This window comes from Lissotriton vulgaris, chromosome 7, assembly GCF_964263255.1.
Source record: "Lissotriton vulgaris chromosome 7, aLisVul1.2, whole genome shotgun sequence".
Lineage (NCBI taxonomy): Eukaryota > Metazoa > Chordata > Amphibia > Caudata > Salamandridae > Lissotriton > Lissotriton vulgaris.
The window spans coordinates 1,162,873,621-1,162,945,709 of NC_141695.1; positions in this window are offsets into that span (position 1 = coordinate 1,162,873,621).

Sequence of the window (72,089 nt, forward strand, 5' to 3'; positions counted from 1 at the left end):
TCTTTCTCCCGAGTCCGTAGGAGGTCAGGGAGGGGTTCGGAGTCTCCTTCGGCTCCATTGTCTGTGGCCATCAGGAGGCTGAGTTCTGAACGTACAAAGTGGGGTTTCAGTCTGTTAGCGTGGAGGACTCGGAGGGGGTTCCGTGAAGAGTCCATGTCGATGAGATAGGTGACAGGACCCTTGCGCTCGACTACTTTGAAGGGCCCCGTCCACCTGTCTTGCAAGGCGCAGGGTTCGGTGGGGGACATCACCCATACCTGTTGTCCGGGTTCAAATTCAATGGAGGAGGCGTTTTGGTCATACCACTTTTTCATGTCCTCTTGACTGGCCTCCAAGTTTGCTTTTGCCAGCTCTCTGAACCGGCGGGTCTGGTTGCGGAGGGTTAGGAGGTATTTGAAGACATCTGGGGGGTTCTTTAGCGGGGGCATTTCCCAGCCTTCCTTGACTAGGCTGAGCGGTCCCCGTACGGGGTGTCCATACAATAGTTCAAACGGGCTGAAGCCGAGGGACTTCTGGGGGACCTCTCGATATGCGAAGAGGAGGCACGGCAGCAGCACATCCCACTGGCGACGGAGGGGCTCTTCCAACCCCCCAATCATCCCTTTGAGCGTGCGGTTGAACCGCTCAACGAGTCCGTTCCCTTGAGGGTGATAGGGGGTCGTGAATCGGTAGGCGACCCCACACTGTTGCCAGAGGGACTTCATATACTTAGAGATAAAATTTGTGCCTCTGTCGCTGACGACTTCTCGGGGGAAGCCCACACGGGAGAAGATCCCCATCAGGGCCCGGCCGACCACCGGGGCTGTCACGGTTCGCAGGGGAACAGCCTCGGGGTAGCGGGTGGCGTGGTCCACCAGTACCAGGATGAACCGATGTCCTTGTCTTGTACGGGGGTCCAGGGGCCCCACAATGTCTATCCCGACCCTCTCGAACGGGGTGGTGACCACGGGAAATGGTTGCAGGGGGGCTTTTAGTTTGCGGCCGCTCTTTCCACTGGCTTGGCACGTGGGGCAAGATCGGCAATGCTGGAGTACATCATTCCTCATTTTGGGCCAGAAGAAGTGAGTCACTAGGCGGCTGTAGGTTTTATCCTGACCCAGGTGTCCAGCCAGGGGGACATCGTGGGCCAGGTTTAGCAAGAAGTCTCTAAAACGGAGGGGCACCACTAGCACCCGGCTGGCCCCCAGCTCCGCGATCCTTTGCTCACTGTATAGCAGATCATTGTCCCAGTAAATCCAATGTGTTCCGGAGGTATCCCCTGCGCTCTGGGCGAGGGCTTGTTGGCGGAGTCCCTCGAGGGAGGGACAGGTCTTCTGCTCTTGTCGAAACTGCTCCTGAGTGGGCCCCCCCTCTTGATGCCACTGGTCGAGGCCAGCGAGGTCCGGAGGTTGAGCTGGTTCTGGGGGGACGGCACGGTCGGTGTCTTCGACTGGGGCGACTGGGGGAGGAGGCGCCGGCCATTCGGGTTCCTCCGGTCGGGGATTGGCACGGGCGGCCATGGACCGGGTGGTGACGCACGCCCAGTCCGGGATGCCCAACATCCCCAGGTGTTCTCTTCGCTCTACGGCTGCCCACGGAGAACTTTCAAGGTCATTTCCCAGGAGGCAGTCTACGGGGGCATCATCCCGGACCGTCACTTTCAACATGCCGGAGACCCCTCCCCATTCGAAAGGGACGCAGGCCATCCAACACAGACTCTCCGAGTTATCGGCTGAACGGACAGGGCAGAGAATGTTTGGTAGGAACTGTTCTGGGGTCACCAGGTGACAGCGGACGGCTGTTACACTGGCCCCGGTGTCACGGAGAGCTTCGGCCTGGCGTCCATTGATGCTCACCCATTGGCTGTACTTCCGGGTGTTAGCGGGTAGGGGGACCCGCGGGACCATGTCTTTCCCCCCTAAGCATGCTAGAGCCATGGCGGCTGGCTCCCATTCTTGATGCTCTTGCTCATATTCTTCCTGTTCCTCGGAGATCTGTTCTTCCCCCAGGGCAGCAGCGGCCACCTGGCGGGGTCTTGGGCTCTGGTACTGTGGGCAATTTGGGTCGTTTGCATAGTGGCCGACTCGTTGGCATCGGTGACACGTGACATTGGCTCTGTATCCCGGTCGCGCCGGGGTGCTGCCCCGGTTGGCCGGGGGGGTGGTGCTGGTAGCGGGGGCGACCGGAGCGTTGTCTCTTCCTCGTCCTTGGCCCCCTCCTCCTCCTCGGGGACGGTGCTGACCGTTGTTGTTCCGGTTCTGTTCATAGGATCCATTTCGGCCCACTCTGGTGATTTCCCACCGGTCAGCTTCGGCTGCGAGCTGCCGTGGATCAGTCAATTTGGTGTCGAGGAGGTGCTGCCGGAGCTCAATGAAGCAATTGTTTGATAGATGCTCCCACACCATGAGATTGAATAGTTGTTCGTAAGTTGTGACATTGCTTCCTTTGATCCAGCCCTCGAAGGCTCGGCTAAAATAGTTCACGTAGTCCACCCAAGTTGTACCCGGGATGCGGGTGCAGTCTCGGAACCTCTGGCGGTACATCTCGGGTGTGAGCCCATAGCGGGTGAGGAGGGCAGCTTTCATGTGGTCATAGGAGGTCATCTGGTGGTCCGGGAGCTGTAGCAGGGCATCGCGACCTTCATTGAGGAATCTCCCCCATGGACCGGCTCCCCAGTCGCTTCGATCGATCCGGTGGGCGGTCATAGCGATTTCGTAGGCCTTGAACCATTGCTGGATGTCGTCCTCTCGGAAGTATTCTCGAACGACATCCTTGGGGATGTGTACCTTCTTAACTGTTGGCCCTGGGGTGAGGGGTTGCTCGGCCACTCCTAATTCTTTGTTCTGCTTGCGTAAGTCTATCTCAGCTAACTTGCGCTCGTGTTCATATGCCAGTCTCTTTTCCTCGAGCTCCCTTTGTCTCTGTTTTTCCTCTCTTTCTTCTCGGAGACGCAGGTGCTCTAAGCTCAGCTTTTGTTCGGCCAACTTAAGTTCAACGTCCATTTTGAGCCGGGCCATTTCTAGCTCATGTAGCCGTGTTTTTTCTCGTTCCTGGATCTCGTCTTGCGAGAGACCCTTTCTTTGCTCCTCGGGGGCCGTGGTGTTTTTTTCTACTGCTGCGATGCTTTGGTCGGTGGTTCCGATGGCCCCGGTTTCTGCCCAGGACTCTAGGGCATGCTTGAAATCATCTTTGGTACTGAGACCGGTGGTAGCGATACCTAGTTCGATGCAGAATTGTTTTAATTCACGATGGCTGTACTCGTCCAATTTCTCCATCTGAAATTTCTCGGTGGATCCGCTTTCTTTGGTTGTCATCGTGATTTCGTCGTGGGGTGAGCTACTTTCTGTACGATTATGCGGTGATTCGGATCGCGCCGCTGGCCACCAATGTTAGACGGACCGGGAGGGTCGGCCGAGGATAAGGGGAGAGGTCTCCGGGGAGAGCCGTCTCCAGCGATCGTACAGACAAGTAACTTCCCCCCCCACAGATGGACACCACACCAGGTTAAGGTTTAACGATACTTTATAAGCAATTCTCTAAGCACGGTGAAATGATACAAGGAGGTCTGGACTCAGGGGTCCCCTCGATTCTGATCTCTGGATGGGGAAAAGGGTAGCGGGACAGTCTTGTTACCAAATGGATGGAATAGCTCTCAATCCTCGAGCTCGGCGTTCTAGATGGACGGGCCGCGGCGGAGCCAGCAGGTCCCGAGGTGATTGAAGGAAGCGACGGTCCGCAGCGGAGCCAGCTGGTCCCGATGAAGATGGTGGTTACAAACGGTCTGCGGCCACGCCAGCAGGTCCCGACGACGATGAAGGTTTACGAAGGTTGCGGCAGCGCCAGCAGGCAGGACGATAGTTCGCAAGGCAGAGCTACGGCAGCGCCAATAGCCCGTCAAGGATGAGTTCTTCTCTGCGTCTCTCGACTCCAGGATACAACTGCCTTCCTGCTCTGGAGCTGCCCCAGTTATAGGACTGATGCCCTTTGATGTCCGGACCCTCGCACTTGGAGGTCGGGGGGTCCGGGATGTAGGAGTCCAGACACCCAGCAGGGGGTTGGAGCCAGCGCCCGGGGAGGTTGTGGGCGAGCGGTACCTGGCGGGGGAGAGCCATCGACACCTCTTTCTCCCATTGACCTGCCAAGTAGTCCGCTCACCTCCTGGGTGGATGGTGGTGCCGGGATGTCTGAGGCCTGGCCAGGCCCAGGGTTGGGGTCGATCGGGAGCCACGCGGCCTCGTGGTGGAGGGTCCAAGATGGCGCCCAGGCTGGGTGCGCGGGCCGGTAGTGGATCGGGCCCACGAGGTCGATATGTTCAGAGGCAAGGGTCCCGGAGGGGACGGAAAACGTGAAGTGGTGGTGTGTGACACTTGAGGGGCCGGGCTCGGGCCTGGTCGGGCAGAGGGGGAGCGGCCCTTCACGTGGCCTGTCCAACACTGCACAATTCCTACAGGCACACACATCCACCACCCATCAATGCACACACCAATTGATAACGCATCCACCAATTAATATTGTACCTATCGCACTATGCTGCACTTTACCTTTTAAAGATATTGCGTTAAAGTGCATCATGCCACTATTGATAACGTTCCAATCCAACACACATATCTCCAACACACACCACATGTTTCCACTCCAAAACACATGCCTAAAACACATTGCCATTTACAATGCCATTTTCTCTAACTCAAACAAACCCGAGCCCTAATGCATTCCTAATGCTTGTTATATTTGCTGTCTCTTCTTGTTCGCTTAGCACATGCCCACTGAGCTCTATTGCTGGTTTCAGGTAAACACAGTCAGACTGGTCAAGTGTCAGGCCATTCTCTTTCCATTTTTGGATGATTGCCCAAAGCCTGTCATGATATTATTCTTCGTTGAGGAACCCTGGTAAACAAATCAAAACTAGCCTGGTAAACAGTTCCTTCTTTACTACATTCTGAAAAACCTCAGTGGCTGGCAAAATGACAAACATGAATCGATTGTATCTTTTGAGAGGCCCATATGAGCGGAAAATGTCACAACGTATTTCAAGTGTAGGTGTATCTAAAGTTGAAGATAAACTGCTTACGATTTTAGGCATACTTTTTAGAAACAAGTGACACCCATCAGGTCCACTACAAAGTATTCAACAGTCAAGGTCTGTAGGCACTCTCTTTTGAATTCTGTCTTGGACAGGCTACTTTACACACATCTTTTGGGGTTGTTTGGCTTTCTTCACAAAAAAGCTAATGTGGAAACCCATCCATTAACAGTTTTCTCAGTCCTGCGTCAACTTTCACTAATCTAAGGGACAGAATGTGGTTTGTGACGAAGAGGAGTAGATTGCACAATGCTGTTGATATTCGTGTACATCTGTGTCGGGCAAATTGTATCTTTGAGCAAATATTTGTTCAGTCGGAGTAAGTCATGTAAGGTGGTCCTGCTTTGATAAAAGGCAAAATTAATTAACTGGAGAGCCTCTATGGCCCCACAAAAGTTACAGCAGGTTCACCTTGCCGCTTTAAGAGATAGTCCAATGGCAATCAACCAGATCCCAGAAAGAGGGAAAACTAGGCAGAACAAACCAATTAGTATTACAGAGAAAGAGAGATTGTGTCAAATGTAGATATAAAAAGAGCCAAAAGTAGGAGGCTCATTAGAAAGAACCAGTAAGGGAAGCTTGCATAGGTCAGCTTTATTTCTATTCACAGGCAAGTAACACAACATCAGGCACTGCCATTAGGTCATATTAGACCAAGAGACGGAGGATGGACGAGGAGTTTCTGGGACAGATGGGAAGCTTAAAAGAATGCATTTTTTCCATTCACAGGTCCAGAGGAGGGTCTGGAATGGCTATGCCACCCTTCTGGCATATGTTACAGCAAACAAATGATGGGCGGAATACTGACAATGCAAACATTCTCCCCGAGTCAAAAGATCTGGGTTAAATCCATCATTATTTTGCCCACTATGCCACCCCAGTTTGGACCCAGCCATATGCAAATCAGTCTTGACTCTGTGCCCCATGGGAACAGTCCAGACCGAACTGCCAGGCCAGGTCCTTCCTGGACCGGAAACAAGCATCCTGGGACCGGTTTCAGGGTATGTCACCCTTTTTCAGCCAGGCTAGCTTGAATCCAGTGGCACAGTGAGCAAGGGACCCACGCCTGGGCGTACCCATCCCACTTAGGGCGAAAAGTGTTACAGCAAACAAATGATGGACGGAATGCTGACAATGCAGTCATTCTCCCCCAGTCAAAAGATCTGGGTTAAATCCATGTTCTTTTTCCCACCACGCCGCCCCAGTTTGGACCCAGCCATATGCAAATCAGTCTTGACCCTGTGCCCCATGGGAACAGTCCAGACCGAACTGCCAGGCCAGGCGGACTGGCAAACTGGAATGGCATGGTGAACAAAAAAACTATGGATTTAGGCCCAGATCTCTGTACTGGCACTGGGGTGAATGTACAACATTGTTCTGCATTCGGTCCATCAATGGTTCATTTTGCATTTGTCACCCCAAGTGGGACGGGTATGCCTAGACGTGGGTCCCGAGCTTTCATGCCACTATAGTCAAGCTATCCTGCCTGATCAGGGCTGAAAGCCCGAAACCGGTCCTAGGATGCTTGTTTCCAGTCCAGGAAGGACCTAGCTTGGCAGTTTGGGTTGGACTGTTCCCATTGGGCGCAGGGTCAAGACTGATTAGCATATGGCTGGGTCAAAACTGGAATGGCATGGTGAGCAAAAAAATTATGGATTCAGGCCCAGATCGCTGCACTGGGGTGAATGTATGACATTGTTCTGCATTCTGTGATTTAGGCCCAGATCTCTGTACTGGCACTGAGGTGAATATACAACATTGTTCTGCATTCGGTCCATCAATTGTTCTTTTTGCATTTGTCACCCAGAGTGGGACGGGTATGCCCAGATATGGGTCCCGTGCTCTCCATGCCACTGGAGTCAAGCTATCCTGGCTGATGAGGGCTGAAAGCCCGAAACCAGTCCCAGGATGCTTGTTTCCAGTTCAGGGAGGACCTGGCTTGGCAGTTCCGGCTAGACTGTTCCCATTGGGCGCAGGGTTAAGACTGATTTGCATATGGCTGGGTCCAAACTGGAATGGTATGGTGAGCAAAAAAACGATGGATTAAGGCCCGGATCTCTGTACCTGTGTGAATGTATGACATTGTTCTGCATTCTGTCCATCAATTGTTCTTTTTGCACCCTTCTGACATATGTAGTAACAAGGTCACTCTTACCCCTCTGTAACCTTTCATTTCATGGATGTGGAAAAAACACCTAGAGGAGGAGAAAGATGACTAAGTCGCCCAGTGCGCGGAAACATTGCAGGGACTGCCCAGGATCAGGGGGATATACAAAGAGACTGAGTAATACACAACCTCCTGTGAACTGGAGTTGGTACTGATAAAAAATGAAGAACAATCTCCAGCTTCAGATTTGGCCTTTATTATACTTCACACAGCCGACACACGTCATAAATGTTTAGAATTAACTTTCATGTGTTTACTTGTTTTTAGGTGATGAGGAAGGACACGCCAGCCCCACCCATTCCTTGCCAGCAGGCAAACTCATGAAAGGACTTGCACCGCAAAACAAGCCAATTAGTTACTGTGTCTATCTGTGATAGGCTGAGGGCAGCACACAATCCCTCCGTTCCATGACTGTGGCAAAGGTGGTTTATGACGCTAGTTACTGCACGCAGCCCACAAATGTAATCATGATTTGCGAATGTTACTTGTACAACAAAATGCTGCGGAATCTTAAAATACTAGGCTTTTAAAGTTTTGAAAATTTATAGGAGTGGGAACTAATTAGCATATTTGATGACATCACAGAAAATTATGCCACACACACTTTTGCATTCGTAATAAGCTAGGATTTGACATGGATTTAATAATAAAACAATCAAAATGAATATAGTAGATTAACACCAAAATCTCAGTAAAGTAGATGGAGGGTTGACAACAATTGTGGAGCAACACTCCAATGTGTCCGAAATGATGGAGTCTGTCTCATGCGTCCCATGTGTACCATCCTGAAGTTTTTTAACCCTTTCGATGCTCATGACGAGCTCGTCATGATGCACAGTTGAGCTGTGCTGATGACGAGCTGAGCTCGTCATGAATAAAGCCAAATTGCAGTTTCCAGCACAGGAGGGGAAAACACCTAGCAGCCAAGGTGTTAAACTCCTAGAAGCTCTTCTGTACAAAGCATAGTTCTGAATAGAGGTACATTTCGGACACATAGTTCTAGCCCCTACCACCATGTGTGTCACTCAGCCTGCTGTCAGTGAGAGCTCAACCCGACCTCCCACTGTGTGAGTCCACCTTCCAATGAGAGAGATTTGACGTCTGTGAAATATTGTTTCAAAACCACAAAATACTGGGCAATATCAGACTACTTCGTTGAAAACAAGGTTCCCCTCTCTTTACGTGCAATCTGCATTGGACATAAAGAGTGCCAGGCAACATAAGCTCACCAAGACATAAGCAAAGCGGCCCTAGCAAACAGTTTAAAGCAAGAGATAAACTAAGGAAGAATGTTAACAAAGTGTTTTCTCCTAATCTTCCGCCATCATACGTTTCAGTCAGGAATGCGTAGAAAGAACGTTTGCTGTTGCTCATGTACCCCTTTCTCCTTTATATGGTGCTCCTACTCCCTGCCATAGCTCTTCCTTGCAGGGGACATCCTGCTTTCTCTCTTTGTGGTCCAATCCTTAGTTTCTCCCCATGTGTGTCCCACCGCTCCCATAGAGGATTTCCAGTGCTCGGGATTTCAGGCCAGCAGCAAGGCCAAGCATCTCTCTAGCCGATCTGATCTCTGGACTGATACCACAGGTAGAAGTCTGCAGCCCAATAGCCTTTATAGCCATGCTGCTTTTTGCCTTAGTTCATCTCCCAGATTTTTCCTCAGTGACACCTTAGTCTCTGTTACCCAGAGGCTACCTTCACTCCACTAACGAAGCCCACTCACTTCATCACAGCTACCCATCTGGTAATCCAAATCCAAACAGTACAGTACGGCCACGGGATGATAACTGTGGCGATGGCTATCAACCTGGGGCAATGTGAGCCGTCAGCTACCTAGAACAAGTCTTATCTGCCTGGTGCGAAGGGAATGGTTGCTTTCACTACTCGTTATTAAATGAAAACTATCCCATGTAAGTAATAGCATGCATGCATCTTTTCCGCACAGGACAGATTAACATTGAACATAACACGTCTGGCAACTTGTACGTATTTATTTCTTATTGTTTTTGTCTGCATTTCGTGTATTGTCAATTCCTGTACCTTTGCAATTATCATGAACAGTGTTTTGGTTGGCAAGAATGTGTGGTGAGGTTACCAGTCGGTATACGATTGTTTCTCCTGGTGGTATTTCACACCTTCTGTACAACACTCTCAAAAGTGAATGCATGGAGTTTGGCATTTAAAAGACAGCAAACAGATAAAATAAATATATAGTAGAAAGAACTTCTGATTCATTTTTTTTACCCAACACTGATATGGCTCATAGCTAGGAATCCTATTGCTCCGAATAGAGCTTTCTATCGACTTAAACCATAAAAAAATAACAAGCATTGGTAATGCATCAGGTTAGCCTATGTAATGAATAAAGAGCTGTGGGAGAAGTAAAGAGCTCCCTGACAGGTAACACAGGAGTGGAGAGGACGTGGAGCAGCGGCCAGAGTTGCTAACTCAAGAGCTGGGGATCCCAGTTTGAGTCTCGGCTGCGCCACTCAGCATCATGTGATTCTAAGCAAATCACGTAATCTCTCCAGGTGATAAATTGTTAAATAAATTTACGGCAAGAGTAAAAGGAAAATCTTTATGAAAATATAGTTCCACCAAGGTGGATGTTAACAGTATTTTGGCGAAGGTAAAATGATACGAGAAAGAGATGAGGAATAGGCATTGGTAAGGGGGGGAAAATATGCTACAGCCAATAGAAATGGAGGAAAGGTAAGTGGCACACAAGGGAACAAATTGGAAGCCACAAAAGGGAGGAGGGATGTAAGTCCCTTTTAAGTTTATATCAAAAACAATAGATTTTTGAAGCATAGTGCTAGCGTTGTACAGGCGAGACCTAAAACCAGAATGCCAGTGATAACTTCTGACAGCTTACAGTAAAGCACACGTTTTGTAGTAGATTATGACCACTCCCAAGGGCTTCAACTAGCAACACAACAGAAAGTCTGTTCCATTGTGGGGAAGATGAATCCAAGCAGGAAGAGGATGACATAAGCTTTATGGATGAATAAATAGAAGAACAGTACACTTCGTCCCTTTGACGACTACTCTAAGCTTCAACGAACAACTAAAATGGAGCTTTGAACACTCATCAAGAGATGCGCACAAACATTCCAACTCTTAAACGGACTCTAGGGAATATATCAAGGCATAGCTCACAACACAACACACCTCCCCTCCTTACACTTACAAAAATGAAACCCCTTAATGTGGTTGTAGTGTCTTGTAAATATGTATAGCAGGACCCTTCTGGTCCTTGATGGACTCCTCAGAAGAATGACATAATTGTTTGGGTGTGTCTGGGTGTGGTTAATAAAGTTCATGACGTGATGCGTACAGTTAGTGACCGGTTGCACTCTGAAGAATAAAGAAGTACAATACAGAGCTCTGTGTAGGGCGTGATAATTTGCATGCTATTGAGCTGGGGAGAATGCTACAACTGGCAACAAGTTAGGGGATCTGCAACCCAAAGTAACAAGAGTGCTGTTGTAACCTACTGTTTGGTATACTGCATTGTAGGATTATGCTTGGGGCCACCGGGGTGAATGGGACCACAAGACACGACTTAGGAGTGTGACCTCTTTTATTGGGTTGAAGTATTGGGTTGTAGAAGCAAAGTACATGGGCCACCTTGGTTTTCCTATGGGTTGGGTCATAAATATAAAAGGCGGAATAACTGTCTCTCCTCTGGGTTCCTGGTTTCGGCTTATGTGGGTAGGCTGTGGTTCCTCTGGTCTTATTCTCAGCCTCGTCTTATCCTTGGGTGCGCTGGACAGGCGGGGAAAGAGGAGGATATGGGAAAAACAAAAGAATAAACTGGGGTCAGTAACCGGTCTGGTTAGTTAGGTTTTTCTCATGCTACCTTCACCTTTTGTGTGTGGGAGGGGTCGTGAGGGTTCTTAACACAATTTCCCACCGTTCAAGTGCCCTTCTCTCTCTCACCTTCCCACCACCCCCACCAAAAAGCTCCCTCAAGGGGTACTCGCCTTGGGCCACGGCCCATTCCCGGGACTGTGGCACTGGGACCCGGGGCGTCTTCTCCTCCCTTCTGCCCGCCGGGTTTTGTTGCGGTTAAATATGCGTTCTCCTGTTGCAGCCTCGTCTGCTTCTCTTCACTCTCGTCGTCCTTCGTTCTGCGCTGGCTTGTCCCTACTCCACTGCTGTCCTCCACGTCCACTGCTTTCCACCGTCCGACTTCGCCGCCTGCTTCCGCCTCTTCCGAGTCTTTTGGGCCGATCCCTTCTGCCTCCGTTATCAGCTCCTCCCCGCTGGCCTGAGTAACATCTAGACCGCTGCCTGCTTCCGCCATAGGTTGAGTTAGCTCGTCTGCCACCCACTTCCGGTTCGCCCCGAGGTCGTCCTCCTCACATGCATCCTCGCATTCCAGGTGGCTGTGGGATGATGGTGTCAACTGGTGAACGACATGAGCATTTGGGTTTGGTTTCATGTAGAGAAGAGTCCAAGTCCAAGAGCTATCGCCATGTGAAACCACGTTTCACAGTGCCCCAAGATCACACTTAAAGTGAATGGTTGTTCCATACCTTTTATCACCCATAGTGGTTCATCGATTAAGTTCGTGCCAGCAGAGAAGTACAATGAATTATCACCAGTGCCCCGTCTCACAACATTGAAGACAAAGGTTCACATGTGGGCTCCCTCCATGCCATTGCAAAGTCAAGGCTCATTTGTAGCAACCATGCCACACAAGAAGACAAAGGTAGACGCACTGATACATATTCTTAAAGTGCATGTTTACTTAGTTTCAATACTGCTGCAGGTATGGGTATGATTTCCAACTGTAAAACAAATGCGCATGCAGACATAGTAGCCCAGTCTATCTAATTGTTTCATGGCCTAGGAAAGCTTAATACCATAAAGATGCAACCTCATATCAATGAGGATATTCTCCCTGTTGCTCAAAGACATAATTAGTTTTTTACTTGCAGAAAGCTGTTGAGAAGAGATGGAAATACTGTTAAAACATGATATAATTGAACAATCTACTGGTCCAACACCATGGGTTTCACCCATAGTGGTAGTGGTAGTGCCCAAAAAGGACAGTGGGGGTGCTGTGCACAAGTGTTGACATCCGCCAAATTAACAAGACTATTGAAAGAGAACGACATCCTGGTCCGCACATTGCATATATGATTACACAGCTGAATAGTGCAAAATTATTTTCTCGTCTCGATCTGAACCAGGGATATCATCAACTTGAAGTAGAGCAAAACTGCAGGTACATTACAACCTTTTTTCGACCCATATTGGTCTGATCAGAAATAAAAGACTATCTTTTGGGGTGTCAGCTGCAGAACTTTTCAGGAAGTCATTCGCTGCATAATACAGCCTGTCACACATGCTTTTAATCATAGTGATGATATACTGGTATTTGGGCCCACTCAAAAAGAACATGACAAAGCACTTCCACAAGTATGCTGCTTGCTGGCTGATGCCAGTTTCACTTTGAATGCAGAAAAATGTGAGTTTCACATAACAATACTCAAATTCATTGGGCATATTTTCTATGAAAAAAGGATGACATCAGCTTCAGATAAAGTACAAGCGTTATCATCCACTATTTCACCACGAGATGTGACCATGCTGCGATCCTTCCTTGGTATGGCCAGTTACTGTTCCAGGGACATTTGTGATTTTGCCACAGTTAGTACCCTGTTGAGAGACTTGACAAAAAAGAATCCTATGTTCCATTGGTCACCTGAATGCGACTGAGGCTTTAAGAAAATCAAACATGCAATTGTGAACGCTACTCAAATGGCCTATTTTGATCCAAAACTTGAGATTGTTGCAGACACCAGCCCAGTGGGGTTGGGTGCAATTCTTGCCCAGCACAGTGGACACGACAATGCACAAAGGCACATTGCAGCTCATAGGAGTCGCAGTCTGTCGCAGACCGAATGTGCTTATTCTCAACCTGTGAAAGAAAGAAAGTCTAGCTGTAGTGTGGGTTTGTAAACACTTCCATGTGTTTCTATACGGAAAACACTTCACCCTTGTCACTGACCACTAAGCTTTACTTACTACTTTGGAGAATCCTAATGCCAAGATGCCCCCTCACATCGAAAGGTGGGGGTTGCGTGTGCAAGGTTATGATTACACTATTGGGAATAGGCCAGGGAAAAACAACAATCCTGCCGACTACTTCTCATGTGTGCCAGTCCAGTGCCACAGTATAACGTCTAAAGCGGCTAAGGCTTATGTTAACTTTATGGTCAAGTCAAGCACACCTGCAACTCTTTTAATGGAGCACATTCTTGCTGCTACAAGAGATGATCAGGATCTGTGTGTTCTTAAAGACATTATTGCCTAGCAATCCAGGAAAAAACACACCCAACCTCTTAATATTACTTTTAGTACTGAAAGTTAAAAATTGTGACAGAGGAACTCTCTGTCATAGCATTTGATTTGTCATTCAAAAGAGTCTGTGTCAAGTAATTGAACTAGCCCATGAGGGTATTTGTGGCATTGTCGCCAACAAGAGAGCACTTCAAGATCAAGTGTGGGTTCCTCGCCTTGACGAAAGTGTCAGGATTGGATAACCGCGCTTGCCTCGCAAGTACTGAACTACAACTCCCATGAGGCATAGCAAGGAGGAAGTACTTGAGGCGAGGTCGCGCATCGCCCAATGCGCGTAATTCCGGTTTTCTGTTTCCTGTCCAACTCGCTGCCGGGGAGAGAGCAGTCCAATGGCAGGGAGGATTTCCTGCCTCTTTCGTTTCCTGCGTGCCGGAACGAGAGTTGATGTTCTTTATTTCAGGGTTCCAGAAGGCGGGGAGCACTCCGGTCTCTAGTGGATGTTTGGAGACGGTCCAGTGAGTTTGTTCACCCTTAGCTCCCAAAGTGGAATGCAGTAGTTGGTTGCTACGCATTTCCGTGTTTGGTGGAAGGTTTCAGAGTCGTACTTCGTTCATTGGATGTCTTGACTTTGCGGGGTGCATCCTGACATTCACCTGAGCGGGGCGCAGTGGTGATTGAACCACACGTTGCCGTCATTGATAAGACTATCGTGCTAATATATTTGCCTAAAGAGCGGAGCGCAGTGGTGATAGAAACCACGCATTACTGTGTTATTTACCACTTTCTTCTTCTGAATTATTTAGAAGAGCGGAATGTGGTAGTAGACGATCACACATTAGCTTATCTATGGATTACTCTTTGCTGCTTTTCCTTTGATTTATGAATTGATGTGCCAGGGAAGGAAGGGATTCTAACTGTCCTCAGTGATTTTCCAGAGGTCTTCTAGAATTCACCTTTATACATTGTTGATAACCCAGAACTACCATTCAACTAGTCTTCTGTTTACATGATGGTATGTGTGCGAAGGGGACAAGCCCTTGAAGTGCGAAGGTGTTATGTGTAATAGGTCATGCTAATTGTGAGACATCTCTGATTTCAGGCAGAAGACACAGTAGGAGAAAGGTCCCGGTGGTTCAACTGAACTGAGAGTGTGATCAGTTCCCTGACAAGGTGTAAAGGTTTTAGTGAGATATATACGAGAGTAGTTTGTACTGTGCGTTGTTTATATCTTTTGTTGTTTGTTGTTTCAGGTTCCTTTCCCTGCTGTCCCTTCCCTTTTCGTTCCCTCGCCTGATCTCTTGAACACCTTGTGTACAGTGTTTAGGGGTGTTGGTGATATCAGGAGGTGGACCCTTATTTGCGGCAACAGGATCCCGCGGAGCACATCTTGACAGAAAGAGTGGAAAGAGAATTAAAGACCTGTCATTTGTGCAACTGCTTGTCTCTCAAGACAATGCAACATCCATTAGTCATGTCTGATCTTCTGAAGCAGGTTTGGGAGAGGACTGCAGTTGTTTCTTTGGAGCCCTTAACAATGGACATCATCTAATGGTAGATGAGTACTCACCATTTCCCTTGGTGGAAGACCTGTCATCAACCACACATTAAATGTCATTATTGAAACATGGGGTGTCCCCTCTATTCTTAAGTCCGACAGTGGCCCACCATTCAACGTCCGAGAATTTAAAGAGTTTCTCACTGTCATGATTAATGAACATCGGTTTTCATGGAGGAAGTCTGAGTCCTGGTGAAGCAAAAAGAAAAACGCATATCTGATGCTCCATTTGATGATGAACCCCTGACGGCTGTGATGATCTAAGGGCATATGGTGACTGCTCAAAGTCCCAGAAAGTCCATCACAAGAGATTTGTCACACTCCAAACAATACCTCAATGTTTGTTTACTCCAGATGTCAGAAGTGAAACCTGCCCATCTGAAAGTCCAGAGAGCCCACCTCCTCTGCATCCCTGGTGCCTGAGGCAAGACCTGCTTCGCCACTTATCAGACTCACACAACTTGATCTGGAAGCCTGGTCCAAGCACCTTGACGACTCATTGAGGAACTATGATGTATATATGTAATATTCTTACTTTTCTAATTAATAGAGGGGGAGATGTAGTGTCTTGTAAATATGTATAGCGGGCCCTTTCTGGTCTCTGATGAACTCCGTAATCGTCTGGGTGTGGTAAAGTTCATGGCGCAATCCGGGCAGTTAGTTAAAGGTTGCACTCTGAAGAATAAAGACGTGCTGTGCTCTTCCGCGATCCTTGTGTCGCGTGGTCATTTGCATGCTACCAGGCTGAGGAAGAAGCTGCAGTGGTCACCTAAAATAGAAATATGTCAATAAAATAACAAATAACATGAACAGAGAATCTAACGGGTCTAAATATAATCACTTCAAAACAGCCAGAGTTGAAAGCACACAGTAACCCCCTCCACACACGAATCTTCCACCCTAAGGTCACACAGTTCAGTTTCCACTACAATCAAAGCTACTTTTTTTTCTTTATATTACTCAATGACTGTAACAGTTTTGGTAATGGGCCAGACCTGAAGACCGGAAACTCGTCATCACATCATGACGCAGAATTGACATGCATTCTAATAATGCCTCACCACTATGAAGCCATACTCATGAGCATATTAATGGCAGGATATCAGATGGAGAAAAAGTGATGTGGCTTGACACAACATATGTACCACAGATTTTGGTTCTGGTTTTATAGGTATTTTACTTGCTTATTTGAAAATGACCACCAGAGGGAGTCTTGGCAAAGATATAGTTTGCCTTTTCAAATCCAGTGCTGCTAGAATCACAGATTGCGGTCCATCATTAAGGGGTTACTGATGCGCGCAAAGTTCAAATTCTCTAGATCACTGTGACCCCTGAGGTACAATCCATCTCTCTTGTTGAAAGCTATTCATGTAAAATTTAATGTATTAAAATGTAATTCATTGACACCATGAACAACAATTTTAAAAATCAAAATTTTCACTGCTCTTGGTTCAGGGGACTGAAAAAGAACAGCATAAGTATTGTTGCAGCATAACGCTACACGTTTCTATAGGAATGCACTAAATGAAATTCGTATTTTGTAGGGAAGTACCCCAAAAAAGAGTTTGCAAATGTAGCCGTTGTCCTAAGCTGTTATTGGGGGATGGTTGTAAAAGGTGGTTTACTTTGGTTAATAATGCATCATTTTAATCGCTTCAGCAGATGATTAGCCACAGCTATACACACCTAACCTCACGAGAAGAAATAACTCATGTGGACGTCCCTTGCAGTGAAAAGATTCAGGTATTTCTGAAAACACCAGCAAAAGGATCTATTGTCGCAGAGCCTGGTTTGTTAGAGATACAAAACAGTAAATCTGAGTGATCAAAATGAAGTTGCCTATCCAAAAAAATCTAAGTCAAGTTAGAAACGTGAGGTTCATTGCACAAGTAATTCATACAACCCCCTAGAATTTTAATGTACATGTGCTTCGACAAATACATTTCATAATACATAAAATTAATTTTCAGTGCAAAAGACAGTACTTATTATTGAGCGACCAAGGGTATCAAATTCCAAAATATTGGAATAACTAAACTCACTCAATACTTCAATTTACACTGCCTAAGATTTCCTATTAAAACAAGACAGTTTTTCTCCTCGGTTTAATTTAGGTGTGCAAACTGCTTAAATTAAATGTGTAAATCCTTGTTTGGGACTCGCAAAACATGGAGTAGCGGCCCGTGGTAGGAGTGTTCCGGGCGCTGACGTGGGGCAGGGTGGGGGTAGTGAACTGCGGAATACGGCTGCACAGAGGTAAGTACACTAACAAATAAATAAAACAAATTTCGTTGCGCGCGCTGCATCGCAAAATGCGCGCGCAACACAATTTGTTTTATTTGTTTGTGTACTTACCTCTGTGCGGCCATATTCCGCAGTTTACTACCCCCTCCCCTGCCCCACGTCAGCACCCGGCAGCACTCCCACCACGGGCCGCTACTGTTGTACACTGCCATAAACATTTATTAACACCAACAACAGAAACATTTTCTGGCTACGAATATTTCAATGGTCCATTTTCATCCTGGACAGTCAGGTATTTACTTTTGATAATGCCAGGAGTATATTCTATGTCAGGACCAGAGTCTTGGATTATGCTTTTCTCTCTTCAGTGTAAAATTCACATCAGCCAATCAAACTGTGAAACACAAAAACGCATTACCCATATTCCCCTCAGATGGTTCACACTCCACTGTAGCAAACACCATGATCCCCCCATGTAACTGTCCCCGACACCATCTTAGTGCCTTCTTCTTTGCTGCTGCAGCCAAAGATAAGTGTTGTCCCTCACTTCTTTCCTTTGGTGTATGATGTATTGTGCTAAATGATGGTTTTACATGACTGTATGTTACAGATTTCTTATATTCTTTTCCTATTTACTGGCTCCAGTCATAAGGGCGCACACATACACACACTTTATGTTTGATTAAGGCGCTATTCTTTTTTTGTTTTTGACCCAAAGCCGGTCTCCTGCTGAAGTCAAGAAGTAACACATGTAGTGGGACCATATTTAGGATCAGCACGTGCAGTTCTCTTTCTTTTTCCATACTAGACCGTGTTGCTGCGATCGGTCTCCTGACCAAGAGCCTGATTCATATTTCGGCAAAAGAGATATCTATCACCGTTGTGATAGAGTAACCCATCTACTGAGATCTAAATCAGGTCCCAAGTCTGTTACGGGCTGGGAACTAGGCCTCATGGTTGTGGCCAGCATAATACGAGCAGTTTCAGCTTCAGCCTTCGGCACAAAACATTTGCTGGCAATTAAAGCTCCCCCTATACCCTGGATGGACTCCCAGGGTATCTAAATAATTATTGACTGCAAGAAAATCCTGAGAAGCATAATTTTATTGAAGACCTCAGCATATTAATAGTAATTTTCTTTGTGACCGTTTTTGGGGGGGCTCCCCCCTCTAAACATTCCTGTGCCCCCCTCCATATTTGTTACCCCTAGGAAATATGGGGTGTTATTTACTGTCAGATAATTCTAGTTATGGCTGAACTATGACAGAATCTAATAGAATCTAATTGTTATGGTGTGAATAACTATGTCGATTTTTGCGACAAGTACTACAAGGAGGAGAGTCTGGTGAAGGTGCTGGATAATTTTGTGCAACAATTAATAAATAGAGCATTGCCAGTTGCCCTCCAACCATTCACCAGACAGTTGAAAAGGTATGCTCAGCACATAACCAAGGAGGACCATGCAACAAAACCCACTGACTTTGAGCCTCAGAAGTTTAAGGCCAAGACAAAAACAAACATGGCAGCAATGAGAAACGCTGGAAAGAAAGTCCAAAACATACCTCACAGACCATGAAAATAGCACTATGCACCCGTAGACTAGTGCAGCTAACTTATCAGTACACAAGATGATGGTCATTCAGAGACTGGTCCTAATCAACTCAATCAGATGAGTGGCAATGGTATTCCATAACCACCGCCAGAAAAAGGGAGAGAGGGTCATCCGGTCCAGGAACAACAACATCTTTAGGGACATCTATGGACTCCTTGAATTGGCTTGCTTTTGATCCAGATGATATTGCAAATCCCAGACCTTCTCTTCACTGACAAAGTGGCTGAAACGCTAGAGTTAGATCCTAACATGACAACTTTCCTAAATAAAATACTCGAGAGATCGCAAAAGAGATATTGACAGTATATGCAGATTTGATCCAAATACAGGTGACACATGTGTTAACTGTTTTCAACCTTAAAAGCAGTGTGAGAAATCATCCAGTTGATGTAATTGAACTCATATATACATTGATTACTAATGGTATGTATCATTGAAGAGAAGAGGTAGAAAAAGAGGCAGAACAGAGTCATGGGAGGAAAAGGTATGTGAGGTTGGAGAGATATATGGAGAAAAAGAGCATCAAGTCAGTTATGCTAGCGATTTCAATACCATTATAAATTCCCAGAAATGTTTGCTCAGTTATATTGAGGCAGAAATATACTTTATTATCAGCCTAAATATTCACCAATAATTAAATAACAATGAGGTAATTTATTAATTAAATGGATAAAAGCAGATATCTCTTATTGAACGTTATATCCTTTCATACGGATTGCAAACAGTATTTTTTCAACACATACCTTTAAATAAAGCAGCAGCGCATTGTAGAAAGTAATGGAGGACTACAATAAGGGCGGAGAAAGAGCAGTTACAGCGGGTGTGGTATCTCTTCCTGTGACCTCAGAATTCTATGGCAGGACAGGAGGCTCAGATTATGCTTTCTCGATTTCTTTACTACAAACAGCAGCCAATAGGAACACAGTAAAGAAAAAGAAAACTACAAATCCCAGGAGCACTTAGGCAACCATAGAGACTACATCCCTATATAAACAACCATAGAGGGTAAGACTTCCTCTTTCGTTGCTGCTTCGAAGCCAGTTAAGTAATTTTGCTTTATTTCATGCCAAATGTTGTATTGCATGTGTTCATTGACTTGTGCTCTTTACTTACGATAGAGTAGTTGCAGCGCTTCTCGTTTCGCCGTTTCCGGCGTCTTGCCTGCAGTTTCTGTGCTCATTGTGTTTTCGGTGTTCTTTCGGCTTCTCGGTTTGCCGTTCTTGTTGCTTGAGAGCGCGGGTCGCCTCTCTTTGTACTCGGGCGCTTTGTGCCCGCATATTTCTGTGGAGTGGGACCGGGGACTCGAGCGGTCGTGCGCTGCTGTCGCGCGTCGCTCCATTTCCGGGCGTTTACAGGCGGGCTTCTGCGCATGCGCGACAGCCCTTGTTGACGTTCCGTGTCTCTCACGGATTCCTGACACGCGTGAGGCGGCGTTTCTAAATAGCCTGTGCCCACTGCCTGCCGGAGAGTTCCCAATTGACGCCCTTTCCTCTGCCAGGGTTGGGTTATAAAATTCGTAGAGGCATTGCCTAGAGTGGCTTTTCTTGCAAGTCTGTCCCTCCACATTTCATCTGTTTCTCTGGGGAGCGTGTGACTCTACCTGTCTGGCTTGCTTGGGGTTGTCACTCCCCCTGACTGGGTCACTTCAGTGTTGTCTAGCCCTGGTAGTTCTTCCTGTGTGGGCATTTTCTGTCTCTGTTCTGCCATATAGTAGCAAGCATGGCTGGCTACGAGGAGGATGACGACTACTACTATAGTGTAGAGCCTGAGGAGTCCTTTGAGTATGATTTAGTTGACGCTCTTCACCAGGGGGTGCAACACTCTGTCAATACCGCGCTGGTCCACGCCATTGGGCCATTGAAACGTCATTTGACGGATTATGCCCACCAACAAGGTTGGGTTCCTTCTTCTACCGGCAAACACTCCTCTAAATCCCCCAAAAATCCTCATAAATCTGAATTTGTGAAGTTAGCTAAATCCCTGTCTTCCTCCGGTGGTTCTAAGAAGGCTAAACCAACTTCCCCGGACACTGATGATACATCCTCTTCGTCCTCCTCTTCCGATTCCTCTGGTCCCCCTGCTAAAAAATCTAGGAAGGAGCATTTTGTTGACGCATCTTCTCATTCCCCGGTGCTTACCTTTGAGCCTTCGGATATAGTCCACCCAAATTCTAAGTCCTGGCTCCCTGCTCCTGAGTTCGCGGAGTACGTACAGGCCCACATTCGTGAACCTTTTGATCAAGAAGTACGTTCTCGTCTTCGTTCCGAGTGTCCTTGCCCGGATTTGGCAGACAAACTCTCTGATACTCCAGAGGTAGATCCCACCATTCTTACCTACCTTAAGAAATTCACGAAGGACCCCAAGAAGGGCATTGATAGGTCTTGGCGCCTGTGCCAGGATAAATTGTTAGATCTCCTTGGCCCGCTTACAAATATTCTGGATTTGGGTTACCAGGCTCAGGGGTCCACTTCTGGCATCGACCCGGACGAGCTGATTGGTTGGGCCCAGCGGGCTATTTGCCAGTTGGGAAAGACAAATTGTGCTCTTTCCACTGAGCGGCGCCATTCCATTCTGTTGAAAATGGACCCACGGTTGACGGAATTGGCTTCGTCAGAGTCGGGGCCTCTTGCTCAGGGCCTGCTTTTTGGTCAACCCTTCCTTAAGGAGTTGACGAAATTTGTCGCGACTTTCAGTGGCCTGGATAAGGCGCAGGCTTCTCTCCGCAGGGCGTTCCGCCCGGTTTTTGGAATGGCCGGACTATCCAAGGGACATTCGTTCGGCCGCGGATCTGGCCAGCAACTTGGCAATCAGTCCCAGCAGGGAGGAGGTCAACATTCTTCCTATTCCGGTTCCAAGTCCAATTTCTACCCCTCCCGCAAAGGTCGTGGGCAGGCCGCAAAAGGAGGTTATGGCGGACACCAGGGAGGACGTCAGGATTTCGCCAACACAGGTGAGCTTGATTCCTTACGAAACAGTTGTACTGGGGGGCAGATGCAATATTTCCTTCACAATTGGCGTACAATCTCCAGCGATGCATGGGTGTTACAGACTGTTCAATGTTACCAGATAGAGTTTTACCATCCTCCCCATCAAAATCTCGTCCCTTCACCCCTTGTTTTTTCCCAACTAGATCAGGACGTCATCACCAAAGAAATTGAGTCCCTTCTGGTCAAAGGGGCCATTGTGCGGACTTCCCTGCATCCTCAGGGGTTCGTCAGCAATGTCTTCCTGGTGGAGAAGAAAGGGGGAGGCTCTCGCCTGGTGCTCAACCTCAAGGAATTCAACAACGGAGTGGTTTATCGCCACTTCAAGATGGAAGGCATCCATCTTCTCAGGGATCTCCTTTGCAAAGGCGACTGGATGGTTCGCCTGGATTTGAACGACGCTTATTTGTCGATCCCGATCTTCCCGCCTCATCGCCGTTTCCTCCAATTCCAATGGTTGGGGACATGGTTCGAGTACACGGTTCTCCCGTTCGGTCTCTCGTCTGCTCCTTGGTGCTTTACGAAGCTTCTGCGACCGGTCATGGAGTCGCTGAGGGCACGCGGGGTTCGTCTGATAGTGTATCTCGACGACATACTATTGATGGCTCAGTGTCCTGTCCAATTACAAACCCATTTGGCCTGGACGATAGAGCTCTTGCAATCTCTAGGATTTCTAGTGAATCCTCAAAAATCTCTTTTACATCCCTCTCAGTCAATAGAGTTCTTGGGTTTCCTGGTCGACTCGATCTCTTGCCAACTGCTCTTGCCTTCCCAGAAGATCAGGTCTATCAAGAGGGAGTTGACATTACTGTTATCCAAACAGAGTGTGTCCTTGAGATCGATCGCTCGGATTGTCGGCCCATTGGCTTCGTCCATTCAAGCGATCTTTCCGGGTCCCTTACACTATCGGGCCCTTCAACGACTCAAAATCAGACATTTACAGAAAGGTCTTTGCTATTCCGATCTTGTTCGAAGGAAACGCCGATATCCCGGCAAAATGTGGAGCGCTCGATCCTTTTAAAAGTTACCTGGGCGGTGTGTAAACTCGAGCTCGTGTGGGTTGAACCAGATGAACTTACCAAACAGTGGTTCTTAGGAGACGAATGTCCCTGACAAATGCTGTTTCATGTGTTTGAAAACGATACTACAATACATTTTAATACAAAGACAGAAACAAAGATCCAAGACGCATTAGGGTGATCGATATTGACCCCTACAATGATGGTCTGATTGCCAATGTACTTGATTCAGACATCTGGCCGATCTACACGGAGAGATTGTTTCCTCCCTCTTCTCACCAATAAAAGGGGTTGTGGCTGCACCTGCTGCCTCACTGGTTCCACATCCTTTGATACTTCCCACAACCACCGCCGGCACCAGCACCAGCACCCATTCCTTCCAGCTTTGCAAGCCTGGGAGACCTTCGAGGGACGTCGCCACTCACCTTCCTGTTTCCCTCAACGACTGCGCGGTCAGAGACACCGCCTGGACGAACTGCCCTGGGTCCTGGAGTGTGAGCGGAACATTGACCAGCACAGGAGAGTAGCGCTGCAGGGACTCGCTTCCCCAGGAGTCCCTGCCTGACCTCTGACACCAGGTCAGCGCCCCCTGTTAGCCCCGCCCCCCGGACGGCACATACCTTCATAAACAGACTTTGATCCCTGGTGCAGGTGGGAGCCCCTTCTCACAGCCTGGGAGACCTTCGAGGGACGCCGCCACTCACCTTCCTGTTTTCCCTCAACGACTGGCCGCACCCGCTTCGCGGGTGCCGCTGCGCGGTCAGAGACACCGCCTGGACGAACTGCCCTGGGTCCTGGAGTGTGAGCGGAACATTGACCAGCACAGGAGAGTAGCGCTGCAGGGACTCGCTTCCCCAGGAGTCCCTGCCTGACCTCTGACACCAGGTCAGCGCCCCCTGTTAGCCCCGCCCCCTGGTCGCCGTGATCTCCTATTTAATCAAGACAGGAACTCGCTGCGCGAGAGCGCGCGGGAGCGCCGGGCTAAGCCCGGGCAAAGGGCCGGCCCTCTGTGGCCCTCAGAGGCCAGAGGAGGCCGGGACGGGCTACCCCCCTTGGTCTTTTAAGAAGAGGTAAAGCCACTGATTGCCCACTCCACAGACTATCACATTTTGCCTGGCTCTGTTCCCTTCTTATAAGGGAGTGGTCACTCAATATATCCCCTGGTTGAACTTATGCCCTAAGATATTAGTCGGGCTTGCCATCGCCACTGTGGTACGAATGATCAAAAAGTACAGTTAGTTGTTTTTATCATACTGCTTACTTTAAACATACTCCTACTAGTATGGATCCCCCTTTAAAAACGTCTAGTACTGCCTCTAATCCCCCATGGCTAGACGACTTAAACAGTATGTGCAATAACAGGTATTCTCTTGTCACATCACCCTACCTGGTATCTAACGCCAGTCCGCTAGCTCTCAGTGTTAGTACACAGGGGCTTCTACCGACTCCCATAAAACTAAGTGCAAAAAATATAACTCCCATCAAGGCCACTTCTGGTAAAAGGAAACATGACGGGGTGGGAGAAAGTGGGTCCCAATCCAAATCATTAAAATTGCAGAGTGTGTCATCTGATTCAAACCCGCTTGCTAACCTGGCTCTGTTAACACCTGAGATGGGCAAAAAACTAGATGACCCAGCACCCTCTCCCCAATTGGTTTTACTGACCATGATGGAACAGTTGATCAAAACTATCATCCATCCCTTGATCGACAAAATTAACATCTTGGGGGACAGACTGACGGGGATTGAGGAAACTGTTAAACTCAATCAGGCATACACAGTAACATCTAAGTGTCCAACCAAGGCTGGTCTTCCTAATTTGCCCAAACAAACTTTGCAAAATACAGCTCCCCCAATTCAAGCAACAGTCTCCACTACTGTGTGCCCACTTGTCCCTAAACCACTACCCATACCCGCCCCAGATCGCAATACTGAGCCTAGATTAAAAAGTACTAAGACCCCTCGTATTAATCTTCCCCCAGAGGCCGCTCCATTTGTGTCCATCTTGTCGGGGGTACCCCCCCTGAAACATGGAAAAATTGAGAGATCCAGCGAGTTGCTAAATAAAACTAAGTTCTGGCTATCGAAAAATAGACCCTTACCCCATAACCTCGATGGCAGGATAGTCAGCGTGAGGAGAGTGGGATGGTTGGGTCCCCTACGAAAAGATATCTGCGGGGATCTGATTCTAATCAGATTTAGGAGCAGTCAAGTTGTCCCCTATCTTCAGTCGTGGCAGCCCCAAGAAGGTGATGGTCCAATATCAACTTGGGACCTACATGACTTTTATCCTAGTGAATCATATAACCCCCTTCGGAAACAGTCTGCTATTTACAACACTAAGCTGGCTTATAGATCCTGGCCTCCATATGAGCGCAGTTTTCCCTCCTTCAACTCCTTTCCACATAGTCTTTTTAAATATAGCAACCTACCTCAATTGAACCCTCTCACCCCATATAACAACTGTTAAACACTAGGCGGGTGCATATTATGTAAATTGTACTGTTATCATTAACAACAGGGTCAGCTAATTTTACTTAACCTAATGTGATTATGTTCCTTTTAAAAAAATGTATGTTGTTTGTTTAAATCATGATTGTATATTTTTAATTGTATGCTTTTATGGTTTGAAACAAAATCGAATAAAGCTTAATGAATTGATTCCGATCTTGTTCTTCTGTCGACGGACGCCAAGTCGGAGATGGTGTGGTGGCTCGACCACATGGAGGCTTGAAACGGGAAAGCCCTGTTCGTATCTACCCAGGATGTAGTACTGGAATCGGATGCAAGTCTTTGGGGTTGGGGAGCCCGGTGCGGGTCTGTGACGACGGGCGGCCGTTGGTCACAGGAAGAACTGAGTCTTCACATCAATTGTCTGGAGCTCCTGGCGGGCTCGTTTGCTATCCGCAATCTTGCTCCTCAGGCTACCAAGTGTTGCATACTCCTCCGCATGGACAACATCTCTGCGGTTCGGTATGTGAACAAACTGGGAGGGATGAGGTCGAAGATCTTGGCCGAAATTGCGAAGGACTTCTGGCACTTCTGCCTTCAGAAGAAGATCACTCTTATTGCAGAGTATCTCCCGGGTCGCCAGAATCAGGTGGCTGATTGGAACTCTCGCCATCTGCTGTACTTCAGCGATTGGCTGCTTCACCCCAGGGTACTTCAGAGCCTCTCTCGCATTTGGGGTCGGCCTTGGATGGATCTGTTCGCCTCTCGCCTCAATGCCCAATTGCCCAAGTTTTACAGTTGGCGTCCGGATCCGGAGGCTCTGGCCACAGATGCCTTTCTTCAGATTTGGCCTCCTCATCTCTGCTATGCGTTTCCCCCGTTCGCGATGATTCCACGGGTTTTGGCTCGGACAAAGCACTTCCAATCGGAGATCATTCTGATAGCTCCTCTTTGGAGGGCTCAGGCTTGGTTTCCAGATCTTCTGGAGATGAGTTGCTCGACGCCGTTCCTTCTTCCCCAGAAGTGGAACTTGTTGTTGGACCCTCTGCTCAACCCGCATCCTCTGATTCTGTTGGGTCAGCTCCGGTTGGTTGCATGGCGGATTTCGGGGAACGATGGAAAGTCCCTGGCTTATCTGGAGACGCTACACGATTTATCGGTGAAGCTTGGGCCCCCAACACGCACAAGCGTTATGCACCAGCTTGGCGACGATGGTGTGGTTGGTGTTCTGAACGGGACTTGGATCCCGCTTCAGCGGATGTTCCTTTAGTGGTTCATTTTCTAGCTTCCATAGCCTCTTCTGGTTCTACTTATAGAACAGTCAATTCCTTTCGCTCCGCGGTTTCTGCGGGCCACAATTTTGTTGACGGGAAGCCTGTTGGGGAACATCCCTTGATTTCTAAATTACTTCGTGGAATTCGGCTGGTAAAACCGTCTTGTCCAAAGTATGTTGCTCTTTGGGATGTCTCCATTGTCTTACGTTTTCTGGAGGCTTGGCCTCCCAACTCCTCTTTGTCTCGAAAGCTGCTTTCAGCGAAGTTGACGATGTTACTTTGTTTGGTGTCTTGCAAACGCATTTCGGATGTGCAGGCGTTGGATCTCGCAGGGCGTTCGTTCTCTCCGGACGGGGTCACTTTTACCATTTCTTGGCGCACCAAATGTAACATGTCTTCTGTGACATATCCAGCTTTTCCACAGAATCCACAGTTATGTGTGATCCAATGCATAAAGGATTATGAGGTAAGTACTGCTCCTTTTCGACAAGATTTGTCTGGTCAGTTGCTGATTGCTTTGCAAAAGCCTTTTAAGCCTGTGGCGCCGGCTACCCTGGCACGCTGGGTGCGTTGGCTTACGTCTGAGGCTGGAATTGATGTCTCCATTTTTGGAGCCCATTCCGCTCGGGGAGCCATGGCCTCTAAGGCTTTTACTGTTGGGGTGAGTCTGACGGACATCATGAAGGCTGCTGATTGGTCTTCCGATTCTGTGGTTAAAACGTTTTATTTCAAGCCTATTGTGGATATTGCTTCTGTTGTGGTGGCTCAGCTTTGAACAAGCATAATCTGAGCATCCTGTCCTGCCATAGAATTAAAAATTTGCAAACATTCGTGACAAGAATTTTCAATTCTATTAAGGACACGGAGGCGAGGATTATCCCACCCAAATGTATTTTACTGCATTTTCTCATGTATATTATCATTGCTATGGCATTGCTCTGAAATGTTTCTTGCACTGTTTCCCTACCCTTTGTACTTTTACCTTCCTTGGTACTGGGATGGTGTATTACGGCTCTGATTTTCTTTCAGGTTCTGAACAGAAGTGAGGTTTCTTCAGTACTCTCCTGCATTGGTTCCAGCATTTCGGATTCTGGATATGTTGAGTTTTCCTGCTCCAGTCTCCTGGTCCTTGGTTCCTTGGGATGTCTCCTGCTGGTCGTTCTCCTGTTGCCTTCGGATGTTTCCTCCAGGCTGTTCTTCGGTACAACTTGAATTGACTTTTTGACTGATTAACTTTACTGGACAAAGAAAGAGGAAGTCTTACCCTCTACGGTTGTTTATGTAGGGATGTAGTCTCTATGGTTGCCTAAGTGCTCATGGGATTTGTATTTTTCTTTTTCTTTACTGTGTTCCTATTGGCTGCTGTTTGTAGTAAAGAAATCGAGAAAGCATAATCCTCGCCTCCGTGTCCTTAATAGAATTGAAAATTCTTGTCACGAATGTTTGCAAAGTTTTAATTCAACTCTAAGACTAAGCTTGCGGACTTGCATCCCCTGAACATTTCCATCCGATAGTCACTGTGACTTGCCCCAGCTTGTTAGCTGTTCACAAGTTGAAACCTTGTATTCATTTGAATACCGTTTCAAGATGGCTTCCGAAAGAGCCATTTGATTGCTATGTTGTAGCCTTAAAGAGGTGGGAATCATCCTGCAACCCTCCACTTCAAAGATCAATGATCATTTATCATATTCACACCTCTCATATAATGGGATTGAGGAGACCTTTTTACGCGTTCTCTTGTGTAAAAATAATATAAATACAGCAGTCAAGATTTGGAGAATCACACTTACATTTGTGTTTTTAGACCTGATATCATAACTCATTCATTTTAAGGTGCCTCCGAGCGAGACACTAACATTATATATTTTTAACTTTTACAGTTTGACGAGAGACTGCTTTTTATCATAAAAAGGTGCTTCCAGTCACCTTCACTGTGAGCATACCATAATGTGCGCTCTGTTCTCATGTGCATGCTTAAAGCCTAGCAGGAAGGGCACTATGTAAGATGCATAGCGTTCACTGCAAGTAATGTATGGTATGCTGCAGCTGCAACAAACATTACCTCCTGACCCCAGTACAACCAGTGGAGTTTACAAGTAGACTGTAGAGAACGTTTGCTGTCTGCTTCCTTTGTCCTTACCTTGTGATACCCCTGTATCCGAAACTGTGTTGAGTCCTGTGACTACTCGGCTTGTTTGGTTGCGGCGAGGTGTGAGTAGAGGACAATCACTAGCATGGTGGTTAGGCTTTTGCATATGTTTTTATGAGACAAGGGCTCCCTAAGAAACTATTAACTGATAATGGAATTTGGTTTGTTTTCATGAAACGAAAACATTTTCGGAGGAATGCAATAATCATCATCAGATTTCTGTTTTTTACGGTAGTGGTATGATGTGGAGGAAACTGTTATTTGGAGGCTTTTCAGTTCATGTGGGCATATAAAACCCAGCTCAACACACAACACTGCGAAGACACAAGCACTTTATTTACTCTGATCTTGGATCCTTCAAGAACGCTGTGAGTCCCACCACACTCCAGTATGCTTGAAATTGCCACCGGAGAATAACATGGTAGAGTGTGCATGCAGGAACAAGAACAGAAGTGAAATATTAATGTCTTTTTGTGACATTTGTAATGAAGCTTGAAACATTGAGAGAACATATTTGAACCAGTTGTTGTTGAATGGTTGCACTGATTGATGCTGTGGTGGCACAGAGAGATATTGTGGTGACGACGAGTGATGCTGTGGCGTTCAGTTATGCTGTGGTAGCACATAGTGATGTTGTGGTGCCCCTGAGTGATGTTGTGGTGCCCCTGAGTGATGCTGTGGTGCCCCTGAGTGATGCTGTGGTGGTGCGATAGATAGATAGAGGGTGAAAGATAGAGTGAGGGCGATAGATAGATAAATAGAGTGACGGCAATAGATAGATAAATAGAGTGACGGCGATAGATAGATAGACAGAGTGACGGCGATAGATAGATAGACAGAGTGAGGGCGATAGATAAATAGACAGAATGAGGGCGATAGATAGATAGACAGAGTGAGGGTGATAGATAGAGTGAGGGAGATAGATAGACAGATAGATAAGAGTGAGGGCGATAGATAGAGTGAGGGAGATAGATAGAGTGAGGGCGATAGATAGAGTGAGGGCGATAGATAGAGAGGGCGATGGATAGAGAGGGCGATAGATAGATAGATAGATAAATAGATAGATAGATAGATAGATAGATAGATAGATAGATAGATAGATAGATAGATAGATAGATAGATAGATAGATAGATACATAGATACATAGATAGATAGATAGATAGAGTGAGGGTGATAGAGTGAGTGAGGGTGATAGATAGAGTGAGGGCGATAGTTAGAGTGAGGGCAATAGAGTGAGGGCGATAGATAGAGTAAGGGCAATAGATAGAGTGAGGGCGATAGATAGAGTGAGGGCGATAGATAGAGTGAGGGCGATAGATAGATGTGTGTGGTTGTGTGTGTGTGTGGTTGTGTGGTTGTGTGTGTGTGGTTGTGTGAGTGGTTGTGGTTGGGTGTTTGGGGTTGTGTGTGGGGTTGTGTGTGTGGGTGTGTGTGGTTGGGTGCATGGGGTGGTACACGGGCAAAATATCGATTTTTAAATATCGATATGCAAAAATATTGAAGTTTAAATATCGATATACAAAAATATCGAAGGTAAGTAATATTGACAGTCTAAATATCGATATTGGTATGATATCAGAAATATCGAAGTTGTAAATATCGATGTTAATAATATCGAAATTAATAACTTTGATGTTACTAATATCAATTTTTAAATAAATTTAGTGTATATTATATTGTATGTTTTATTATTTATTTTTAATGTTATTTTATTAAATATTGTCTTTTACTACTGTAGCGGGTTGTGGGCTTATAGGGGAATAGGGTGGGAAGTAATTTAATTATGTTAAATTAATTATTAATTAGTAGGAATTATTAATTAATTAATTGAGAATTAATTTTTAATTATTTTTAATTAATTTATTAATTGATAAATATGTTCTGTAGCGGGTTATGGGTTTATAGGGGAATAGGGTGGGAAGTAATTTAATAATAATTAATTAATTGATATATGTTTGTACATATTTTAATTAATAATTAATTGGTAATTAATTTCAATTAATTAGTTTATTAATTATTATAATTTTTTACATATTTATAATTATTAATTAGTTGGTAATTAATTATTATTAATTATTTAATTACATTAATTATAGTAATTTTTTATATATAATTAATTGTTATTCTTAATTAATTAATTGTGCAAAATAATATTAATTATTACATTAAATTAATTACAGCAAATGTGCTAATATATTTACTTTATTGTTATTGTTAATTAATAATTAATTGGTAATTAAATAATATTAATTAATTTTGGGTACAGGGGTATTTTTAGGGTTCAGGGTCAGTTTTCAGTTCATGGGTACAGGGGTATTTTTAGGGTTCAGGGTCAGTTTTCAGTTCATGGGTAAAGTGGTATTTTTAGGGTTCAGGGTCAGTTTTCAGTTTTTGGGTAAAGGGGTATTTTTAGGGTTCTGGGTCAGTTTTCAGTTTTTGGGTAAAGGGGTATTTTTAGGGTCCTGGGTCAGTTTTCAGTTCATGGGTAAAGGGGTATTTTTAGGGTTCAGGGTCAGTTTTCAGTTTTTGGGTAAAGGGGTATTTTTAGGGTTCAGGGTCAGTTTTCAGTTTTTGGGTAAAGGGGTATTTTTAGGGTTCAGGGTCAGTTTTGGGTTTTTGGGGTACAGTCGTACAGGGTAAAAATAAAATAAATTTAAATTAAATAAATTAAATGAAATTAAAAAATATAAAATTACATTAAATTATTAAGTTTTTAATTTATTTTAAATGTATATGTATTCGTTAAAATTTTTAAATTATGTTTTAATATTTTTATTTAATATTTGTAACATTATATGTATTTTATAATTATTTCTACATTATTATTAATACATTTAAAAAAACGATATTTTTAATTTCGATATTTTTGTGCTACGATATTATTTTTTCGATATTTTTGTACTTACCTTGTTAGGGATAGGATTCCTATATTTTTGACTTCGATATTTTTGTTCCAATATTTTTGTATTTCGATATTTTTGATTTCGATATTTTGTCAGACATTCGCATGGGGTTGTGTGTGGGGTTGTGTGTGGGGTTGTGTGTGGGGTTGCGTATGGGGTTGTGTTTGTAGTTGTGTGTGTGGTTGTGTGTGTGGTTGGGTGTGGTTGGGTGTGTGGTTGGGTGTATATGTGGTTGTGTGTGTGTGGTTGTATGTGTGTGGTTGTATGTGTGGTTGTGTGTGGTTGTGTGTGTGGTTGTGTGTGTGATTGTGTGTTTGCGTGGTTGTATGTGTGTGGTTGTATGTGTGTGTGTGCGTGGTTGTATGTGTGTGCGGTTAGAGAAGGATGTATGTGGAACAGAGCAGCAGATCAGCACAGCAGAAGAGAACAGGGAGTTAAAGAAGGAGGCGGGTGGAAAAGAGCAGCAGATCAGCACAGGAGAAGAGAACAGGGAGTTAGAGAAAGAGGTGGGTGGAAGAGAGCAGCAGATCAGCACGGGAGAAAAAAACAGGGAGTTGGAGAAGGGGACGGGGTGGAAGAGAGCCGCAGATCAGCATGGGAGAACAGACCAGAGAGTTAAAGAAGGAGGCGGGTGGAAGAGAGCAGCAGATCAGCACAGGAGAAGAGAAGAGAACAGGGAGTTAAAGAAGGAAGTGGGGTGGAAGAGAGCAGCAGATCAGCACAGTAGAAGAGAACAGGCATTTAAAGAAGGAAGCGGGTGGAAGAGAGCAGCAGATCAGCAGAGGGAGGAAAGAAGAGAACAGGGAGTTAGAGAAGGAGGTGGGTGGAAGAGTGCAGCAGATCAGCACAGGAGAAGAGAACAGGGAGTTAGAGAAGGAGGTGGGTGGAAGAGAGGAACAGATCAGCACAGCAGTGCTGTTCATCACTGCGTATCACTCGTCGCCACTAAAACATCTCTCTGCGCCACCACAGCATCAATCAGTGCAACCATTCAACAACAACTGGTTCAAATATGTTCTCTCAATGTTTCAAGCTTTATTACACATGTCACAAAAAGACGTTAATATTTCACTTCTGTTCTTGGATTTTCGTCACAATAAAATACACTGAACATAATCTTCACAAAAGGTATTTACAAAAGTTTAAGCTATTGCCATTATAAATTACAATAACTTTTATTTAAGTATTAATTATTTAAAAAAAATTAAAAGCCATTGTTATTTGTAATATCAATACATCTAAGTCAGGTAAATACAAAACATGTTGCATAACAAATGCTATAAGTGTCACATTTGCAAAAGTTAAAAGTATTGGCATTGTAAATGCTATTAATTAACAAAGCTATTAATTTCGCTATTTTCAAAACCAACACATAAATATAAAATGTGTCATTTACAAGACCAATAGCTCAAACTTTCCTAATGCGAGACCTATTGCATTGCAAATGCTTGTACAGTTAGTCACAGGATGGATTGAATTGTAATACGTCTTTCCTTCCTGTAACATGCTCTCCAAAACTAGCATTTTGTTGAAATCATATTCTTTATTTCTTGAATCATTCAGCAGGTGTCCGCTAGCCTTATCACATTGGGGAAGAGGTAAAAATATGAATTTAGCGCCTCTAATCATCATAACAGGGTGGGTCAGTCGGAGCCTAATGTAGGCCCGGGTGATGCAGGGAGGCCCACGCGCCTTTGCTTATTTGTGAGGCCTTCTCTCTAGCTTACATCTCAGAAGCCCTTCGCCAAACAATGCAGGGAGGCCGGCCTTCACACGCCACACCTCGTGTGCCTGGAGGATGCGGTGGTAGCGTTTCCAGCCATGAGATTGGAGCCCTAGTGCAGAACTTGTGAGCACTGACTCAAGTCTAAATATTAAAATGCACTGCTGTCCACGCGCATCAAAACAGGAATAAAGACGGCATCAAGAAGACTGATAGAGAGCGAAACATTTGTGAAGACTATTGGTGGAAATAACAAATGAGGCTAGTTCTTGCGGCTCTCTGCTCAGTGTGTATCAAGAGCACCCGTGGTACGTTTCCTCCTGAAGACATCACAGACTGCTGCAGGCACGGCCGTCTTAAAGGACGAGATGGGGCAGCTGTGCAGTGTTGTGTGTAAGCGTGTGATTGAGGGTGAGGCCAAAAGCGAAGTGTTTGTGGAAAGTTGTTAGTGTATTTCTCCAGACATGGCAATTCTACCCTGTGGAAACGAGGTGTGCGTCAACGGATCGCGTTGACCTCACTAATGACCATGTTTTTGTCGAACATGTGCTTCGGTAGTTTGATTTAATTGCTGTATAGTGAGGATGATAAACAACCCGAGTGCAGCGTCAGCATGGGATGCGGCGTGATCCGGGGGCAGGCAGCAGACTGGCGGGTGGTGTGCAGTGTCCTGAGCAGGACCCGTATGAAACGGCAGCAGAGCAGACAACGGAGTGATTCCATAGGACTTGACTTGTCTAATGGTATCTATACCCACTCTTGAGATGTAAACTGTGGGGCAGCAGCTTTTTACCGTACCACACTGTGGGTAAAGGATCAGCAGTGAGGGAGACAACACATTTTAGCTTGCCCGTCGGTATACGACAGCAGTATCATCCCCAGAAAACAAAAGTATGCAATTTACAACAAGCATTAGCGGCAGCAATAGCGGCCGCGAAACGAAAATTGGCCGCGAAGGAGCAGGGGAGTGAGCGAGTGGGAGGGAAGCGCTGGCGACAGGGGGCTGGGGAGGGGATCCCTTTGAAGTCTGATGCCAAGGCTCGAGCATATGGGGTGTAAAAAAAATTCTTTGGAGTGGCATTGCGCAGAGGGGGCCGGGGGAGAGCATTCCTTTGAAGTGTGAAGCTCTCGGCATTGCTGTGGCGGGTCCGATGCGATGATGCAGGTGGCTCGGGGAGCAAATGGCAAGCGCGTGCACGGGCACGTGCACTCAGCGTAATCCGCCTGTCAAAGCACTCTTGGTCAGCTTTCCTGTTCCGCCTCTATATGTCTCGACATCTGCAATGCGCAAGCGCATTGGCAGAGGTCGAGACCTAAAAAAGTGGCAAGGAATGAGAGATTGCGGAAGGAAGTTTTGTTTCATCACTGTCAGCGTCCATAAGCCTTTTTGACAAGAGAACTTAATCATAAGAAAGTAGGAATGGAAGAGAGGCATGGATTTGTCCATGGCTGCAGAGAGAGTGGCCGACAAGTGTCGGGTTGCCCACATAAACTTCCAAAAAATATGGGGATGGTGGTTAGACTATTATAGGCTCGGTGATGATGATGATGTTCCCCCTGAATCTGTCTCAGTGATTGTATGATGTCAGGCCTTTTTGCTTGTCTTATTGTTAAAAAAACAAAAAAGTGTATATCATTGTCATGTGCCCTACCGGGACTCTACATAATATCTGATCATTCACGGTTTGTCTGTCTCATTGTGATGCTTGTATGTTTGGTACCAAAAAACAAAACTAAAAGAAAAATATTTGGTAAAAAAAAATCGTCAGAATGTTTAGCAGAAAGAACTGCAATAACACAAAGCAACTGATTACCTTAATTCCAGACAATACACTAGCAATGACCCTAATGAAAGTTGTTACGGTGATCACCTTTTCCTGGGTCATTATGGGCACTACCACCCGTCGGGAACTTTTTAACTACAAACCATAGATTCCAAATAGGTTATTCTAATAAATTTAATGAAAGCAAAAAGGGACTACAACATTCAGAATGCATTAGGCTGTCATTTAAAATCCCAGCTCTAAGAACATGAATTGTTAACTAACCAATAGCCACGTATGACTAGCAAGCAAAACGTTATGCACATTATTTAAATGTGAACATACATTAATATATGTGGGCTCTTACTTAGGCACTCCTGTGTCCTCTATTCCCATTCAAGCCCCTGGCTATTTAGTAGTTTGTCCAGTTAGAGCATCGCCAAGACAAAGGCAATCTTCCAAGGTGTGGTAGCTTTAATTTCACATACCTGCATGCATTTTGGAATGTCTTTTGTACTAATGGAGTACACGGAATCTTGGTTCATGTATATGCACCGTTAGTATGCTGAATGTGTTATGAGACTTGGGAGTTTAAAATGCAGGAGTTGATAATGACAACTTAGCCTCTTTATATAAGAGCTCAGCCTAAGTTACTGAAATTCAGGACAAATCACAAAACGTAGATCTTCAGTCGATGAAAACTCCTATTAATTCTCATATAGTCATCCTGGTAGTTTTGCTTATCTTTATGGTAGTCTACGGCACCAGGAGATTCTATTTTATACGTGGCAGTACACTCTATAAAACAAAATATAATATGATAACTATGATAAAATAAACTGGAGGTTCTCACTTGTCAGAAAGTCACAAAGAGAAACGCAAACTCTATGGTGAGTGCTACCCAACCTTGTCCAAAATGGCGAATACAATTCTTGCGACACCTAGTAAAAGCCTCAAAAGCCTCAGAGAAGAGCATGAACTCACACACAATTTTAGATCCTGCAAGAGGGTGACCATATCCAGCAGGAATTGTGAACATCTACTAGTGAGTGGGGGAAAACAAATCTAGGGTGGAGATGATGTCTGCTGAGTTGGAGAGCGGGTTTTGTATTGCTTGCAGGGGCGTAACAATAACCCCGCAGCCCACGCAGTGCGGGGGGCCCGATCTCGAGGGGGGCCCCCTCCAGGACTGTGCAAGGGAAGGCCCGAGAGCACCAGACTGGGTAGGGACCGCGACCCAGCCCTGCCAAGCATCCTGCCTAAGGCATTTAAAGTCACGTCCCGAATCACTGCAATAAAAAAGATAATCCCGCATTTGGGCTCCTGTCCATTTGTAAAATAGCTTTGGAGTCAATTCGGCAAGTGCGCAGTCAGAGCTCGTCTGTTTACACATTTTAATGTTTGCAGGGGTGTACAAGCCAGCCCAGAGACAGGTTACTATGTTTGCAATGGAATTCGTCTCCAGGCCCGGATTGTTACAATTTTATTTCTAGCATGCCTTTTGGTACATCTTGTTCGGATCCGGGACCCCTGTGCTGCTGTGATCGAATCATGCTCTCTGACTGTACAGGATGTAATGGGTGGTGCGATGAGAGCCCAGAAACTTACCAGCAGGGTCACTGCCACACCCGGGCGACCGTCTCAGCATTAGCATTAACAGCATGTTGAGAGCCAGCTCCTAAGTGACAAGGTAAGCGCTGCGCCCAGATCTCTGCTCAGCCCTTTCTCCAGGGTCAGGTGAACTCTGAGCATAGGGCACACGTTGGCAGCCTGGACTGACCACCCAGATTACAGCAGCAGGAACTAGGCAGGTCAGCAGTCGCAGCTCCCAGAGCATGTGCACAGTGAGCTCTGCTGAAAATCAGGAGCAGAACACTGTACAATTCCAAGTAAGCCAAAGCCTGAAACGAAATTCTCTTGTATGCTGACAGTATTGGATATCAGAATTCCCTGATATTTTAATGAGGCACATCAGAGCACGGGTAGAGCATTTTTCATTACATGAGTAAAGTCTCTGTAGATTCAGATTATTGGCCTGCTTGCCCATCTAGGAGGTTCTTGTTTCATTACCAGTTAGTGGTGTCATTTTACCCACAAAATGGAAACATTTCTTGGAAAGAAGTAGTTGGAACTACAAATTAAGGTGCATTGCATGTAGATGAATTTTCCATTAAGCAACTTAATCGGTGGACAAAATGTCTTATTATAACTTGAAAACCAACATACAACTACAATTGGTAATAATGATAGTTTTCTCAGGAATTGAGAACATTGCAAAGGAAACACTTCACAGCTTCCCACCCCAATTCAAAACAGCCACCCCCTACAATATTGCAAATTTTTTTGGGGGAACTTTTTTTATTTTCATATGTGAAAGGTTCCTGACAAGGTAACTGGCAAATATTCATAGGATGGCCAATGAAATGTGTTAGGTGAAAAGTTAAGGTTCTGTATCTGCCCCTAAAAGAGACTATGAGCCTTAAAAATCTGGAAAGGCTGCCATATGAACGCAGTTCACCCAGCCCTTGCAGAACAACCAATGGAGTAAGTGCTTTTGGGAAAACATAACGATTCTGCATGTTGTATCTGTAAACTCCAAAGGGTGTTTGCGGGGTAGGGAGGACTGTGGTGATTCAGGGCCATGCGTGCCTTTTGTGGATATTTTTTATCAAATGTACAATAAACAGGCACAGATGTCAGTGGGGCTGTCTCTCCTACTCATCCTCATCAAGCCAATAACATCCAGGACTGCTCTGTAACCGTGACGTGTGTAAAATACATTCTGTAAAGTTCTGAGGCTGTGGCAGAGAGGGAAACCACAAAATACATTGATGTAATAACCCATGTCACAAACATACAACAAACACTTCTGGGCTATCTAGTTTTGAGGGAAACTCCTAGTTGTTTTGATCAATCTTCAATTTATTTATTGCACATGAGGGTGAGTCAAAGAGAGCGCATATGAAATGGACAGGAATTATCCGATATCTGTGCAAGAGGGGTTAAGGTTTTCGAAATCACGGGATGAGAGTTCTCTTGGTATTGCCAAATATCACTTGTATTGCGCACAACCAGGCCATAGGCCATGTATCATTGGATTCTGCATGAAGGAGCAGGCCCATTGATAATCAGTGCAGCAGGTCCTGTGGCACTGGGGTAAAATCCTGTGATTGGACCAATGTACCCCAATGATTGCTAGATTTTGGTTACCATTTTGTTTAATGTGTTCGTTGAGGCGACAAGAAATGATAGAAAAAAGATCAGCCATAGAATTCACTCACAGGCTAGGATCTGTAGTCCCCCATGGAGTGCTTCTGTTTTTTTCTGTCCCTTTGGCTCGGTCTCCCCAATCAACTTTGTAGAGGCAAGATTCAACAGTTTATTTACTTTGTTCATGCGACAAAAGCGTATGTAGGTAGGAATTTGTTTCCTGCAAAAGGGACATAGCCTGGGTAGTGTTGCATGTGTCCCAGGCTAAATTATAACAAGCATTTGCAATGCAATAGGTCTCGCAGCATTAAAGTTTGAGTTATTGGCATTGTGTATGACAATGCCAATAGCTATAACATTTGCAAATGTGACACCTATAGCATTTGTTATGCAATATGAGTTGTATTTACATGACTTACATGTATTGATATTACAAATAACAATGGCTTTTCATTTTTTTAATACTTAAATAAAAGTTATTGTAATTGAGTTGGTGGAAGGGTGAAGTGGGTCGTGTCCCCGAGTGATGTGGTGGTGTCCCGAGTGATGTGGTGGTGTCCCCGAGTGATGCCCCCGAGTGATGTGGTGGTGTCCCCGAGTGACGAGTGGTGCCCCTGAGTGATGTGGTGGTGACCCAGAGTGGTGTGGTGGTGTCCCCGAGTGAAGTGGTGGTGCCCCCGAGTGAATTGGTGGTGTCCCCGAGTGATGTGGTGGTGTCCCCGAGTGATGTGGTGGTGTCCCCGAGTGATGTGGTAGTGTCCAAGAGTGAAGTGGTGGTGTCCCCAAGTGATGTGGTGGTGTCCCCGAGTGATGTGGCGGTGTTTCCGAGTGATGTGGCGGTGTTCCCGAGTGATGTGGTGGTGTCCCCAGAGTGCAGCCCCAGCCCACCCTCTTTAACTTGGTTTTCTAGGCTAAAATGAACTTGTATGGCCACCCTGTAACCCCTACATAGTCTGACTCAATAGCAGTGTATAACAAAAAGTCTGATACAGAGAACATTTTGTTTAACCACAAAAACTAATTTATATAAATATCCATGCCCACATCAAATACGGATTTAATAAATGACTAGTTGGAATCATGCCTGAAATCACACTGTGCTTTAGACTAGACACACAAATATATATCGCATTTTTTCTAGGATTTTGTAAATATATTGCTTTAGTGGTCATTATTGTAGAGGATTAAGAAGAATGGGTTTCAAGAGAAATTCCGAAAAGGTGTCCTAATTTACGCACAACTAACTAGTTATGCCTTTGACTTATACACATTAAAAATATGAGTTCATTCTTCGGGCTGATTCCATAAGGAAAAGATGTCAATGCAGTTTTTGTCAACTTTCTGCCCACGCAATTGTACATCTGCTACAAGTTTGCATGCTGAAATAGTTAGGCATTGTATACTCTTGTATTCTATGACATGCGTTGACATCTGGGCATACTCTTAAATTTTTTCTAAATTACATCGAGATCGGAAACGTACTCAAAATACAGGAGTAACCCAACAAAGTAAACTTCTGACTATTTTTTTTTAAAGATTTACTTATAGGATTCATGCTCTAACCTTTGTAGGGGTAACGCAGAAGGTACTGTGACTAGAGCTTGGGCCTCAGCCTGTAGATGATATGGGTGCTTTGCCCTGGATCTGGTTCGTTTCGAAGTTTCAGACCTATAGGAAACATATAGAAATGGTAACAGCAGTTACAGAACACCCTTTCGGATGTTTTACTCCTCAGGAAATGCTCTCCTTACACCATGTTTAATCTTTTTTTCCTGCAGATATCGTGTTTTGCCAAGAAAGTAGTCACAATGGGGTCTTTAGAACCTCATAGCACGTGGCCTGTTATTTGAGGAGGTAATACCGCACCTTTTAAATGCTAATACGTCCTTGTGCCGGGTATTACCTCTCCTTTCCAAGTTCCATATCTCGGAATGGGGAATAACTCAATAGTACCTCATTTTTTCCCTGCTCTATAAGACTCAGAATGTTGCAGGTTTAACACATGCAATTGTCTCCTGGTCTTACTTGGTGCAATATTTGTGCAGGAAGAAGTATGGTATTTTAGCACTCCTTGTAGTTATGAATTAGTAGCAAAGTCGTGTGCGCTCCCTCTTGAAGTGAGAGCTTAATATGCTTTCTATCACTGTTAGCCTTTTCAGGTTTACAGATGGCGCCTGTGGGATGTTTTGACTGTTCACAGTCCCTCACCCACTTACAGTGATTTACAGTGGAATCCCGCCGCGGCCGCCCCGGAGGTCAGGCATGGTCGCCTGTGACGGGGGCGGGGCCACGTCCAGACCGGAAGAGGAGGCAGGCGGAGTCAATGCGTCTCGCGGCCCGGGGCTCCTGTGAGCGGTGTAGAGCCCCGGGGCCGTGCCAGCAGGAGGTTGGGCGCCGTGTGTTGAGAGCAGAGTCCCCGACATTGGCCAGGTAAGTTTCAAAAGGCTGGGGGGGGGCTTGGTGCACTTGTGTGTGTGTGTATGCTCGTGTGTGTATGTATGTGTGCGACGGTGACGGCGGGGGAGGGGGGGCCTCGGTGCACTTGTGTGTGTGTGCGCGCGTGTGTGTGTATGTGTGAGAGGGGGGCTCTGTATGTATGTGCATGCGTGCATGGGCGCTTGTGTGTGTGTCTGTGTGTATGCGCATGCGTGTGTGGTGCTTGAGCTTCCCAGGAGACAGCGCCTGGCCACAGCGCGCGTTCCAGTTTCAACTCGCCTCCAAGGCGATGCGCGCGGCCGGCACTGTCTCCTGGGAAGCACAGTCGCCAACAATAGATCTCTAGCAAGACACAGCGCTAACGCGCTGTGTTTTCGCTACGAGACCTAAAAAGTATAAGAAAATACCCCAAGTAGCAGGCTGGCTACACAGGGATTTTGCCAGGATACAACATCTGTAGTAAGCTCTGGTGTCACCATGTGCTGAGTTCAGCCACACATAGCTGCAGTAAAAAAAACACAGCAAGGCTGAGACTGTAACGGCTAGGGGATGATATGATCAAGACATTACAAACACAAGGAGATGATGGAGAGAGCACTGAAACCTTTCAGACATTCACCCCCAGTCAACTGATCTGGGTTTAATCCATCATCATTCTTTAGTTCACTTCGCCACCCCAGTTCAGACCCAGCCATATGCAAATCAGTCTTAACCCTGTGCCTCATGGGAACCGTCCAGAGCAAACTGCCAAGCCAGGTCTTTCCTGGACCGGATTCAAGCATCCTGGGACCGGTTTTGGGGTAACACTCCTCATCCACTAGGCTAGCTTGAATCCAGTGACAAAGTGAGCAAGGGATCCACGTCTGGGCATACCATGCCTACTGAGGGCGAACAAAGCAAACACAAGGAGATGATGGACGGAGCACTGAACATTTCAGACACTCACCCCTAGTCACAGGTCTGGGTTGAATCCATCACGGTTCTTTAGCTCACTTCCCCCCCCCCCCGGTTCAGACCCCGCCATACGAAAATCAGTCTTGACCCTGTGCCTCATCGGAACAGTCCAGACCAAACTGCCAATCCAGGTATTCTGTTGACCGGAATCAAGCATCCTGGGACCGATTTCAGGGTAAAACTCCTCATCAGCCAGGCTAGCTTGAATCCAGTGGCAAAGTGAGCAAAGGACCCACGTCTGGGCATACCCGTCTCATTCAGGGTGACAAATACAAAAAAAACAATTGATGGACAGAGTACAGAAACAATGACATATGTGGGTCCCATGCTCTCCATGCCACTATAGTCAAGCTATCCTGGCTGAAGAGGAGTGAAACCCCAAAACCGGTCCTAGGTTGCTTGTTTTCAGTCCAAGGAGTCCACCCACTGTCATCTCTCATTCACAAACAAACTGGTTGTGTTAATAATGAAGTCATTTTTCAGAAAATTCAGTCAAATATATAAGGGTATCACTATAACTGCCTTTCCACTTTCTGCCTCCTTTCCCACCACATACTGGTAGTCATCCACCACCATCCATATCTGGGCTCCCCATCCTCTCTCTCCTCCAACGAGTCTGTATCTTCATGCCCAGTGTGTCAGCCGTTCAGACCTGATGCTTTGGTGAGGAGTTGATGCTTTTGTCGCATGAACAAAGTAAATAAACTGTTCAAAGTTGATAGGGGAGACCGAGCCAAAGGGAAAGAAAAAAAAACAGAAGCACTCCATGGGGGACTACAGATCCTAGCTTGTGAGTGAATTCTATGCCTGATCTTTTTTCTATCATTTCTTGTCGCCTCAACGAACACATTAAACAAAATGGTAACCAAAATCTAGCAATAATTGGGGTACATTGGTCCAGTCACAGGATTTTGCCCCAGTGCCACAGGACCTGCCGCACTGATTATCAATGGGCCTGCTCCTTCATGCAGAATCCAATGATACATGGCCTGTGGCCTGGTTGTGCGCGATACAAGTGATATTTGGCAATACCAAGAGAACTCTCATCCCGTGATCTCGAAAACCTTAACCCCTCTTGCACAGATATCCGATAATTCCTGTCCATTTCATAGGCGCTCTTTTTGACTCACCCTTATGTGCAATAAATAAATTGAAGATTGATCAAAACAACTAGGAGTTTCCTTCAAAACTAGATAGCCCTGAAGTGTTTGTTGTATGTTTGTGACATGGGTTATTACATCAATGTATTTTGTGGTTTCCCTCTCTGCCACAGCCTCAGAACTTTACAGAATGTATTTTACACACGTCACGGTTACAGAGCAGTCCTGGATGTTATCGGCTTGATGAGGATGAGTAGGAGAGACAGCCCCACTGACATCTGAGCCTGTTTATTGTATATTTGATAAAAAATATCCACAAAAGGCACGCATGGCCCTGAATCACCACAGTCCTCCCTACCCCACAAACACCCTTTGGAGTTTATAGATACAACTTGCAGAATCGTTGTGTTTTCCCAAAAGCACTTACTCCATTGGTTGTTCTGCAAGGGCTGGGTGAACTGCGTTCATCTGGCAGCCTTTCCAGATTTTTAAGGCTCATAGTCTCTTTTAGGGGCAGATACAGAACCTTAACTTTTCACCTAACACATTTCATTGGCCATCCTATGAATATTTGCCAGTTACCTTTTCAGGAACCTTTCACATATGAAAATAAAAAAAGTTCAATAAAAAAAATTGCAATATTGTAGGGGGTGGCTGTTTTGAATTGGGGTGGGAAGCTGTGAAGTCTTTCCTTTGCAATTTTCTCAATTCCTGAGAAAACTATCATTATTACCAATTGTAGTTGTATGTTGGTTTTCAAGTTATAATAAGACATTTTGTCCACCAATTAAGTTGCTTAATAGAAAATTCATCTACATGCAATGCACCTTAATTTGTAGTTCCAACTACTGCTTTCCAAGAAATGTTTCCATTTTGTGGGTAAAATGACACCACTAACCGTTAATGAAACAAGAACCTCCTAGATGGGCAAGTAGGCCAATAATCTGAATCTACAGAGACTTTACTCATGTAATGAAAAATGCGCTACCCGTGCTCTGATGTGCCTGATTAAAATATCAGGGAATTCTGATATCCAATACTGTCAGCATACAAGAGAATTTCGTTTCAGGCTTTGGCTTACTTGGAATTGTACAGTGTTCTGCTCCTTATTTTCAGCAGAGCTCACTGTGCACATGCTCTGGGAGCTGCGACTGCTGACCTGCCTAGTTCCTGCTGCTGTAATCTGGGTGTTCAGTCCAGGCTGCCAACGTGTGCCTTATGCTCAGATTTCACCTGACCCTGGAGAAAAGGCTGAGCAGAGCTCTGGGCGCAGCGCTTACCTTGTCACTTAGGAGCTGGCTCTCAACATGCTGCTAATGCTAATGCTGAGACGGTCGCCTGGGTGTGGCAGTGACCCTGCTGGTAAGTTTCTGGGCTCTCATCGCACCACCCATTACATCCTGTACCGTCAGAGAGCATGATTCGATCACAGCAGCACAGGGGTCCCGAATCCGAACAAGATGTAGTTTCAGTTTCAAAAAGCTTTATTCGAATTGTTTAAACAAATTCATAAAAGCGAACAAATTAAGCAATACACATTTAAGAAACAACAGTTAAAATCATTATAAATTCAGATAATTTTACATACACAGTTAAAAGAGGATGAGATAAAACTGTTATAAAATTTTTTTAAAAGAAAATTGGTACTATTAAAAAACATTTGGTGTTTGCATTCAATTCATCAAGTTTCAATTTGGATTGATTTCCTGTACCTCACAATTGCTCTCAGGAAAGAGGATACAGTAAAAATGGTACAATCATCATCTAACATTCTTAATTTGTCATATGCCCCTCTACATGACCTTAGACCCCAGGAGACAAGGAGAGGTTTCAGCAATTTCCTCCTTGGATGGGTATAAAAGGAGCAAAAAAGAATGCAATGTATATTTGATTGTATGGACACGTTGTCGCAGGGACAAGTTCTTTTTTCCCTTGACCAGTCATTGCACTGTGGTAAAGTTACAAGTCTAAAAAACGTTTCCAGACGAAAATAGGTCAAAAGCATGCAGTGATATAACGGTTGCTCAATCACAAGGTAGAACTGGATACCCAGGTGAGCTGTTATCGAATCGTGATCCATAACAGTTTTCTTAAGCCTTTCTTCCCGCCATCTTTTGTTTTCAAAGTGTTCTCGAAGGGACTTTTTTAGGGCAGTTCTTGAAATGGTGTCCATGCTATCTGGCTTAGAGAAAAATTCTGGGTATCCAATTTCATGGAGCAGATTTTTAACATAAGAAAACCATTTAATATTAGGGGCTCCATCACATGCCAGACAGTCTTCTATTATCTCTCTGTTGAGAGTCGTGCAAGGGTTAGTCCAAACATTATGCCACAGTAGAACCGGGGCAGATTTAATAATGTCAGATACATACTGGAGGGCCACTTCCGAGTGCATCACATATGTGGAAGTGGACTTTGGGACGGCCAGTAAAAACCATAAAAACCGGTTCTCAGTTTGTTGTATTGGTTCAACTGATTCAATCCCCCAGATACCCGCACCAATGGTTCCGGTCGAGACACATTTAGCATTTAAGATCTGCGTCAGCTCCCTTATTGGTCTACCCCCCAGTTTTTTGGCAAAGTTTGTCAGGGCGCCTGTGGCTCTGGTAAATGCCAAGGCCCTGGCGTTTACCGCTGGTTTCCATGAACCCGTTCTCTCGAAATGAACCCCCAGATAGCAAAAGATGTCTGCAAGCTCCAACCGCCTGTCATCCAGCGTAATCAAACAGGGTGTTCTGCGTCTTTTTGGGCCGCAGGACATGGTGAAAGTCTTTGAGACATTTACACAGAGACCCCTTGATTGCATGAATTCCGAACATTGTTGAACCACTTTTTGTAAGCCCACTTTTGTCTGTGAAAGAATTGCCGCATCGTCGGCATTAAGGAGTATGGGAATAGGCTTCCCTTTTATTGTGGGGTTGTCATATGGTTACTCCGTTTCTATATATTGTGTTAAGTTAGCATGTGTTTATTAAATGTTTAAACGCCATATTTTCTTTCTGCTTCGGTTTGCACACGACACCTAATTGTTATTGTAGCTTTCAACCTAGACGAAAGATCTGATTTATTTGAGAATAATATGTTATTGCCCTGGTATCAGTCGTGCTTGGTACACTTGGTACAACTGTCTGCACACCGTGAACTGCACACTCTAAGAATAACCTAACACAAGGTTGCTGAAGGCCTGATCCTCGCACCACGTTAGTCATAACACAAATAATGTTGCTGCCAACATTGGGCTCTACGTGGGTTTAAGATAGAGTTACAGGGAATGAAACACACACTTGATGCTTGGCATGCAGAGAGCTGGTAGCTGTTGATGTGATCTCCTCCTACTGAGAATTAGAGGTATGGGGCCGCCCTGCTAAGAACCCAAACGAGACCTTCTTAGATATAAAATAATATGCTAATTAGGGTGCGCGAAATATAGGTGATACAGAATTCTATAGATTTTTGCATCATAACATGCTATCACCTTTTGCTTATTATGGATTAGTGACTATGCTGCTAACTCTGATTTTTATAATATGTATGTTGATATTATACAAGATACTGCGTTTGAGAATGCTGCGTTGAAAAATAAACATTTCAAACTTGCACGTGTGTTCTTTGCCTCCCAGTTTCGGTTTGTAATGATTATATAACGAAAGAGTGTTCATGTGTTCCACGATACCTGAGGTATTCTAAGTTCATGTTCTGGATTGTCTAATTCATTGGTAAGTTATTACTACCGATGAGACACTGTAGCTAGCTTGGTAAGGGGATTTCTGAAACAAAGGTGAGTTTTGGGTCACCCTAACTCACCCAGGTTCTAGATCTCTGTGCACAGTTCTGTGGGAGAACGGAAACCCTGCTACATGGCGCCCATACGTTGATTGGCCTTATACCATGACACTCGAGTAGTATATCATTCAAACCTTAACGCCTTCATTCCCGTTTCCGGAAAACGGCGGTGTCGGAAAAACCTACCTATTTTTGAAATAGGTCTTTTTCAAGCTTGAATCTAACTGTAAACGGTTTCTTTGAATTACTACCCAGTTGTGCTACGAAGTAATCTTTGTTTTTTCACTTTCCTGTGCTGACATGGCACAAGCCGTGGACATCCCGCAGCATAGTCGCATTGCGGTGCGTGACCATTTGCGGGCTTATGATGTCCCTGTGGAGGGCTTGGCTGTTGTTCTGGTGGTGAGTGCGGAACATGCTTACCCGTACGAACTGTTTTATTCGTGGGTGACATTTCCGCCAGTGGACGCTAATTCTGGAGTGTTCCATTCGTACACTGCCTCAGCTGTACCGGCTGCGTATGCTCCGTACAGAGCACTGGAAGTTCCTATTGATGCTTGGCAGCATGGAGTTTGGTTTGGTGGCGCCCTACCGCACGCTTTATCCGCTTCGAGGTTAGGTCCTTTGTCCATTCCGGGCACACCTTGGCCCGCTTTGGCTGGATTCACTCCTCACCCTCTACGCGCCACTTGTAACGTGGGAGATCTGCGGCGGCTTCATGAAGTCGCGGTGGCAGTGATTAGAGCGCTCGTTCATTACACTAGCCGTAATGTTCAAGACGCGGCCCCTAGAGGCGCACAGCTTCGTGCAGAACATGCTGGTCTGAAAATCAATCCGGTCATGGTGAATTCCGTGATGGGTAAAAAGCCCCAGGACAAGGATGATTTTCCGTTCTGGCTTGCTGAGAAATTCGGCCAGCTGGAAGCTGTGTTTCCCAACACGAGTCCGGGTGATAAACACCGGATTCTTACACTAAGTTTGCCGAAAGATTTGGCTCCTGAACTTGTTGACTGTGAGACCTGGGGTAAGACTTTTGCAGCGGTCTATTCGAGGTGCTATGGCTCCCCGTCTGTGACCAATCTAGGTGGGGTCCTTAAACGTGTTCAAGACGAACACGGACCGGAGTCGGCTGTTGAATTGGGTATGCGCCTGTGTGGCTCCTTTGATGTAGTTTGCGATCTGATCCTTGCGAATGTCAAGGGGGATGCAGTGAACTTTCAGGTTGCTAACGCATTGGCGTTGGTTCCCGAGGTCGAACGACCCCGACGGTTGGCAAGAATAATTGTGGCTGCTTACAAAACGGTAGGCCGCAATGCAATGGGGGTTAAAGCTTTTCCTGATAAGGAGAAGAAGCAGCCCCAGGGTCAGACATCGGAAACTAGTGGTCAACAAAAGTCCAAGAAACAAAATTGGCCTAAAAAGCAGAATCAGGGTAAGCAACAACAACAATAAACACAGGTTTCTGCTCCTGCGTCTCCGTTGCCTGCGCAGTCGGATCGTGTTTATGATTTGCGCGACCGCGCGATGATTAAATCGCCTGAGAGGTTTCAGGCTTCTGACCAACGCTCTCCTCGTTCCTTTCAGGACTCATCAGCTCCGTCAACCGGTGGTGGAGGGGGCGGCAGGGGCCGGGGTGGCCAGCAAGGACGTGGTCAGCCCCGCCCGCGAAACGGTGGAGAGCAACAGGAAGGCTCTACGCCCAAGAGACCTCAGTTTGCCACGAAGAAAGTCGCCGCCCTGACAGCGCATCGTTATGCCCCAGATAGTGAGAACGCGGCTTCGGAATCTGACGTGGGCTCTGACCTTGCTGGACAGCGCAGCAGAGATTACCATAGTGAGAGAGGCCCTCCGTCCACTGTTGAAGGTGACAGCGACTGATACTTATGTTGTGATTGAAACTGCTGATACGCATGTTGCTCCCCCTGAACGTCTTTTTGAAATTGTCCTGTTAATTGAAGGTGACATGCAGCGGACTGTAAAAGGGGTATTTTGGGAAAATCTCTCGTCTACGTATGACATTTTGCTTTCGGAGGCTGACTGGCCCCCGCCTTTTGTTCTTGCAGCTCCGCGAGGGGAGGAGGTAATCCTACCCAGTTTCGCGCACACTGTGCCGAGAGTGGAAGCGCTGCATTTTGCAGAAGAGTGGGCTCTGGCGCTTGCGCCGGCTGTGTACCGCAATCAGTGTGGCTGGGATAAATTGTCACCGAGCCACGAGATCCCTTAACGGTCTCAACCACAGCCTCAACCTCAATATCCCATACGGCGTGAAGCCAAAGCTTCAGTCGCGGCTATCCTTGAACAATTGGAATATCAAGGTGTAATTGAAACGTGTGTGTCACCGATGAATAACCCCCTTTTTACTGTAAACAAGCCGGACGGCTCATATCGTTTGGTTTTGGATTATAGGCATTTGAACTCGCATTGCCGTAACTGCGCAGTACAGAATACTCATGGCTCTGCGTTAGTGAATAGTCTTGAGCGTAAACGGTTCAAAACCACGCTTGACATTTCCAATGGTTTTTATGCCCATAGATTAGACGGTCTAAGTTCCCAATGGACCAGTTTTACATGCGGCGGTGTGCAAAAAATGTTTCGGCGTCTTCCAATGGGCTATAAGAACAGTCCTGGAGTGTTCTCCGCCCGCATAGTCTCTCTTTTGGAGAGCTTCGACCCAGTTGCTTGTTCGTATGTGGATGACATTTATCTCACAGACGACGATCTTTGGGAGCATATGTGTCGAGTAAATAGCATAATTTGTAACTTTGCAGACATCGGTTACAAGTTTAACTTTGCAAAGTCGCACATTGCAGAGTACACAGTGTTGTTTCTCGGTTACGAGCTAACAACGAAGGGAAGGGTTTAGCACCCCACTTCCTGGAGAAATGCGCACAGTTGCGCTCTCCGACAACACTGAAAAAATTACAATCTCTACTGGGCTTTCTGAATTTCGGAAGGGCTTACATTCCGGAATATGCCCAGCGTATCAAGCCTTTGTATGCTTTGATACAACCATCTTTTTCCAAATCATGCTGGCTGCCTGAGCATTCAGCCATTCTACAATCTTTGCAGGCTGATTTGCTCGCTTCTGAATACTTACAGACTCGTGATAACCAGACCAACCTGGTGATAAGAATTATCCCTGGGGTGGTGGGGTTCACGTACCTGACTTTTAATGAAGGAGATACAGTACCTATTGCTTACAAGTCACACTTGTACACTTCGGCTGAACTGCGATTTTCCACTGTAGAAAAAGTTTTAACGGCTGTGCAGATGGCGATTCTTAAGGAACGTGCCCTGTCACAAGGAAAACGCATGTTGGTTGTTACCCCGTGTCCTGCCTTAGAGGCGGTTACGAAAGCCAGTGTACCTAATTCCAAAGCTTTGCACCCTCGGTGGATTCAATGGGCTGCATCCTTGACGTCGCAGGATGTCACGTTTATTTTTGACGCCACTTTACGGTCGCAGGAGTATTTACAGTATGAATTTGTTCATCCTGCTCCTTTAGCAATGCGGCCGTTGGAGGATTTCCATTGCATCATTTACACTGATGGTTCGGCGCAGGTTGCGCATGTCTCTAAACATGCCTACGTTTCAGCTTGCGCCATTGTGGTCGGTGCCATGGTGAACGATGAGTTCAAGTCCAGTGTCGTGCACACGCAGACACTTGGGGACTGCACTGCACAATTAGCAGAGCTCCGTGCTCTGATGCTTGCATTGGAATACGCAGATGCTAGTGTGACGACTTTGATCGTAAGTGACTCTTACTACTGTGTCCAGTCTTACAATGAAAACTTGTTCTTTTGGATTCAGAATGAATTTCGTGATTCCAAAGGTAGCACAATAAAACATAAAATGATCTGGGTCCGAGTGGCGGAACTTAAAGAGAAGTTGCCACTCGTGTTTGTGATTCATACTCTCGGTCATCAGCGCGTGGGGGTCCACGCTGTTGGCAATTCGCTTGCTGATGAAGCAGCGAAGTCAGCGGTATCAAAATACTTAGTTGCAGCAGTCACGAGGTCCAAAAGCAAAATAGATGATGACATCTTGGCAGCAGTTGCTGCAACGGAGAAGGGAAGTATATATCCTGCGGGGTTCCCTTCTAAATACACATACCACTTAAGTCCCGATAAGGTTCCTTATGTGAAAATCCCTGAAGTTGGCGAACGTCTAGTTCCCAACTCGGATCGCAGAGCTGCTTTGATTACAGCGGCTCATGAAGGTGTGGCGTCTGCGCATGCGGGCGTCTCAGCCACTGTAACTCAGCTACAACAGAGGTTCTGGTGGCGGGGACTGTACAAACAGACGCGCGAATATGTTCTTCAATGTGACATTTGCCAGCAGATTAAGCCTTCAACTGCTGCGCGTCCGCCTCAGACACAGTTGTATATCTCGAATAAACCGCTTGGATGCGTTTATTTGGATCACTGCGGTCCATTTTCTTCTGATACTGCATACAAGTACATCTTAGTAGCGGTAGATTCATGCACACGCTTTGTGTGGGTATGGCCACATCGAAGCGCTGATTCACGTACTGTCATTAAGGATTTGCGAGTCTTTGTGGGACTTTTTGCCTGTGGTACCTTCCATTCGGATCAGGGTCCGGCTTTTGCCTCTAAGGCGTATAAGGATGCTATGGTTTCGATGGGGGTCCAAGTCAAGTTTTCGAGTCCCTACAGACCCGAGGGTAACAGTGTAGTTGAACGAATGAACCGCGACTTAAAGCAATCTTTGACAGCTCGAGTTATAGGCACTGGCAGAAACTGGTTAGCCCACCTCATAGGCGGGCAGCGTGCGCTTAATAATCTCCCTAGAAGGTCTCTGGGTGGGCGGACCCCATACGAAATGCTCTTTGGTATCAAGATGTATGTCCCTGACCTCGATGGGCTGGACTGCAAGGTCCAGGCCACGGCCTTTGACGTAGATGAACATTGCAATGTTTTACAGAATCTACAAAAGACCAGAGACAGTCTTGCAAAGGAACATTTGCCCTCCACATCGGATGATGCGCTGCAGATCCCGGTAGTTGGCTGGCTACCCCAAGTTGGAGAACTGGTTCGAGAGAAGATCGATAACAAGAAAGAGTTTGGTCCCTCATACCGAGCACCGGTTCGAGTTCTTGGAGTGAAGGGCACAAGAACAGTCATTTTACCACCACTTCCAGGTCGTAAGGAAAACAGATTTATTTCTATTGACAATGTCAAGACACACAGGGTGGCCGATTCTTCATAGCATGACACCGGCTGTATCCTGTCCTTCCATGGTGAGGCACTCTATGCTAGCGATAAGATCTGGTGCAGAACAGGAGGTGTCCCTCGAGATGCCTGCCATGGTACACAGTCAAAATATCGAGTTGTAAATATCGACCTACCATAATATCGAGTCTGAAATATCAAAGGTGCATAATATCGAAGGCAAGAATATCGTAGGACAGAATATCGACCCAAGGTAAGTAATATCGAATTACTTAATATCGATGTAAGTAATATCGAAGTAAGTAATATCGATAGCATATATATCGATGTTACTAATTTCGATGACACTAATATCGATATTTGTATTATTGTATAGTTTTTTATTATGTATGTGTTATATGTTTAATTTAACTATTTAAAATAATTACTATTATATGTGTATAAATTTTATTTAATAATAAATAATTTTATAAGTAACTTTTATGTTGTTGTACCGGAGCGGGTTGTGGGTTTATAGGGGAATAGGGTGGGAAGTAATTTAATTATGGTAAATTGTTTAGTAATTAGTAGGATTTATTAATAAATTATAATTAATTGGTAATTATGTGAAAATAATAGGAAAATAATTTTAATTAATTTATTAATTGATATATATATGTTCTGTAGCGGGTTGTGGGTTTATAGGGGAATAGGGTGGGAAGTAATTTAATTATGGTAAGTTGATTAATAATTAGTAGGATTAATTAATTAATTATAATTAATTGCTAATTAATATTGATTAATTGGGAAAATAATTAATTGATTAATTGATATATATTTTCTGTAGCGGGATGTGGGTTTATAGGGGAATGGGGTGGGGAGTATATTAATAATAATTAATTAATTAATATATGTTTTTATAAATTTATATTTAATTTATTGGAAAATAATTAATATTAATTAGTTAATTAATTATTATTATTTTGTACATATTTAACATTATTTATTAATTGGTAATTAAATAATATTAATAAGTTACATTAATTAGAGTAATTTATTGATATATATTTTTTTATTACTGTTAATTAATTAATTGGGGAAAAAATATTAATTATTAAATTATAATAATTACAGCTAATGTGCTAATATATTTACTTTATTTGTTATTGTTCATTATTAATTAATTGCTAATTAAATAATAATAATTAATTTTGGGTAAAGGAGTATTTTTAGTGTTTAGGGTCAGTTTTGAGTTTTTGGGTAAAGGGGTTTTTTTTCGGGTTAAGGGTCAGTTTTCAGTTCTTGGGTAAAGGAGTATTTTTTGGTTTCAGGGTCAGTTTTCAGTTTATGGGTAAAGGGGTATTTTTAGGGTTCAGGGTCAGTTTTCAGTTTATGGGTAAGGGGGTATTTTTTGGTTCAGGGTCAGTTTTCAGTTCTTGGGTAAAGGGGTATTTTTTGCGTTCAGGGTCAGTTTTCAGTTCTTGGGTAAAGGGGTATTTTTAGGGTTCAGGGTCAGTTTTCAGTTTTTGGGTAAGGGTTTTTTTTTTGGGTTCAGGGTCAGTTTTCAGTTTTTGGGTAAAGGGGTATTGTTTGGGTTCAGGGTCAGTTTTCAGTTCGTGGGTAAGGGGGTATTTTTTGGGTTCAGGGTCAGTTTTCAGTTCTTGGGTAAAGGGGTATTTTTTGGGTTCAGGGTCAGTTTTCAGTTCTTGGGTAAAGGGGTATTTTTAGGGTTCAGGGTCAGTTTTCAGTTTTTGGTTAAGGGGGTATTTTTTGGGTTCAGGGTCAGTTTTCAGTTCTTGGGTAAAGGGGTATTTTTTGGGTTCAGGGTCAGTTTTCAGTTTTTGGGTAAAGGGGTATTTTTAGGGTTCAGGGTCAGTTTCAGTTCTTGGGTAAAGGGGTGTTTTTTGAGTTCAGGGTCAGTTTTCCCTACTGTTGTACTCTCTGGAGTAGGAATAGAAATTTTTACCCTTACGCTATGCAACGTTTTATTTAATTAATTGTTAATATATCAAATATTTATTTTATTTTTTATATTACTTACATTTTATTTATGTTACTCTTTTATGTTTGTAAATGTGTAAGTAAATTAGAATATATTTCATTAATTTATAAATTAGTAAAAAAATTATTAATACTTATTGTTCAGTGTATATATATTACATATTTACTGTATATATTTAATTATTGTATTCTTAATATATGTATTATTTATTACTTTTAAATATTATTAGATACTTTTAAATATGTTTCTTTTATTTATTAGTCTTATAGACTTAATTTTACATTTATATATTTAAAAAAAAAACGATATATTTAACATCGATATTTTTAACATCGATATTTTTTTTCGATATTTTTGTACTTACCATGTTGTAGATAGGATGTCGATATTTTTGCCCTCGATATTGTTGACTCGATATTCTTGTAGGTCGATATTTTTGAAGTCGAAATTCTGTCAGTGATTCGCCTGCCATATCCAGTCCTTTATTAAATACTATTCCTGTTACTAACATTGATGAGCTGAACTACACTTATCCTGCTGATTTATCGATGCCTGATTTACAGACCCGTTTGGCAGAACAGTCCAGATTCTCTTTTGACTCTGTTTCGGAACTTTCAAAGAAACCCTCAAACATTTCAAAATATACCAAGTTATTTAAAAAACATTTTTTGATTCCTCCATGGACATACATTTGTTTGATCCTATTTTCATTTTACCTTTTTTTGTCAATTGGTTTTGTGTTTTATTTTTTCCGCCTGATCGATGGTCACTACGTTAAAGAAAGAACAGGAATTCGGTACCTGAATGGAACATTGGCCCCTCTTTCCTCTTCACATTCAGCGCACAGACTGAAACAAAACTTAAATACAGTTAACATTACTGCTTGGCCTGTCCTTGATGGGATTGTGTGGGATGCGGTTAGGTTTCAGATACATGGGCCCACTGAAGTGATTAATGTTCCAAATGTGCTTAGAGTAAACATGGGAGATGTGATTAAACAAAATATACGTTCTGATGATTGGGATATTCAGGCCGTAGAAGCATTATTCTCTGATTTGAAGTATTATGCTGCCTTCGATGCTGAGGATCTGTATACAGATTCTACTAATTATGGTGACTTGTTTTGTTTTCAACACTATGGTAATCATTTTTTGCATAAGACAAATTCAAGGAGGGTTGCTGTTAATTATACACAATGGGAACATTGCCCTGCTCCATTAGGTGGCAGTTCCTATACGTTTCTGAAAAAATACACCTATTTTACAGACTTTAATCCATCTAATCCCGAGTCATATTATTTTAAAATGACACAAAAGCCCATGTCCAAAGTTAAACTTACCGATACAAAAATGCTGTATTCGACGTCCTTCCTAGACAAGTTGGCTGTAGAAGGCTACGAGTTTTGGAAAGGAACAATTGACCTTAAATCGGTTTGGGGTACCAAAGTTTGGCAGGTACAAGGCACTGAGGCTTTGCACCGTGCATGTCTCATCCCGAATCACATGTTGTTTTTAAATTCAACCATTTTCCAAACAACATGCTTTGGATTGGCTACTTCTAAAAAGTTAAATACACCAACCATCCCAGATTTAGAAGAATATTCAGGTTGGGATAACTTTACTGATTTATCAATTCCAGAGTTGCAAACTCTTTTACACATTTCGTCATTTAACATTTTCAGTTTGGATTCCAAGGGTTGGTTGATGTGGCATAGGAGTGCTGATTCTTGCCAACGCCGTTTTCTGGGTTTGGCTGAAGGGTTCACAGAAGTCAGACCCGATCCCCGTTTTGAAGAAGACTATACTGTCACAACTTATTCTGTGGGGAAGCTGTGTCAAAATTGGTTACAACATTCCACATTAGCTGCAGTTAAACTACATCTGTTTCAATTAAATGATAATGTGGATTTGAATGATTTTATAAAAGGCCCAGCTAAAGGTAGATCTAAACGATGGCTGTATGCGATTTACAATGAAATTTGGAAAGTTTCCCAAGTTGAGGCTGCTAAACGCCTGAGAGCTATTGATCAAGCAAATTTAGAAAAGGTCCTTGCAGTGGTTGATAACAGTATTAACACGCTTTCTTCCCGAATTTACACATTGAACAATATTGTGTCTTCTGTTGTTGACATTGTACATGATGAAGTGTCAGTGTTATATCATGGTCAAAATCAATTACGTTCTGTGATGCAGTTTGCTTGGACACTACAGACTCTTAAGTCTGGTCGAGTGCCTTGGAATTTTATGAACGTCTCATCACTATTTGCCCCATTTAATTTGACTGAAAAACAGCGTATGCTATCAATGAGAGATGCATCCTTTTCTACGTTACACATTGAAAAATTCGAATCCTTGCCCTTTTCTGTGGCTGAGGTGACTGCTGCTACATGGCTTATCCATGGTGTTATTACCTTACCTTTTGCTCTGTATAAATTTACAAATTGTATGAAATATATAGCTATAGGGAGATATGAACCATTAGGCAGTGCTTTCTTACATGAAACATGGTCTTTACCATACACTTACAGATGCCTAAAAGAGGGTAATGAAGTGAATCTGAATGGTGAAGAATGTACACAGTCGCCTGACCGCTCACTAGTATGCAGACACATCCAGTTGCATGGTTCTTGTAATCAGGACAAACCTAATTTGGCCTGTGTTTTGAAAGGGACCCCAGTTCCTGCAATTGTTCCCACGTTCACTTTATTGTCCAACGGTAGTTATTTACTTTTGAATAACGATCTGTGTTGTGGGTTACAGGTTGGTATCGCCTATGTGGTAACCGTGTCAGAGAGGGCGGTTTGCTGCAAGAATGTGTTATATCCACCCACGCATGGGAATTCAGATGTTTCAATTTGGCCACGAATACCAACCTTGATAGCTGAGTTCAATGGTTTAGGCCGTATAAGAGCACTATTGTCTCAAAAGCAGGTGGCCCTGAGTTCTGCCCGCGAAACGTATGTCCTTCACATAGCAAACACACGCACAGAAGTGCAGGCACTTTTAAGTACTGATTTGCCGTTTCATTTCTCCGAGCTGGTTCACCAAATCTTCAATGCCTCCTCCACGACCGGGCTGGCTCATTTTTTTAAAATGGTTAGCAGTGGTCTCGTGACTACATTTGAAAAAGTATTTAGTATTATCCCTGCGTTTTTTCATTCTATATTCGCAAGCTTGTTTGGCGGATTCCCTGTTTTGCTGGCTTTGGCTGCAGGCGTTCTGGTGATATTTTACTTTTTAAAACATGGATGCCCATCCTGCGCAAGGAAACGCTCAGCCCCTACTGATGCAGTTTCGCAACCGGATGCTTGATTACTATGGCTCCTTGCCGCTTGCGACTTTAAGCACGGCTTTTGGATTATCGTTCAGATTCTCCTATTTCACATGTGTCCAGCCCGTGTTTCATTGCCTGAGCTGTGATTTCGACTGGGCCATTGATTTGTGTCTCTGTTTACCGACTTCTCCTGACGTCGATTTTGATCAGCTGATGAACCCCGTAGTGGCTCACGAGTTGGTCTGTTCTGGCGAAAGGGTTATGGCTGTGGCAGCGATGCATGGACTAATGGGTCAGTGGGACATCTTCGCAGCGGCGCATGACTTTCTGGCACATAGTGTTCTCGAGAACCCACTGAGTTGTCCTCTGATGTTGCTAGAGGAATCAGTGTTGGAGGAGCACGTATGTTCTTTCCCATTGCTTAATTGGATGGCTGAACTGTTTTCGGATGATGATAGTGATTTCATGTTGGAAGCTGTAGCTACCTATTTTGCATATTCATTCAACCCATGAGTGACTTTGAAGACTTTCATTATTATGGCACGTGACTTTTTAGTAATTCTGAATGGTGCCTTTTTCAATACGAACATTCGATTTTTCTTATGTTCTTGGCCTATGAACTGAGAGTAGGCCTTAAGTTCGACTTTTATATTTTGTGTGGCCACTATAGGCATTCATACTTAACTTTTGTTTTTAAATTTTACTTACATTTGCATACATTTGGCTTGGCTCAATATCATTGAACTCTGCTTTCATGTTTTGCCTCTCATAGAGTATTGGCTTTTAATTTTTCTTTTTTAACCGTCCTCGGATCATTGGGGGGGTGTCATATGGTTACTCCGTTTCTATATATTGTGTTAAGTTAGCATGTGTTTATTAAATGTTTAAACACCATATTTTCTTTCTGCTTCGGTTTGCACACGACACCTAATTGTTATTGTAGCTTTCAACCTAGACGAAAGATCTGATTTATTTGAGAATAATATGTTATTGCCCTGGTATCAGTCGTGCTTGGTACACTTGGTACAACTGTCTGCACACCGTGAACTGCACACTCTAAGAATAACCTAACACAAGGTTGCTGAAGGCCTGATCCTCGCACCACGTTAGTCATAACACAAATAATGTTGCTGCCAACATTGGGCTCTACGTGGGTTTAAGATAGAGTTACAGGGAATGAAACACACACTTGATGCTTGGCATGCAGAGAGCTGGTAGCTGTTGATGTGATCTCCTCCTACTGAGAATTAGAGGTATGGGGCCGCCCTGCTAAGAACCCAAACGAGACCTTCTTAGATATAAAATAATATGCTAATTAGGGTGCGCGAAATATAGGTGATACAGAATTCTATAGATTTTTGCATCATAACATGCTATCACCTTTTGCTTATTATGGATTATTGCCTATGCTGCTAACTCTGATTTTTATAATATGTATGTTGATATTATACAAGATACTGCGTTTGAGAATGCTGCGTTGAAAAATAAACATTTCAAACTTGCACGTGTGTTCTTTGCCTCCCAGTTTCGGTTTGTAATGATTATATAATGAAAGAGTGTTCATGTGTTCCACGATACCTGAGGTATTCTAAGTTCATGTTCTGGATTGTCTAATTCATTGGTAAGTTATTACTACCGATGAGACACTGTAGCTAGCTTGGTAAGGGGATTTCTGAAACAAAGTTGAGTTTTGGGTCACCCTAACTCACCCAGGTTCTAGATCTCTGTGCACAGTTCTGTGGGAGAACGGAAACCCTGCTACAGGGTAATCATAGTAATGTTCAGTGAGGGTGAGTCCAACCGTGTTTATATATAGAGTAAAGAGCAGATGTGCAAGTATGCACCCCTGCCTTACTCCTCTATGGATACGGAACACTTCTGAGCATTCCCCCATCCTTCCGTATCTCACACGCGCACCCGCCCCTTTATACAATTCCTTAATAAAAACAAGGATCTGGTTGTTAAGGCCTATGTCCTTTACGGTTTGCCAAAGTACATTGTGGTCGACACAGTCAAATGCTGAACTGAGATCAATTAATGTTATATACAGATTTCTTTTTTTGGCATGTATGTATTTCGAAGTTATCAAGGCTAGGTTAAGGCCCTGCTCCACTGTGCCTCTACCCGTCCTGAACCCGGATTGGAGGTTGGAGAGTATCTCCTGTTCATCCAACCAGTCCTGCATTCGGGCATCTTCATGAGGCCGTCAAGCAAAGAGATTGGCCGATAGCAGACAGGATCATTCCTGTCTCCTTTTTTATAGATCGGGACAACCACTGCCTCTGACCAGGTGGCAATAAAGCCGATTTTATTTGAGGAGTTCAAAACTTCAGTAAGTAGGGGTGCCCAGAGGTCAGGTAAGCTTTTTAAGATATCAATAGGGAGACAATCCGGGCCTGGGGCTTTACCCGCAGGGCTTTCTGCTAGAGCCTTAATAACTTCTTCTAGTTGAAACTGGATGCCCAGTGGAAAAGAAGTACATGGTTCCTCTGTGGTCGTTATTTCGATGCTAGTTAGGGGTGTTCCTGAGGGAGCTATTTCTCTGTAGAGACCCTGAAAGTGATTCACCCATTCCTGTGCTGTGATGGCATTGTCTATCCGAGGGCCCTGGGTTGCTTGGAGAAATGGAGCATTGACGGCCTTCCAAAAGGACGTACTGTCTTTTAACTCGGAGGCTGCGTGCAAAGCTGACCACGCCTGTAGTTTTAGCTCTTTCTTCCTATTTGAGAGAGCTGTACGATATGTACGCCTCGCTAGCTGAATATTGGATCTAGATTGAGGGGAGGCATGCAAGGATTTTTAAGGACAGCAAGTGCCTTAGTGCAGGTGCCGTCGAACCATCCCTGAGACCCCTTAGGAGTATTACGGATAGTTCTGGTCAAGAGTTGTTTTATTGACGCACAGATTTTACTAAATGAGCCAAGAATGACATGGGGGTCCTCATCAGGGCACAGGCAGCTATTAATTTCCGCGTGTACATTGGTAACCAGTTTTTGTAGAAATTTTGCAGGTATCACCTTTTCCCATTTAATGCAAAAAACATTTTTTGCAGAAAGAATGGGATTTGGGACATATTTGACTATGTTTTGCGGCATGTGTCACCATTTATAAGGTTGAGTGTTACAGAGATAGGAAAGTGATCACTCAATCCAGTAACGGTAGTTTCCCATTTTGTCACCATATTCACATAACGTGTCGGGAATAGAATAAAATCAATGACTGTGTTTGCCCCCCTCCCATTATAAGTAGGTCTAAATAATTTGGGGGGGTTGCACAGCTCATTAATAAAGGAAAGAGAAAACTCAGCCGGTATATTGTTTAGCAAATCCCCTAACTTAGTGTGGGAGAAATGAGTCGTAGGCCCATGATTGTGTTCCTCCATACCACACACACCCTGTGCACTCCGCAGGCAGAGAGAACAATTGAAGTCCCTACCCACATCAGGGCCATATCCCCCTGTAGGGTTTCTTCGATCTTGGACAAGGTTTTTAGGAGATTATTAATAACTTTCTCTCTTTGCAACACAGGAATGTTGTTGTAAAAATTTAATAGGACAAAGTTTTTTAGATGACCCACGATAAAATAAGAATTTGGTAGTAATTATTGTCAATGAGGCCTTTGACGATGGAAAGACCAGTGGAAATTGACAGGTACGTGCAAAGGCCGCCCTTGGGTCTGGTGATGCCGGAGTAAAAAAGGTTTTATAACCCAAGATGTGCAGTTCTTCAGTGGCCCATGTTTCCTGAAGACATATAATAGAATGGGTCTGAGTCAATGATTGCCAAGTTGCATTATTAATTTTTGAAGAGAGACCTGCCACATTCCAGGTTATGACACTTCCGGGGGTTACAGTTTGGAACGAATTGTTTAATTCGTTTGTTCCGTTTGTTACCAAAGAAAGTTCGACACACTCTGTTTGTGGAACAGGGGGGGTGGCCACCATAGAGTCGATTGCAGTTGGACAGTTAAACCGCAATTGAGCAGGTGACCCATCCCTACGTTCTTGTGAAGGAAACTCCAGGCTAAAGTCCTTGGGAAGTCAGTCCACTGAATCTAGATCTGTAAAGGCATGGAATCTGTTTACCAGCGGGATTTGGAAGTTAATGGGCTCTTGAGTTCTCTGAAAAGGGTAATTTGCTACACGTTGGGGAAGTAATAGGGACCTGGGGTAAAAAAAGCTTAGGTTACGAATCTGTATCCCAAGGGTTCCGCTCTCCTGATACCAATCACTTAAAAAGTTAGTGACTCTAGGATCTTTAAAGTTGATTATTACAGCATCACCTTTAGTATCCTTGGGCCTTTGTCCCACCCATTACACTCTTCTAACGAATAGTATGTCTCCATTTATGTTTGGGGGGAGCGGTCTATTATTTCTAAGCCAGTAAATGACCTTATTTTTGAGTCCCCTATAGCCTTCGAACTGACCTATTGTTAATTCAGGGACCCCAGTCAGGATGGCAACATAAGGGGCTGAATCTGGGGGGAGGTCAATTTGAATATTTGGGCGGGTGCTTTTATCACTGTCAGGGTGTGGTCTTAGATGTGTTGTAGGTATGCCATTTTTTGCTCCAGCTTCTCCCCCTGTACTTGGTAGGTTCGTTCTGTTAGTATCTAGCTTTGCTACCACGGACCTGGTTTCCTTTCTCTCAGGACCCTCTGTTCTTGTCGCTATTGTGGTAGGAGTTAGAGGCTGAGTAATCTCCACTACTGGTTGTATGTGGTCTGAAATAGTTTTTCCCTTAGATATGCTCTTTTTTACACTCCCTGGATCAGTGTTGCTAGCTTTAGTGGCAGCATTTTTAGATGCATCTTTTAATAGACCTGAGTTTAGGTTAACGGCTGCCTCGATAGAATCTAGTTTCACAGCCAGCCTTCTCATTCTGTCAACAATTGGTAGAATTAAGGATTTTACCAGGGCTTATATACTTCCAGTGATCTGTTGTAATGAGGGAGGAGATGTCAACGGCTGACTTGAGGTTAAGTCAGTTATTGAAAGCTCCGGAACAGGGGTGTGATGTTTGGAAGGATATGTATTTGTTTTAGCTGCTTTCGCCTGTCTACCCCCATGTCCTTTGGCACCCCTTTTTCTTTTTAATGAGTTACCTTTAGTTGGGCATTTGAGATGAGTTTTTTTGGTAACTATTGGACTTAAGGGTTCTTGGATGGGAGGTTCATCAGGTAGTGGTACTGGAGGATGCTCTATACTAGAATCTTTGCTACTATTTAGGCTGTATGAATCAATTATCTGCGTAAGATCTTTTAGCTGCGGGGGAGGGAAAATATTACTGGGCAGAGAACTCTTTGTATCTGAGACCCGTACGGGAGTGGTGGCTAGCTGTAGGGGCCTAAAGAAGAGCGTTTGTTTTGCATCTCGGTAGAGATACGGCGCTCAGTAATAGTGATCTCACGTTCGAGTCTGGCCGCCGCTTTCTTGATAAAATGGTCAAGTGTACCCCTCCGGTAGCCCCCCACTAATGGTTTGTCTCCCCTTGTAGACATAATCAGCTGTGTGATGGGATGATACGCGTACTATTAGCAGTTGGATAAGTAAAGGTACAAGCTAACAGTACAGCAGTATTATGGTGCAGGGTAATATGTCCACGGTACCTATTTTCTTGGCAGTCAGGCTTGAGATGGAATAGGTGTAAGTAGTATGGCCCAGCCCAGCCTCCTTGTGCCTCTGAGGGCCTAAGAGGGCCCGCCCTTTGCCCGGCGCTCCCGCGCGCTCCTGCGATGCGGGAAATGGCCCGGGGCTTTAAGCGCCTCCTGGCGCGATGACGCTCGGTGCGGCTTCCGGCCGCAGCTGCCGCTGGGAAATGTAGTCCAGGCTCACCCCTCTCCGCGGCCGCAATAAGGATGGAAGGCTTACGGCGGAGGGGGGTGAGCGTGCAGGCAAGATAGCGCTAAGGTAGCGCAACGGATTCAGGGTCCAAGGTGTGGGCTAAAAGTTCAAATGTCCCGGTCCGGTGAGTTTCCCCCGAACAAGATGTACCAAAAGGCATGCTAGAAATAATAATTGTAACAATCCGGGCCCGGAGACCGGAGACGAATTTCATGGCAAACATAGTAACCTGTCTCTGGGCCGGCTTGTAAACCCCTGCAAACATTAAAATGTGTAAACAGACGAGCTCTGACTGCGCACTTGCCGAATTGACTCCAAAGCTACTTTACAGATGGACAGGGGCCCAAATGCGTGATTATCTTTTTAATTGCAGTGATGCGGGACGTGACTTTAAATGCCTTAGGCATGATGCTTGGCAGGGCTGGGTCACGCTCCCTACCCAGTCGGGTGCTCTCGGGCCTTCCCTTGCACAGTGCTGGAGGGGGCCCCCCTCGAGATTGGGCCCCCCCGCACTGCGTGGGCTGCGGGGGTTATTGTTACGCCCCTGGGGCTAGCTAGGACAGTGTCTGATGTGAGGGATGTTTTTAGGGTCTCAAAGGCCTGGACTACTTCAGGAGGAGGTTTGTGTAGTAGGGCTTCTGTTTCTATGGATTTCTGAAGCAGGTGTGTTAAGGGTGCGGCTGTCTGGGAAAAGTTGGTAATGAACCATCGGAAAGCGCAGAGGTCTTTTTTTGTCTTGGTGAAAGGGATCGGAGAAATGGCTAGGAGCTTATTGTTTTCCGGTCTGATCACACCCTCACCCAACAAGTATCCCAGATATCGGACGGTCTGGGCTGCTTGATGGCTTTTGGTAGGGTTGATTTTGAATCTGGGATATCCCAAAGTCTGAATCAAGTTGCATAGATGTGTCAAATTGTTGTTCCCATGTTTCATTATAGATGACGATATTGTCTATACAGGCCCCAGCGTACTTCTAATGAGGTCGTAAAATTAGATTCATGGCTCTTTGAAAAGTGGTCGGACCCCATGCAACCCGAAGGGTAACACCCTGAACTGATATAACCCGTCCGGGGTGGAGAAAGCGGTCTTCTCTTTGTCTTGTTCTCTCAGTGGGATTTGCCAATACCCCTTACAGAGCTCAAGGGTGCTGATGTACTTGGCCTTGCCTATCCTCTCGATCATTTCATCCACCCGTGGGAGAGGATAGGTATTGAATTTGGATATTTTGTTTACTTCATGAAAATCTTTGCAAAAGTGCACGACTCATCTGGCTTTGGCACTAGAACGATGGGCGAACTCCATTCACTCACCGATGGTTCAATGATACCCATTTGCAACATCTGTTGCACTTCCTTTCTAATAGTCAATCGGCACGCCTCAGGCATCCGATACAGTCTGAGGCATACTCGCTTTCCTGGAGGGGTCTTGATGGCGTGTTCTATAAGAGAGGTTTTCCCTGGGGATAAAGAGAAGATTTCTTGAAGGGGATGGAGAACCTCCCTTAGCTCCTGCCTGGGTCCATAAGGCAGTTCTGCAACAATACACTGGTCAGACAAAGGAGCTGGTTCTCTGGTTATGCCCACTTGTGCGGGTAGGGGTCCCTCCTATTTTTAAAATAAATTAATGTGATAGATCTGTGAAGTGCCTTTTGTTGCATCTGTTTCAATGTGGTAGGTCACTGGTGTTACTCTCTCCGTTACGGTATAAGGACCCTGCCACTGTCCCAATATTTTGTGGTCAGAGGAGTCCATCATAAGTAACACCGGATCACCTACATTGAAGGATCTCTCTTTTGTCTTTTTGTCATACTGTGCCTTTTGGGCCGCCTGTGCATCTTCCATATTATTTCGGACTGTGGTTCGTATTTGACCCAATGGGGTTCTGAGGTTTGACGCATACTTATCAGGGGTTTGGTGTTGTGTGGCTCGTTTTCCCATGCCTAATGGGCCATATCTAACAGGGACTGAGGTTGGTGGCCGTATAGCAACTCGAAAGGGGAGTACCCAGTATTCTTCTGTACCTTGGACCTGATGGCGAATAATGCCAAGGATAGTATATCTTCCCATTTTCTGGATTCTAGGGCAAGAAGCTTCTTGAGAGTTGTTTTAATGGTGGGATGTGAAGAAGCAGCCCTTACCTCCCCTGGGCGGCGATCGAGTGTGGGCTCCCTGGCCTTCGAGACCGCTCATAAAGCCTCTCCGCCAACCAGGGCTACTCCTCTCTCTTTCTCCCTGCAGGGGCAGGCAGCAACCGCGGTACGAGGAGGACCGGAAGCGATCTCTCACGACCCCGGAAGTGAGGCGATTCTTGAAGGACCGGAAGTGACCACCCTCGACCCCGGAAGTGATTACCCAGGTTCCTGCCCGGAACATAGAAAAGCAGACAACCAGGTAGATGAGGGGTTCCCAGCAGCGGACTCGTGCAAGGAGGCAGCAGCAAGCAAAGAACCAGTAGCAGAGAGCGGAGCGGAGAGGAAGACCCGAGACGAGGAAGAGGAGGAGGACGTTTGGTCCGAAGATTGGTGGCGACCTCAGGAGGTGGCTGGAGAGCGGCCGTAACTCTGAAGAGAGTTGCGGCGGGGCACGTGAGTACATTGTAACCTTTCTCCGTGTTTCCCTTGTAGTTAAGTGTAATTAATGTATATATGATAGCATATACTCATAAGTCCTTTCTGCTCAGGACTAATCGCCCTGTACTTTTCTCTTCCCCCGTATACCTCCGAGGGACACCGTTGCCTCTTCCTGGATAAGACGACCTCAGCCCAGCAGCGGACATACTACAGAAGACGCTACCTCCCTGGACTTGCAACGCGACGACCCCAGCCCTGCATATCCACCCGGGACTCACCCCACCACACTTGTTCTTCAAGGACCTTACTTCTGTAACCGTAATAAATACTCGCTGATCATAGCGCACTGCATCCGGCCTCCCCGCCTGTTATTCCGGTCCGCCCATACCCTACTCCACAGTTGGTGTCAGAAGTGGGATCTCCCGGAAGCATGGAGGCCACAGTCAAACAGCTGGCGGAAGGCCAGGAACTACTAGGGAAATTGATGGAACGATTCCTCAAGACAGCAGAAGACGATTGTGGACAGCTGCATGACGTCCTGAAGGGACAGGGCACAGCACAGGACCAAGCCCTTGAGAAAACTTACTACCGTCATGGGACAACAAGATCAAGACCATCCAAGCCATACCCTTCCCACAAACATGGAAAGAACTCCGTGCCTTCCTCGGGTTGTTGCGCTATTACAGGAGATTTATCCCCAACTTTTCCCAAACCGCGGCCCCACTGACCGATCTACTGAAAAAAACCACAAAAACAGAAGAGATACTAAAACATCCGTCTCCCTTGCTGCTACATGCATTTAACTTACTCAAGCAATCTCTGGTTACTGAGCCTGTATTAATCAGTCCCGATTATACCCAGCCCTTCATCCTACTGACCAACGCGTCCGATCAGGGTTTGGGAGCTGTCCTGTCACAGAAGGATTCGGAGGGGGCAGAAAAAACGATCCTTTACCTCAGTAGGAAGCTCTTCCCACGTGAAATGAACTATGCAGTTGTCGAAAAGGAGGCACTGGCTATTAAATGGGCAGTAGAAAGCCTCCGGTATTACCTGGAGGGACGGGAGTTTCTCTTATACACTGATCACGCCCCGCTAGAATGGATGGCACGCAACAGAGGCCACAACGACCGAGTACTGCGGTGGTTCCTCTCTTTGCAGCCCTTTCGGTTCAGAACTTTACACCGGAAAGGGCTAGAACAGTGTAATGCGGATTACCTCTCCCGTTATCCGCCTCCTTCAACCCCGACAAGAAAGACTGCTAGGGAAAGGGGATGTGAAGAAGCAGCCCTTACCTCCCCTGGGCGGCGATCGAGTGTGGGCTCCCTGGCCTTTGAGACCACTCATACAGCCTCTCCGCCAACCAGGGCTACTCCTCTCTCTTTCTCCCTGCAGGGGCCAGCAGCAACCGCGGTACGAGGAGGACCGGAAGCGATCTCTCGTGACCCCGGAAGTGAGGCGATTCTTGAAGGACCGGAAGGGACCGCCCTCGACCCCGGAAGTGATTACCCAGGTTCCTGCCCGGAACTTAGAAAAGCCGACAACCAGGTAGATGAGGGGTTCCCAGCAGCGGACTCGTGGCAGGAGGCAGCAGCAAGTGAAGAACCAGTAGCAGAGAGCGGAGCGGAGAGGAAGACCCGAGACGAGGAAGAGGAGGAGGACGTTTGGTCCGAAGATTGGTGGCGACCTCAGGAGGTGGCTGGAGAGCGGCCGTAACTCGGAAGAGAGTTGCGGCGGGGCACGTGAGTACATTGTAACCTTTCTCCGTGTTTCCCTTGTAGTTAAGTGTAATTAATGTATATATGACAGCACGATCACCATCTCACTGTAGTATAGTCGTACCACTGTCAGTGTATATAAGACCTGGCACCATTTCCCCACAAGCAGCACCCTCTCCCCGTTCTCCATCTTGCCTTTTCTTCCCCACCTACCCTACCGTCCCTTCCTCACGCTCGGTTTCAACTCCCTCACTCCCCGGTGTAGGCGGAAGTACTCATAAGTCCTTTCTGCTCAGGACTAATTGCCCTGTACTTTTCTCTTCCCCCGTATACCTCCGAGGGACACCGTTGCCTCTTCCTGGATAAGACGACCTCAGCCCAGCAGCGGACATACTACAGAAGATGCTACCTCCCTGGACTTGCAACGCGACGACCCCAGCCCTGCATATCCACCCGGGACTCACCCCACCACACTTGTTCTTCAAGGACCTTACTTCTGTAACCATAATAAATACTCGCTGATCATAGCGCACTACATCCAGCCTCCCTGCCTGTTATTCCGGTCCGCCCATACCCCTACTCCACATGGCATTATAACGTTCCACTGAAGCGTCGGTTTGTGGATGGTATGCTGCGATTCTTATCGGTTTAATACCCGGCTGGAGGCAGATTTGTCTCATAAGTTTGGACGCAAATGGGGTTCCTTGATCTGTTAAGATCTCTTTCGGGAACCCTACTCGTGAAAAAATGGCTACCATTTCTTTGGCTATGTTAGTGGCATATGGGCGGCGTAGGGCAATTGCTTCAGGGAAATGGGTGGCATAATCCATTATGACCAGTATGTAACGACACTCACTTCGAGAAGGCAATAAAGGACCTACCATGTATATTCCCACCCTACTAAAGGGCACTTCCATAACAGGAAGAGGATGCAAGGAGACACAGGGAGGCTGGTAGTGGCTCGTTTTCTGGCATATGGGGCACTCCCTATAATATTTCTTTACCTGTTGATAAATGCCGGGCCAGTAAAAGTGTTCCGTGATCTGTTTCTCTGTTTTTTCATTGCTAAAGCGACCCCCCAAGAGGTGACTATGAGCTAGGTACGGGACTTTTTCTCGAAATGGCTCTGGGACCAACTATTGGGGTTTTTGAGAGGGACTTCCCTTTCTATACAATAGCCCATTTTTGACAAAGAAATAGTGACCTACTTGAAGCGAATCTTCATTCTTAAGGACCAGCTCCCAGGCTTCTCGTAGGACAGGATCCTCCCTTTGGGCAGCGTGATAGTTTCCGTCTCTCTCCCAAGGGGTTTCATCTAGTAGGACAGGTAAGGCTGAGACGGATTTATTTTTTTCGGTTCACCTTTGTTTCCTGCTTTTTCTGGGTTTGGAGTCAGGGAAGTCATGGTCTTTGTCCCCAGAAAAGGGGGGCCATCTTCCACCACTCCTCCGCTTTTGGCAGTGTTTCTGTGATCAGGCGTGCGAGATTCGGGTAGTTGCTCCCGAGGATGAATTGCTCAGGCAGTCGAGGGATGAGACCCACCTTCAGAGAGGAGCCAGAGTCACTTTGGTGTTTGATATGTACTCGGGTGGTGGGCTACTGTTTCTTGTCCCCATGGACACGCTGGATAGTCACTGATCCCCAAAATGGGCCCGATCCCATGTTCCAAATCTTGGGGTATTACAATACTGCCAGGGCTGTAACAGGTTGTCCATTCACAGACACTCTGCAATGTTACGGAGGGGGTCGTTCATTGGGAGGGGTACTATAATAGTTCCGTACCATTCCGACCTCCATTCGTTCCTCTTTTTGGGGACAAAATCTGGCTATATGTCCCATCTCTCCGCATGTGAAGCATTGTGGTCGAGCAGGGAGAGGTCTAAACAATGGAGGACCTGGAACGATAGTGACAGGTTCGGGCTTTCATGCAACTGTGGGTCGGGGTGGTCGGAGGGCCCCATTAGTTACTGCTTTCCATGGTGGGTCATCATGACCCTTTTGTATTTCCTGGGCCCTGATGTATGCACTAGCAATCGCAACAGGCGTTTCCAAGGGGAAATGGGCATGTTGTCTGACCCACCTCTGGATAGGCGAATGGAGAGAGGATAAGTATTGCTCAAGATAGATTTTGGCCACAATCCCTTCCTTGGTAGTGCTGGCGGGTTTTAACCATTGGTGGGTCATGTCGTTAACCCGGAAGTAGAGCGCCTTTGGCGTTTCTTGCAGGACCTTTTTTATATGGTGCAATTTTATCCTATATGTATCATCATCTATCCCCAGTCGCTCCATGAAACATTGTTTTATCTCAGCGTAGGGAGTTGCCCCCTGTACCGTTCCAGCTTGATAAGCTGCTTGTAAGTCACCGGACAATAAAGGGCCCAAATACTGTCCCCATTTATCCTCAGGCTAGGCTGCTGCCAAGGCCGTTCTCTCGAAATTATTAAAAAAGTAGTCTGGATCTTCCCTGCTAACATATCTCTGCAATACCACAGAGGGCAGTGTAGTAGATCCCCTCTGCTGACAGATAGCTTCAGTGATTTTATCCATGGCTGCTCCGTGGGTTTGGCTCTGTCAGGTGAAAGCTTGCTGTAATTTGCCTCGATCTTCTTCTACCACGATTAGAAAGCGTTCATCACCTTTCCCAGGTGTTCCTGGATCTCATCCATTTTACCGATTGCGGCCTCCATGACTCCGGCAGATCCCACTTCTGGCACCACTTGTGGGAGTGCGGGCCGGACAAACAGACCCGGAGGCTGTATATAATGAGCAATGATCGGTGTTTTATTGTCAAGTCTCTGGGATTTAGGGATCACAGTGAGATCTTACTCTTCACTACTCCTACGGTCTGTCTTCTCCCCGGCCAGGTGGGGGTTCACCCGCTTCTTGTCCTGTTCTTTAGTATTGTGTGTGCTTCCCCGGAGGCTCATATAGGGGAAAGGAAAAAGGAAGCCATCAGTTACTGTAATGGGGGTTAGGGCTATTTACATACCCATCACCACACCCGTCTTGTGCCAAAAATCAAAACTAGAGAAAAAATGATAATAAGTAATAAAGAAAACAACCACGCTGGTATGAGCAAGGGAAACAGGAAACCTAACGCAAGAACACCCAGTCTCAGTTGGCCCTGGCCGTTTCCCTTTTCGATGGACTATGTGCTAGGATATCGGAAAAGTGAGAGGGGGGTGGTCTTGGATCCGTAATGCCGTGCAGCATGAACGTCAAGTCTGTGAGTCTGACGCCGCTAGCTCCGTATCCCTCCTGCCACCCACAATGCCTTTCCGCTCCTCTCTGGGCTGGAAACACTCACCGGCTCCGCTGCAACTCTCCTGAGTTGCTGCCGCTCCCCAGCATCCTCCAGTGGACACCACCACACCTCGCTCCACTGCTCGTCATCTTCTGGAGAGATTGTCCCGTCTTCATATCTGATGCAGCTTCCTCATTTCTTCGGATGCCGTTCCCCACTCGCCTCCACGTCCTCTCTGATCACGCCCCTTTTCACCTTCTGCCTTGTGGTCTCTGTCACGTCTTTCCTGTGGGGAAACATGACAGGTAGATGGGATTGTTCTCTTGAACCTTGCGCTATGGGTTTGTCCCCGAGTCCGGTTTCAGGGAAGATAAGGGGATCGATTGTGCTGACCCGATGGGGCAGGTAAGGAGCGAGTTCCCTCTAGCGCCGTCTCACAGCGACTAAAAGGGGTTACCCTGTACTGAAGTGAGCCTAGAGAGTTTGCACACACAAATGCTGAATGAAGCATGAGCATGTCAAAAGGTGCTCATCATATGTGAATATAGTAGATTTGTGCAGCTGAAAGATTGAGGGGAGAGCTCACTTGCTCTACTAAATAAAAAAAGGAACTCTGAGCAAAGTGGGACAGAGAAACTACAGGAGTTGTTAAAAAACACTTGAAACCCCGAGGCAAGGACTCACAACCCCGAGGCTGACAGTATGAGGGGTACAGCTGAGAGGATTAGCCCCGTCATTGGTTGGCACCCCAAAGACTAGAACAGTCACAGGAATGGTTTAGCTGCCAGCCAACAGTATATAATTGATACTCCCCAGTCATGCTTTCTTGTGCAGGTGCAGGGTATTGACAAGTTGCACACTATAATTACAGTGATCACTGCAACCAAAGATGAACTTGAGACCAAAATAAACACGTTGGCATTGGGCATTGGTCTGCTGTAGAATGAATATCCCCAAAATTTTGTGTGGATTAGCAAAATGGAAAACATAGTCATGGACATTAAACCAGCTACGGACTAACTCGAAGAACAGATGCAGGACCTGACAAAAAAAGTGCAATATCTGGAATAAAGAGTAGAGAATTCAGAGGGCTTCGTGAGGCGTGTTAACATTAGAGTTGTCGGGTTCCAGGAGAGAATAGAAGGCAGATGTATAGTGACATTTTTGTATTAAGCAAGAGGCTGCCCCAGAAGATCAGATGTGCTTCTTCTCCTTAGAAAGAACACCCCGAGATCCTGCTCGGCACTCTCACCCAGGGAACTAACCAGATCAGTGGCTGCACTTACTAGATTTCCTGACTATACTACAGACATGCAACAACAGGCAGGGACTTCTTCTTAGAGGTTTAACACACAATCTGGGAGAACTACACTCTTTTATTCCATGCTAAGCTTAAAATAATAACTGAGACAGGATACAGATTTTTACTGACCCACAGTAAGTATGGGACTGGGCACAGGCACAAACGAGTGAGGAAGAGCAGAAAACATTTTGGTCAATGGTAACTGCTCCACATGAGGCATAGGACTGAATCACAGCAGGCGAAGGAAAAGGAAACTTGCGTCATG